We start from the raw sequence: 72,089 nt of genomic DNA, 5'->3' as shown, positions 1-72,089 counted from the left end.
GAGATCTGAGGTCTAGTAATGATAGGCTGAGTCATGATGGCGAAGAGCACTTTGCTTTGGTGTTTCTTGACTTGGAGTAGTGACATCGGCAAGCGGGGGCGGCATCACAAGGGAGTATATAGTCTTATCTTTGAGGGTGAAAATTGAAGGGCTGACCTTAACTGGTTATGCCTGTCAATGTTCTTGTTGAAGGCATTGTTTTAAGAGAGCGGACTCTGGGTGCTATCTTGGCGGTAGTTTGTGTTGCAACTACAAAGGTTTTGATCATCGTAGCGGAATTTTTTATTTTCTTCTTCTTCTTTTTTGTTGTTGTAGGGTTGTGTGCATCTATAATGTCTTCAGAACATTTCGTTGTTGCAGAGTCTGGATGTAATTGGTATCTTTACCATATTAATATATATTTTTACCGAAAAAATATCTTCACTACACATACACGTTTTTAAAGTTTTTCATTGTGATTCTTCCTTCTTATGTGTTTAAGTATATACCATTTATATTTTTAGGTCCACATTGCTACATCTAATATCTTCTAATTAGTAGAGGCATTGTCAAGACACCGTGCATATGCCCATTTTCAGAAACAAGAATCTACATGACATGACACATGCTAAGTATGTTTTCCGCTGAAATCGAACGAACTAGCATGTCATGTCACCATGCCTTCACAAACTAGAATCTGAAAGAAAGACAATGCAGAGCGGGCCAAAACAAACTGTTGCATATCATGCACCACAAGCCATTTGACTCGTTCACTCATTCAGTAACCTTTTTCCCTTGTCGTGACTAACAAACCAGGACATCTCATTCAGTCACCTTTACTCTTTTACCAGAAAAGTCTCTATCTTTCCAAGCAACATCACGTCTTTAGCAGAAAGCCGTCGTTTCTGCTTGTGGATGCTCCCTCCGGGCGATTTACAAAAAAATAACCCAAAAGTGAAAGAAAAGCACAGACTAACCCTCCGGCGAAACTATTTCACCAATCTAACCCTTTTGTGTGGCGCCCCTCCCACGGGCGCCACACATGCCCATGTGGCTCCCCTCCTGCCGGCGCCACTGTCCCAGCCGACGTGGCCCCCTCGCCGCTGAGCTGGTGTGCCCATCCGACGTGGCAGCAACGGCGCCACACATGCACTTGGAATTGCCCAAAACATACTGTGAGACAAATCCTCTGGGACTTAGCCGTTTTGCGAGGCTCGATGTGTGGCGCCGATGCCACGGGCGCCACACATAGAGGCTCGCGAAAACGGCTAAGGACTTATCGTCCGGAGCCCCTGGATGTTTTCGACCCAATAGTTCATATAAGTTGGCATGTGTGGCGCCGATGCCACGGGCGCCACACTAGCATTTGTGGCGCCAGTGGGAAGGGCGCCACACATTGATTTGTGTTAAAAACATGAAAAATCCTACCAAACTCCAACAGTTACGAGTACAACATTGGACACAACAAGTAGCAATTTCATGACATACACATATAACACTTCATAGGTCACATTGTAGCACGTAGATTCAAACAACAAGTAGCATTACAGACCATGGTTCGAAATGACATAGGGTTCACAAATCGATACTTATGAATATAGAGTTTACAACAACACGTAGCACATCCTAGTAACGTCCTCGACGTGCCGTCCTCGCGGGCTGCTTCCGGACGGCCATCCTCTTCGTCCGCTGCCGTGGCTGTTGTTGCTGCTGCTCCTGCTGCTCCTGCTCCTCCTCCTGCTCCTCCTCCTCCTCATCTGAAGAGAACGGCTCGTCGTTCATCATCCTCGATAAAGCTGATCTCCGCGGCGGCCCGTCATCCTCCTCAGTGACAACCTTCTTTCCTCGGTTGACATAATCTTCCGGAGTGTACCGGTTTGGAGCCTTGCCCCTTGGCTTGAACTGGTAAACTGACCGTGGGGCTTGCTTGGAGGTATGCTTTGGAAGTATGCCTTGACTCAGAATTAGGTCGTCCTCAGGAATCTTCACAAACATGAACACATGAGATTACAAAAGTTGAAATTAGTAAGAACATGTTTGACAGCAACAAAATAGTCCATACCTCCCGCTCTTCTGAAGAGGAAGATGTAGCGATTTCGCCTTCCCGGCAACCTAGCAAGATGGCTAACCGCCGCATCTTTCGTGCAGTGTTCTGCGTCATGCCGTTAATGGTTACAAAGCCACCACATCATAGTACCGTACATTCACAGTTGGTGATCATACCTTAATGAAATACCGCAACGGTCCGACAGGCTTTTCATCTCTCCCGCTCTGCTCCCACATAACCTCGCACTCCTCAGCTGTTTTTTGGATCTCCTCCCGCTGTGACAAACATAGCATACACAATTGAAGCGAGCACATGGCAATCTAGATGATGTACTAGTTAGTGAGAGAATCCGTTACCACGAAGTTCAGCTCGGAAGCAATAGAAGTCGATCTCCCTCTGCGAGCAAAGGTGTCGTGCTGGCTTTGCCCAACCTCATCGAACTGGATGGGGTCGTCCAAGATCTCCTCAGGATACGCGTGCTTAACTAACTCGATACGCGTGTTCTCATGGAACCACTCGAGGTAGTTGTTGAAAGCGGTGAAGTCGTGAGGCACAATCTGCTCAGGGCCAGCATTCCGTGCTGCTTCCAAACAGTGTTGGAACGCTGCGATGTGGCCGCTATGATGGACTGGCCAATTTGTGATCTTCCTCTGCCGCTGTCTATCAAGCCTGCAAGAATCAACAAGTTAGTTTGTACCTCTTCTATCAAGAATCTTCCATCGCATGATTCCACAAGTTTACCTATGAAGCGCCTTGTCCGTGTCTTGCCACAGTGGTGGGCACTCCTGATACAGCCCAAACTGTCTCATCACTCTTTGCGGCTGGTGGTGTTCAACAAGCCACATGCATATGAGTGGGCAGCGCATACGCCAGAACCGCGCCTCCTCCGTGCACTTGTGGTTGAGGTCAGCCATCCCCGCGCCAATACGGTAGTAGCTACCATATGGCTCCCATTCCACCTGCAGCATACAAATATTTAGAACATGCCAGTAGAATCAATCAAAACTAGGATTGCAACTCCGCAGTGATCGGTTACCTGCTCAGCGGTAAGAGTGTCCAACTCCGCAGTGTACTGCCTGTACATGACCATTGGATCGCTCGTCATCTCCGAGACATTGTCCCAAAGGTATGCCCAAGTGGGCTCCCGATCAGGAAAGTGAGGGTGATGAGGCCATGGCCTCTCGGTGAGTGTCCTAGGCCACCCAACTGATAGGCGGTCCCAGCTCCATACGGAAAGTAGGAGCATGCATCCACCAATACCGCCGCTCCCAGACCTGCGACAAGCTTCGTCCAACTGCGCACATAAGACATTTGGTTAGTACTTTGTCAAAATAGTACAAGTGCCGCTGTTAGACATAGGAAAATAGTACATAGAGCAAATCATCACCTGCCGGTAGAGGTAGGCAAGTGCCGCTGTTCCCCAACTCCACCGGTTATCCAACACCGTAAGCGCCTTCAGCCAACACCAATGGGCCAGCTTCCCCCCACTGTCAGGAAAGAGAGTCCTCGAAATCATGTACCATAAGTACACGCGGGCGTACGTCCTCCGAGTGTCCTCGTCGGCCTCTTCCGGGCATTCTCCAAAGTTAGTCCTGATCCATTCGAAAGACGCGCCGGCGGGAGCTCTCTTCTTTGGTTCTGTTGGCAGCGGAGGAGCCCTGCCAATAAGGTTCTCCATCTGCTGGCGCCACCCATCAGAAGCTGTGTTCATACACAGTGGCTCCCCCTGAATAGGTAGTCCAAGGATCATGGAAACATCCTGGAGAGTAGGGGCCATCTCGCCGGCCCTCAAGTGGAAGGTGTGAGTCTCCGGCCTCCACCGGTCGACAAGGGCGGTGAGTGCCGAGGGGTTCATGTGTGGCCCCCCACGGCTTACAAGGGATATGAACGGCATAAGACCGGTAGGCCGGATGAACTCCGTGTACCTCTCGTCATACGGTATATCCGCTGTGCCATGGTAACGAATCTTCAAAGGGTGAAGATCCGTTCCCCTCTCCGTCATATGAACAGCCCGGTGCATCCTGTCGTACTCTTCATCCAGAAGCCACACCATCCTACATGTTTACACAACCATATTATGAGTCATTCCACTAACAAAAATGAGCAACACATACATGAGAGTTCATATCCAAATACATGAGAGTTCCATACATACACACATACATTCATATCTAGGGTTCCAACAAATATTTGGTTCAAATATGAGTTATTCCATCACAAATAGTAGACATTTCAAGACATACATACATAGAATTTGAACACATACATAGCCATTTTATATCTACATAGCCAAATCTAGGGTTCATATCCAAATCCACCAACATATCCAAATCTAGGGTTCATATCCAAATCCACTAACATATCTAGGGTTCCTACACATACACATTCAACACTTACATAGCCATTTCAACACATACATAGCCATTTCAACACATACATGTAAAATTTCATATCTAGGGTTCCAACAAATCTAGGGTTCATATCCAAATCCACCAAATCCACCAACAATAGTGGACGAATCAGAGGGAATCGAAGGGGAATACCTTGAGGAATGGAGGAGGAAGGACTTGGCCGGATAGATCTGATGATTCCTTGGTCGATTTGGTGGGGGTGCCGAAGGGGAGGCGGGCGGCGGCGGCGGTTGGGGAGGAGAAGCAGAGAGGAAGAGAAAGAAGAAAGAGAGGGTCGGGCTGGGCGCGGGCGCGGGTGCCACACTTAAGTGGATGTGTGGCGCCCGTGGCATCGGCGCCACACAGGCTAGTGTGGCGCCCGTGGCATCGGCGCCACACATCGAGCCTCGCAAAACGGCTAAGTCCTAGAGGATTTGTTTCACAGTATGTTTTGGGCAATTCCAAGTGCATGTGTGGCGCCGTTGGGAGGGGCGCCACACATGCTGCCACGTCGGATGGGCGCACCAGCTCAGCGGCGAGGGGGCCACGTCGGCTGGGACAGTGGCGCCGGCAGGAGGGGAGCCACATGGGCATGTGTGGCGCCCGTGGGAGGGGCGCCACACAAAAGGGTTAGATTGGTGAAATAGTTTCGCCGGAGGGTTAGTCTGTGCTTTTCTTTCACTTTTGGGTTATTTTTGTGCAAATCGCCGCTCCCTCCATCCAAATCCAAAACAATATGGTGAACTATTCCTGTGTATGGACTGTGGAGGAGTATTTTGCTTCTTTTTTTTGCCGGTGGGCTTCCCTTCACTTTTCAGTCACCCAAGCCATCCAAGGACAATCATTTTTTTTTCTTTCCTTTTTCACCTTGGCAGGCATGTGATCGGTTGGTCCAGCATCCAGCGTCTTGCAGTTTCTGTTAGGAATGTCAGATTCAGGCCCAGCTGGGCCATTCTATCCTACCTACAACCTATACAACCCTTGCCTATCAGCTTTGTGTTTATGATCAGTTAAAAATAATTGTTGTGTTTATCATAAATGCATTGATTTTAGGAATCATTTATGTAATAGAAGATTTTTTTATATTGCCATGTTGATCGACACTAGAAATCAATAAGACATGGAAGAAACATTTAAATGTCGGTCTGATTAGCCCATGTGTGCAGAAGACATATTTTGATAATTTATCATTGCTAAGTCGAAGTAAAATAAAAAATATATAAACAGTGCAACTCATGACATCCAATAAAACCATGAGAGACATGGTAAGAACATAACTTGGGCTAGTTCACACGCACAGATGTGTGTTTTGTTCATCTATTCGCAAATAAAATCAACTTTATTTTGTTGTTATATCATGCATTATACTACAAAATGGCCCTTTTTATTGTGTCTTGTAATGATTGAAGGTTGATTAGCATTGGTTCAAATCTAGCAGTTACCTTTGGGAAATATCTAGTTAGTTATTGATTATTAGTTTCTCGGTATCTCCAAGCCTTTGCCACTACAAGGAATTACAAACTCGAGTGGTAATAATGACTGTAGACTACACAACCATGCGAGTGCTTATTTTGTTCATTCTTCATTGTTCTACGCTGGATCGATTTGCCAACTTTAACCTGATAATGCCACCATCTTTCGATACCAGCGACCTCTGTGTAAAATAGCCCGTCTATAGCCTGGCTATAACCTTCCGCGATGCCCGCGGCTATGACTGGAAATAGCCGCTAATAGCCTGACTATAACTATTTAGCGCCAATTTAGCTTAATAGCGGCATTCTTTCCGCTCAACGGGTCCAAAAAAAATTGACCCAAAATTTTCAGAGCGGCCAAATTTATGAACACCACTATATCATGAACTGCTACTACATAATGATGTTGTAATATTTGGGCATAACTATGTCCTTAAATATCTATGAACTATGTTTTTGACATAACTATATGTGAACTATGTTTTGGTTATGCGCATCTCTTGTGTGACAATGTTATTATGGTACGTGTCTGTGAATTATTGATCATATATAAGATTTATATTTTTTTGACACAAAAATAGTGGGGAAGATCCCCACTGTGTCATTATATATATTTTTTTAAAAATAGGGGGTAATATGTACATGGAGTGAGCTAGGATGGCTCATAATATGTCTAGCCAGTCTTGCATACCTTCTCTCAAACTAGGTCTCACTCTATGCCTAATAAGAGATATTGAATCCCTGAAAAAAGCAAAACAACTGTCCGGATCTACATGTTTATCATAAAAAATAATTGAGTTTCTATGATTCCAGATGCTTCAGCATCTATTATGGCTTCATTAAAGAATCTGTTGAGTGATTTCTTCTTTGCATCTAGTATCATCTCAACTACCTCTAGTTCTGTATTCCATTCCTCCCCAATTTTCCACCAGAAATTCTGACTGAAGTCACACTGGAAAAGGAGGTGCAACATATTTTCAGGTGAGTCTTCATTACATAAAACACAATGCTGATTGCCCAGAAAGAAGTTTTTCTTGACCATATGCATTTTTGTATTTAATCCATCTTGTATGGGAAGCCAGAAAAAAAATTTCTGTTTTGGGAGACATGTTGATTTCCATATACACTTAAAAGGAGCTGGTGCAGCAGGGGCATTGACCAATGCCAGATAAACCTTTTGGGTTGAATACTTATTACCACCCCATGAGAAATTCCATTTGTCATTCACAGACATATCATCAAGATGCAAACTGTTTAGTTCCTGTTGTTAGAGCAATATGCTTGTTGTATTACCAGGGGGCCAAAGGCCACAATATATAGTACATGTACAGGTGCACATATGCAGAAAGCCCCCTAACATATGGGGAAACTACAATAGACAAATATATACATCTAACACCCCCCTCAAACTCATGGTGGATCCACAACACTGAGTTTGGAGAGTAAGAAATCATGCTGCGCTCGAGTCTGTGCCTTCGTAAAGAAATCCGCCAACTGCAAATCTGAAGGCACATAATGAACTGCAACAACATCATCCTGTACCTGTGCACGTGTGTAAAAAGCATCAACACCGATATGCTTGGTCAGCTCATGCTTGACCGGATCACGTGCAATACTGATAGCACCTGTACTGTCAGACAAAAGTGGAGTGGGTGTCATAACAGAGATCCCAAAATCTGCAAGCAACCACCGTAACCAAGTCACCTCAGCGATCAACAAAGCCATAGCCCGCAACTCAGCCTCAACACTCGACCTGTTTCTTCGTCTTCCAAGCAACAAGCGAACCACCAAGAAACACACAGTAAGCATAAAGCGAACGACGATCCGTAGGATCACTCGCCCACGTAGCATCCGAATAGCACTGGAGCTGGAGGGAGCTGGAACGGGGAAAGAAAAGACGACGAGTGATCGTGCCACGAAGATAACGAAGAACACGGAGCAGATGACTATAGTGAACAGTGGTAGGAGCTGAGACAAACTGACTCAGAATATGAACAGGATAAGAAATATCAGGACGAGTGACAGCAAGATAAACAAGACTCCCAACAAGATGGCGATAACGGGTGGGATCGGGAAGAGGATCACCATCAGTAGGACGAAGCTTAACATTAAGCTCCATAGGAGTATCGACCGTGCGCTCATCCCCAAGAGCAGCACGAGCAAGAAGATCCTGAATGTACTTTTCCTGAGAGATAGAAAAGCCATCAGAAGTGGAGGAAATCTCAATGCCAAGAAAATAGCGAAGAGGACCAAGATCAGTCATAAGAAACTGATCACGAAGACGAGCCTTGACGAAGGCAATATACTCAGGATCATCACCAGTAATGATCATATCATCAACATAGAGAAGAAGAAGAGTACGTCCACGAGGAGAAGTGTGAACGAAAAGTGCGGGATCATGAAGACTAGGAGAGAAACCAACAGCAGTCACCACAGAGGCGAAGCGCTCAAACCAGGCACGAGGGGCCTGTTTGAGACCATAGAGAGAACGTCGAAGACGACAAACCATCCCATCGGGAACCGAATACCCAGGAGGAGGCTGCATGTAAACCTCCTCACTCAACTCGCCATTAAGAAAAGCATTCTGAACATCAAGCTGGGAGACAGACCAGCGGCGAACAGAAGCAACAGCAAGAAGGGTACGCACAGTAGTCATATGAGCCACAGGGGTAAAAGTCTCATCATAGTCACGGCCGTGCTCCTGCTGAAAGCCACGAGCCACAAGACGTGCTTTATAGCGCTCAAGAGATCCATCAGAGCGAGTCTTAATTTTATAGACCCACTTACACGTGATAGGACGAACACCAGAAGGGGGAGAAACAAGATCCCAAGTGCCAGTGCGCTGATGTCTACGGGTGCTTCTATTCTTGTAGACAGTGTTGGGCCTCCAAGAGCAGAGGTTTGTAGAACAGCAGCAAGTTTCCCTTAAGTGGATCACCCAAGGTTTATCGAACTCAGGGAGGAAGAGGTCAAAGATATCCCTCTCAAGCAACCCTGCAATCACGATACAAGAAGTCTCTTGTGTCCCCAACACACCTAATACACTTGTCAGATGTATAGGTGCACTAGTTCGGCGAAGAGATAGTGAAATACAAGTAGTATGGATGTATATGAGTGGTAATAGCAATCTGAATAAAATATGGCAGCGAGTAAACATGCAACAGAACAGTAAATAAACGGAGTTTCGATGCTTAGAAACAAGGCCTAGGGATCATACTTTCACTAGTGGACACTCTCAACATTGGTCACATAATAAAACCACTCTACACTCTCTTGTTGGATGATGAACACCAGTAATTGTGTAGGGCTACAAGAGCACCTCAATGTCGGAGTTAACAAGCTCCACAACATTCGATGTTCATATTTAAATAACCTTAGAGTGCATGATAGATCATTGCAATTACACCAAGTACTAACGTAGCATGCACACTGTCACCATCACACTATGAAGGAGGAATAGATCACATCAATACTATCATAGCAATAATTAACTTCATAATCTACAAGAGATTACAATCATAGCCTACGCCAAGTACTTACATGATGCACACACTGTCACCGTTACACCATGAAGGAGGAATAGAGTACTTTAATAACATCACTAGAGTAACATGATAACCCACAAGTATAGGGGATCGCAGCAGTCTTCGCGGGTAGTAAAACCCAATTTATTGATTCGACACAAGGGGAGACAAAGAACACTTGAAAGCCTTAACAGTGGAGTTGTCAATTCAGCTGCACCTGGAAACAGACTTACTCGCAAGAGTTTATCAGTAGTAACAGTTTTATAGCAGTAGCAGTAGTAAAATAACAGCAGCAGAGTAAGAGAGACAGCAGTAGTGATTATAGTAAACAGCAGGATTAAAATACTGTAGGCACGGGGACGGATAACGGGCGTTGCATGGATGAGAGAAACTCATGTAACAATCAAGCAGGGCATTTGCAGATAATAATAAAACGGTGTCTAAGTACAAAGCAATCAATAGGCATGTGTTCCAATTATAGTCGTACGTGCTCGCAATGAGAAACTTGCACAACATCTTTTGTCCTACCAGCCGGTGGCAGCCGGGCCTCAAGGGAATCTACTGGATATTAAGGCACTACTTTTAATAGAGCACCGGAGCAAAGCATTAACACTCCGTGAACACATGTGATCCTCACATCACTACCATCCCCTCCGGTTGTCCCGATTTCTGTCACTTCGGGGCCATTGGTTCCGGACAGCGACATGTGTATACAACTTGCAGGTAAGACCATAAACAATGAATATCATGATGAAATAATAACATGTTCAGATCTGAGATCATGGCACTCGGGCCCTAGTGACAAGCATTAAGCATAACAAGTTGCAACAATATCATCAAAGTACCAATTACGGACACTAGGCACTATGCCCTAACAATCTTACACTATTACATGACCAATCTCATCCAATCCCTACCATCCCCTTCAGCCTACAGCGGGGGAATTACTCACACATGGATGGGGGAAACATGGCTGGTCGATGGAGAGGCGTCGGTGGTGATGATGGCGATGATCTCCTCCAATTCCCCATCCCGGCGGAGTGCCAGAACGGAGACTTCTGGCTCCCGAGACGGAGTTTCGCGATGTGGCGGCGTTCTGGAGGGTTTCTGGCGACTTCGACTTCTCTCTGTGCGTTTTTAGTTCGAGGGCGATAAGTAGTCCGAAGGAGGGCGTCAGAGGCCGGCCGAGGGGGCCACACGCTAGGGCCGCGCGCCCCCCTCCTGGGCCGCGCCGCCCTAGGGTGTGGGGCCCTCGGGCCTCCCCCTGACTTGCCCTTCTGGCTCCGTAAGTATTCTGGGAAAATAGGGCCTTCTGTATAAATTCCGAGGTTTTTCCTGAAAGTTGGATTTCTGCACAAAAACGAGACACCAGAACAGTTTTGCTGAAAATAGCGTTAGTCCGTGTTAGTTGCATCCAAAATACACAAATTAGAGGCAAAACAATAGCAAAAGTGTTCGGGAAAGTAGATACGTTTTGGACGTATCAACTCCCCCCAAGCTTAGCTTATTGCTTGTCCTCAAGCAATTCAGTTAACAACTGAGCGATAAAAGAACTTTCACAAACACATTTGTTCATATGATGTAAATATTCTCATGCTATGGCTAACACTTAGGCAGTTCATAATAAGATACATGCAAATAAGATCATCTAATAGCTATGTCAATCATGGAAAGGTACCAACAATTAATAATAAGCATCATGAATCATGTATATAAGCAGGATTGCAATGTTCATAAAAGAGTATGACAGAGTGGTATCTCGCTTGCCCATATTTGATCAGCAAAACATAAATGCTCAGGCACCTCTGAAGTTCATAGAAAGACTAGAAATAGTGATTGTCAAAGATAAAAGCATCAAAGTTATACCACAATCAATCATATTTTGAGACAAGCATATTATACTAAGAATGACAGTTGTGCTCTCAAGAAAGTGCTCAAAGAAAGGATGGAGACACAACATAAAAGTAAAAGATTGACCCTTCGCAGAGGGAAGCAGGGATTAACATGCGCTAGAGCTTTTCATTTTTGAAACAGGAGTAAAATTATTTTGAGAGGTGTTTGTTGTTGTCAACGAATGGTAATGGGTACACCAACTACCTCGCCAACCGGACTTTCAAGAGCGGCTCCCATGAAGGACGTTATCTCTACCAGCAAGGTAGATCATCCCTCTTCTCTTTTGTTTACATATGTATTTTGGTTTCATTATGGGTGACACTCCCCCCAACCTTTGCTTACACAAGCCATGGCTAACCGAATCCTCGGGTGCCGTCCAACAATCACATACCATGGAGGAGTGTCTATTTGCAAAATTAAGTTGCTTACTGATGAATCAGAGCAAAACATGTGAAGAGAATTATTAGTGAAAGTTGATTAATCGGGGCTGGGAACCCCATTGCCAGCTCTTTTTGCAAAATTATTGGATAAGCGGATGTGCCACTAGTCCATATGAAAATCCGTCAAGAGTAAATGACAAGGTTGAAATTTAAACACCACATACTTACTCATGAGCTATGAAACATTAACACAAATTGAGAAGCATTTTGAAGGTTTTAAAGGTAGCACATGAGAATTTACTTGGAATGGTTTGAAATGCCATGCATAGGTATTTATGGTGGACACTCTGGAATAACTTGGTTTTCATGTGTTTGGAAGCACGAGCAGCGTTCCCGCTCAGTACAAGTGAAGGCTAGCAAAAGACTAGGGAGCGACAAATCAAGAGAGCAGTAACTGTCATAATCATGCTTGCGGCAAAATAAATTAACTGAGGCATAAAAGTGATACAAGAACTCTGAAGCAATGTAAATCATCGAGGCTTAATTGACTTTTGTTCAGTCATATGCATGCGTGAGCATGTGCCAAGTTAATTCAAACGAATTATTCAGAGGAGGATACCACAATATCATACCTATCTATGAATAAAACAATGCAAGCAAACATCCATGACATGCTACTCATATTAATAAATTGGAGCTAAACATGAGAGATCATGAACTACTAGACTTTCTTAAATGACATATACCTCACATGAACCAACTAAGCATGCTCACATGGATGAGTATATGTACAAAAATGGAAACAAATAGAGTTCATACCAGCCTCTCACCACAATCAGATTGTCGAATATCGTCATTATTGCTTTTTCACTTGTGTAGCTTGGATAATATGAAATGAAAACCACGCTCCAGCCACCGAAGACCATTGAACTCATAATGAACTTTATAAACCAAATAAGAACAACAAATATTTTTGGTGTTTTCGAATTTGAGAACAAGAACAAAAGGAAACAAGCAAACAAAGCAAAATCTTTTTGGGTTTTCTTATAGCAAACTAGCAATAGCAAATAAAGCGAAGCAAATGCAAGAAACCAAGATAAACAAATGGTGAAGAGAAACAACAGAAATATTTTTGGTCTTTTTGTGTTTTAGGAAGGAAACAAAGCAAGAACAAGAAAATGAAAACTAAAAGAAACACAGAAGAGCAAGATGGCAGAAATCTGCCAAAACTTGACAGCAGTACAGAAATCGATTTTTACAAAAATCTTCCGTGGCTCAGCTCGAAAAGTGTTCAACTAATGAAAGTTATATAACAACCTGGGGAACATGCACAAAAATTGGCAGCTCAAAATAACGTTCTGGCTGTGCGCACGAATTTTTTTTGTAACAGTCCAGAATCTGTTTTCAGGCAGCACTTCCCCAAATATCATCTCCCTCTCATTAGAAAACCACTCAAAGAAACTAAACAAGTATGTACAAGTATCCAGCAACCATAATATGCAAAGAATGAGTGATGCCGGTATACCTCCCCTCAAGCTTAGGCTTTTGACTCTTCTTGATCATATATCATCCTCCTCTCTTGACCCTTGAAAACTTCCTTCACACCAAACTTCTCATAAACTTCATTAGAGGGGTTAGTACTCAAAAAAATTGAATTCACATTGGTCCTGTAGTGACACATTGCAAGAACTCAATAAAACATTAGCTACAGCTCTCCACGTCTAGAAAGCCTTGCTTAAAGTCCGCAAGAGACAATGCAAAAAACAGAGACAGAATCTGCCAAAACAGAACAGCCAGTAAAAACGAATTTTAAAGGGGTACTTCCGTTGCTCAAATCAGAAAATTCAAAACTAATGAAAGTTGCGTACATATCTGAGGATCACTCACGTAAATTGGCAGATTTTTCTGAGTTACCTACAGAGAACCCTACCCAAATTCGTGACAGCAAGAAATCTGTTTCTGTGCAGAAATCCAAATCTAGCATCAACCTTCTATTAGAGACTTTACTTGGCACAATAATGCAATAAAGTAAAGATACAAATGTATTGCTACAGTAAGTAAAATAAGTGGAGGAAGAAAGATATGTTGTTTAGTTCCTCTATGCATATAAAATGAATTTGTTAACAAGGTTGATCAAGTCTTGCCACCAAATAAATTTTACATAGCATATGAAGAAGTAAACCTCAAATCAATCATGTTACCTTGAATTGTATTGATATGGATCCAATCACAAGAGTTTGATATTCTTCTTTGGGCTCATATATAGGACAATCAATGGTTCCCACTTTGATAGTTCTCACATTAGAAATTGTATTAACTCCACATGCTTTCTCAATCCTCTTGGGGAAATAGACGGTGTGCTCCCTATCATCAACATTGAAAGTAACTTTTCCTTTATTGCAATAAATAACAGCCCCTGCGGTGTTAAGAAAAGGTCTCCCAAAAATAATAGACATATTATCATCTTCAGGCATTTCCAACACAACAAAATCAGTCAATATCAAGCAGTTATTAGTAACTTGAACAGGAACATCCTCACATATACCAACAGGAATAGCAGTAGATTTATCAGCCATTTGCAAAGATATATCAGTAGGTATCAACTTATCTAAGTAAAGTCTCTTATAAAGAGAAAAAGGCATAACACTAACACCGGCTCCCAAGTCACATAGAGCAGTTTTAACATAATTATTCTTAATAGAACAAGGAATAGTAGGTATACCTGGGTCGCCCAACTTCTTTGGAACTTTGCCATTGAAAGAGTAATTAGCAAGCATAGTGGAAATTTTCTCATTGGGGATTTTCCTTTTGTTAGTAACAATATCTTTCATATACTTTGAATAAGGAGGCAATTTAATAGCATCAGTCAAAGGGATTTGCAAGAATAAAGGTTTCATCCAATCACAAAATTTATTATAGTGTTCTTCTTCCTTTGATTTTAGTTTCTTAGCAGGAAAAGGCATTTGCTTTTGCACCCATGGTTCCCTTTCATTACCATGTTTCTTAGCAATAAAATCTTCTTTAGTATACTTTTTATTTTTATCTTGCTTTTCAGGTTCATCTTCAACTTCTTCTTTATCAGAAACATCATTCTTATCATTACCATTATTATTATCATGTTCATTACCACTTTCAGTTTCAGCATCAGAAATAGAAATACTATTAGGATCATTAACAGGTTCAGAGGATTCTACAACATTTTTATGTTTCTTCTTCTTTTTCTTAGAAGGAGCACTAGGTTCAATGCGTTGAGAATCTTGTTCAATTCTTTTGGGATGCCCTTCAGGATATAGAGGATCCTGGGTAGAGACACCACCTCTAGTTGTTACTTCATAAGCATGTTTCTTTTTAGAATTATTTTGTAATAAGTCATTTTGCACTTTAGTGAGTTGATCAATTTGAGTTTGAACCATTTGAAAATGTTTAACAAGCATCTTAACATCATTGGAGGTTCTCTCCACAATATCATGCAAATTGCTAATAGCTTGAGAATTTTCCATTAGATGATTCTCTACTCTCATATTAAAATTTTCTTGCTTAACAATATAATTATCAAACTCTTCTAAGCATTGCGCAGGAGGTTTTGAATACGGAATATCTTCTCTAGTAAAGCGCTGAAGGGAGTTTACCTCAATCATGGATGAAGGGGGAATTATCTCACATATATCTTCTATGGGAGGTAGATTCTACACATCTTCAGATTTAATACCTTTCTCCTTGAGAGACTTCCTGGCTTCCCTCATATCTTCATCATTCAATTTAATTAAACCCCTCTTCTTCAATATTGGCGTTGGAGTTGGTTCAGGTGTAGTCCAATCATCATGATTCCGGCCTATTTTAGCCAATAATTCTTCAGCTTCGTCTGGAGTTCTTTTCCTGAAAACACAACCAGCACAACTATCCAAATATGCCCTAGACTCAATGGTTAGTCCACTATAAAATATATCAAGTAAATCATTCTTTTCTAAATCATGTCCAGGTCGAGCTCTGATAAGAGAACAAAATTTTGCCCAAGCCTCAGGCAATTTCTCTTCATCTCCCTGGTCAAATCTATAAATTTTCTGTAAAGCAACATGTTGAGCACTAGCAGGAAAGTATTTTCAAAAGAAAACATCACGCAAATCAGTTGGACTTTTAATAGAACCAGGAGGCAAATTATTATACCAAGTTTTAGCATCATCCTTTAATGAGAAAGGAAAAATTTTAGCGACAAAATAAGTACGCATCTTGATATCATCAGAAAACAAGCTACTCATAGAAGAAAGTTCAATCATGTGTTCTACAGTACTTTCTTTTTCAGTACCACAAAAGGGTGCTTTCTCTACAATAGCTATATGAGATAGATCAAGAGAAAAATCATAATCTTTATCCTTAATGCATATAGGAGATGTGGCAAATTTAGGATCAGGAGATAACTTATGTCTAACAGTATATTGTTTGAGAAACTTTTTAATTTTACTTGCATCAGCAGTAGCATTGCATCTATTAATAAAATCATCATTAAGCTCCACATAATCTTCATCAGGATCATCACTAGAATAATCAAGTTCAGGTGAATTAATAGGTGTAGTAGCATCAGGAGTTTCAGTATTTTCAATTTGTCTAGACCTAGCAATTGTAGCATCTAGAAAGGATCCCAATGAACCACTATCATCAAGCCCAGCAGAAACATTATCAATATCATAAGAGTTTTCAGATTCAGCAGAAGTACCAGCAAGTGAAGCTTGTGGCGGTGAAATAAGTTTATCAATCACAGATGGTGAATCAAGAGCAGCAGAGGTACTCAGAGTTGTACCTTTTCTTGTAGTGGATGGTAATATGGCGACTTTAGGATCGCGAGTTTTACCCATGATGGAGAATTTGCAGCGAACAATATCAATCCAAGTGAACTTCCAAATAAAGCTATGCTCCCCGGCAACGGCGCCAGAAAACGGTCTTGATAACCCACAAGTATAGGGGATCGCAGCAGTCTTCGCGGGTAGTAAAACCCAATTTATTGATTCGACACAAGGGGAGACAAAGAACACTTGAAAGCCTTAACAGCGGAGTTGTCAATTCAGCTGCACCTGGAAACAGACTTGCTCGCAAGAGTTTATCAGTACACTACAAGAAAAGTTCTGATAGACAACGTCTCAAAATCGTCCGCTAAGGGGTATTTTTCGTCGCCTATGGGCCTAACCCGACGATATGGGTTCTGTTGTGGAAACTGCGTCAGGCAAAGTCCAACGACGTTTTTTTCGGTCCGTCGCGCTTGGGCGCCCTTCCGCCACGGAAAATCGGACCGTTGCGCAAGTGTTTCCGGGAGCCCGTTGACTGCTGACGTCATGCAAACTGACACGTGGCAGACGCCGTTAATCGCGATTAACGGCGTTAACCGGCTGAAACCCCGTGGTAGATGGTAGGCCCACACGAGGCTCTGCCACGTCTTAAGCGGGCCGGGCCGGTGACATAGTTTGAGCGGTCAACTATATAGCTGGGCTGGTCCATTAGTTACGTGGGCCGGGCCTAACCTCTAAGGTTGACTGGTCTAAACTTAAATGGGCCGGCCCATTTAACATGTGGGGTCCACCTTACAAGAATCGGGCCGGCCCAAGAAGCAAGTGGGGCCGGGCCAAAACACAGGTGGGTCCCACTTTCCTGTTAAAGGGCCGGCCCATTTAGTGTGTGGGGTCCACCATATAGCAAGTGGGCCGGGCCAAAAACACAGGTGGGTCCCACTTTCCAGTTAAAGGGTCGGCCCATTTAGTATGTGGGGTCCACCATATAGCAAGTGGGCCGGCCCAACAAGATAGTGGGCCGGGCCAAAAACACATGTGGGTCCCACTTTCCTGTTAAAGGGCCGGCCCATTTGGTGTGTGGGGTCCACCATATAGCAAGTGGGCCGGCCCAAAAGGATGGTGGGCCGCGCCAAAAGCACAGGTGGGTCCCACCTTCTGTTAACAGGCCGGCCCATTTAGTATGTGGGGTCCACCATATAGCAAGGGGGCCGGCCCAACAAGGTCGTGGGCCGGCCAAAAACACAGGTGGGTCCCACTTTCCAGTTAAAAGGCCGGCCCATTTAGTATGTGGGGTCCACCATATAGCAAGTGGGCCGGCCCAACAAGATAGTGGGCCGAGCCAAAAACACAGGTGGGTCCCACCTTCCTGTTAAAGGGCCGGCCCATTTACCATGTGGGACCACCATATAGCAAATAGGCTGGACCAACAAGATAGTGGGCCGGCCCAATAAGCATGTGGATCCCACTATCGTGTAACCGGGCCGGCCTACTAAAGAAGTGGGCTGGCCCAAAATGAAAGTGGGTCCCACACTACTGTAAGTGGGCCGGCCCAATCTGTTGTAGTGCCCTACTTGTTTGACTAGTCAACTTGCATTAAATTTCATGAGCCTAAAATCTGATATTAATGATACACACAATTACATACACAAATAAAACAAGTAGGAAAATTACAAGGCAATTAATGTGCCCAAATAAAAAAATTACATAGAATCATTGAGGACTTCTATTAGCATCATCAATAACACGTTGACATTTGGCAATCGCCTTGATTGAATCTTGTGTACACTTTGTCAACATATCAGCTACAGATCTTAAAGCAGCAATACCATGTCTTTTATAAAGTACAGCCTTGAGATATTTACTGTTTGATGAAAGCAATGGTCTAGGTTGACGGCTATGAGAAGATGCATCAGAAGAAATATCAGAACTTTTTGTGGGCCTCACTTCTAATGAAGATTGCTTCATCACAACTGCATTACGATAATAATGCAAAAAGAGTTAAACGATGAACTATGCAAACATTTATTATGCAATGTAGATATAAGATAATAACAAGTTGCATAAATAAGACAATGTATGGAACTTGTACTAAGCACAAACTTACATCATAATGTTGCACAGGGTCGCTACAGATCCTTTTTTGGCGACTATCTTCTAATGATGACTGCTTCATTAAAACTGCATTCTGGTAACATTGCAAACATAGTTACAACAATTAACTATTCAAACATGTATTACGCAATGTAGAGATCGAGATAACGACATGTAGCGAGAAATAAGCACAAGATAAGATAAGATGCATGTACTAAGCACATCTTGGCTCATTGCAGTCCTTCTCTTGCGTGCACTAGTCGTGGTCAACATGCCTGTCATTTTAGGTTCAGCCATCAAGTGAAATGCTAATCCTCCTACTCCATTGTCCTTAATCTGTGTTTAGATATCACATTTAAGACCAAGTCAGCTGGTTTCAAATAACAAAAAACTTGAGCTGCCAAATGAATAAGCCAATATTTACCAGATATCAGATCAAAACCAACTAGATGTTGCTTTGCATGAGATACGAATTTCAGACATTCAGATTTAGAGTAGGGTAATGCCAAGGTTTTCCACATAAAGTAAACTGGCATTAAGAATGACCAAATGTCAGGTTCAAATCACCTTCGCAGCTTCTCCAAGACAAGCATATCAAATAGGCGTAAACATAGTAAAGCATGAATGGCATTGCTATGGCAGGGTTCCAAGTGTTAATCTCTTGCATAAGGAACAATGCATATAGGTTATAGATAATAACGGAAGTAAACTGCCAAAATTACCAACCAAGAACTCAGATTCCAACCTTCCCTAGCGTCCCCGTTGTTAATGTTGGATGTTCTAATAAGTGGTTCGCATGATCAATCCCTAGGAAAAATAACATTGACAAGTCAGTCTACGATAATACAAAGACCAGACATGCACGCAGCAATAACTATATAAGCTAAAGACGAGGTATAAGAGCAAGCAGATTAGAAATGCACATAGCATGATTATAAAAGCAGTGTGAGAATAGCAGACACGAGAAAACAGCTAGCAGCTAGCGGTGAGCTAATGACGTGGTATAAGAACAAGCAGATTGGAAATGCCCATAGCATGACTATAAAAGCAGTGCGACAATAGCATGCAGTACAAAAACAGTTGGCAGCAAATGAATGGGTATAACGCTATAAATATGTGGATGCACACAGGTGTCAGTAGAATGAACAGGATGGTAGCGACCGGATAATGCTTTTGTACTGTACAATATTTAAACAAACTTCATGCGAAGCAACACATCAAGAAAGTTAACGGCATATGAGATCTGCAAATAACTACACAAAACATGGCTAAAGAAACACCGCGATCTAACGGGCCAGCGTACTAACCAAGCTGCGGCGGGGTGGACGGGGCGGCAACTTGCATTCCAAGGCGGCGAACGCGGGAGACGATGAATCGACCACTGTTTCAAAGAGAAGCGGGCGTTAGTGAAGCAGATCTGGTTGGCTGGCAAGGGATTCGGTGAAGTTGATACAGCCGCTGCGCCGAGGTAGTCGGTGGCGAGGTCGGCGGTGAAGCAGATCCGTCGGTGGTGAGGTCGGCGGTGAAGCAGATCCGTCGGTGGCGAGGTCGGCGGTGAAGCAGATCCTTCGGTGACGAGGGCGGCGGGGGAGCGGATCAGGTGGGTGGACAGCCAACACGATCAAGGCTACGCTGTGGAGGAGTATGCCGGCGGCGGCAGATCTAGTACTGTTGAGTGTCAGAGCTTTGGCGTGTGAGAGTATTTTTGAGCTAATGGGGCGAATGGTTGGTGGGTGGGTGTGGGCCTGTGGGGAGGGTTCGGGATCTAGGCAAGATATTTCATTGTTACCGAATGAGCCCTCCATGGTCGGTGGGTTGTAGCTTCCGGACCAGGGTTAAAAGGGTAAAACTGGTCACGGGATTTTCGAATGGATGCGGCGGGATGATTTGGCGCGCGGCCGAAATTTTCAGTTTCAAGCTACGAGCAGAACGACAAAAATAATGTTCTTCCCCAGGGAGCTCTCATTTCTTCCTCTTCTCTTTCTCTCTCGAGTCTCTCCCACTCCCCCGGCTCCTCTCCTCCTTCTCTCCGGCGGCCTCGCCGGCCGGAGACGAGGCCGACTTCTCTCTGTATATTGTACACCCTCCGAACTAAATTAATTGATTCAACTTTCCTTAGACGTGTATGTATCTAGAGTAAAAACATGTGTGGATACATCCATATTTAGATAAGCAAAGTTGAGTCAGCTAATTTGGATCCGAGGGAGTTAGTGTTGTTGTAAGCTTAGATCCAGTGTTTCCCATGAGCAGAATGGCGCAATGAAGTCGGGGATCTCGTCATCGGCTTCAGATCTGGCCTATGGTGAATCTGGCGGATCTTGCCGGCCAAACCCCGATCTGGTGCCATCAATGTGATGGCGCTAACGGTGAGGCTTGCTTTGGTCAGTGCTTCAGATCTGGCCAATGGGGAAGTCAAGCTGCTAAAGTTCACAAGCTCGGGGCATACGACGGCATCATCCGTCTTGCCCGTGCACATCTTGGCCTTTCAGCGGCCCTTCTCAGAGCCAATATTCCGTTGCTGAGGCCTTTCTTCTCCTTCGTCCTGGCGACTACCGGCGACACCGTCCCAAGTGGTGCGTCCCCGGCGACGGAGTTGCTGGAAAGGATGCGGAGCAGAGATCTGATGTGCGGTCGAGAAGGACTCGATTGATTTTCTTCTATATGTTTTGGGGTCCTTTTTGTAAAGTTGCAGGTTCTATTAGTTATTGTCTAGTACTTTTGGTCCTCTATGTAATTTTTTGGACTAGTTTCCATTGGCACTGATAAACTTGAATTTTGACAAGTTCACAGGGAAAAAAATTCCTTTGCACATATGGCCTATCATGTATAAACATTCTTGAGATTTAAACTATATGTAATATGCCATTCATTAACCCTAAACCATATATATGTAACTAACCCTAGCTGATCAAACCCTACTTAATTAAAACAAATAACCCTAAACTATACGCATGCACTTTATGCGCAAAGGCGCGGGTGCCTCTAATAATGTGTGTGCGCACTCAATCGATGATCCCTAAACCTTATACAACCCTGAAACCCTAATCCCTAATCCCTAAACCCTAAACACCCTAAACACTAAACCATATACCCTAAACCCTAACCCTAACCCTAAACCCTAATTAAACCCTATATATAGGCCAACGACACTTAATTGTGCATCAAGCAGGCCAGGGGTGCCTCGCGGTCCTCTAATTAAATTAAATGTGCCATGCATTAACCCTAAACCATATATATGTAACTAACCATAGCTAATCAACCCTACTTAATGAAAACACATAACCCTAAAGTATACTAGCTATAACCCGATCTAATAAAAACATGCTCTATATATAGCAGCTAGCTAGCAAACCTTAGATTAACACCAATTAATATATACATGGCCTATATCGATCATGTTGTATAACATATCCCTGAGATTCATTAATTAATTATATAATTATCGTGATAAATTAATTAACTCTAATTTTGACAAGTTCTCTCGAATGAAAACACATTTGATTAAGTTGCCTCATAATATATATATAATTAGTGTGCATGCATGGCCTACCATGCATTCGTGCATATATTTTAATGTATATTTGAACATATTCTTGGGGATTTCAATCTCTCTCTCTCGATCACCTATATATCGTTGGTGGCCAAAAAACACACATATATATATGCATGCAATTTATGCGTAAAGGCGCGGGTGCCTCTAATAATGTGTGTGCGCACTCGATCGATGATCCCTAAACCTTAAACAACCCTAAAACCTTAAATCTCTAATCCCTAATCCCTAAACCTAAACACCCTAAACACTAAACCCTAAACCCTAGACCCTAAACCCTAACCCTAACCCTAACCCTAACCCTAAACCCTAGCTAACCCTAAACCCTAATTAAACCCTATGTATAGGCCAACGACACTTAATTGTGCATCGAGCAGGCCAGGGGTGCCTCGCGGTCCTCTAATTAAATTAAATGTGCCATGCATTAACCCTAAACCATATATATGTAACTAACCCTAGCTAATCAACCCTACTTAATTAAAACAGATAACCCTAAACTATACTAGCTAGCTATAACCCGATCTAATAAAAACATGCTCTATATATAGCAGCTAGCTAGCAAACCGTAGATTAACACCAATTAAAATATACATGGCCTATATCGATCATGTTGTATAACATATCCCTGAGATTCATTAATTAATTATATAATTATCGTGATAAATTAATTAACTTGAATTTTGACAAGTTCTCTCGAATGAAAACACATTTGATTAAGTTGCCTCATAATATATATATAATTAGTGTGCATGCATGGCCTACGATGCATTCGTGCATATATTTTAATGTATATTTGAACATATTCTTGGGGATTTCAACCTCTCTCTCGATCATCTATATATCGTTGGTGGCCCAAAAAACACACATATATACGCATGCACTTTATGCGTAAAGGCGCGGGTGCCTCGATCTAATAATGTGTGTGCGCACTCGATCGATGATCCCTAAACCTTAAACAACCCTAAAACCCTAAATCCCTAATCCCTAATCCCTAAACCCTAAACACCCTAAACACTAAACCCTAGACCCTAGACCCTAAACCCTAACCCTAACCCTAACCATCTGCCCTAGCTAACCCTAAACCCTAATTAAACCCTATGTATAGGCCAACGACACTTAATTGTGCATCGAGCAGCCCAGGGGTGCCTCGCGGTCCTCTAATTAAATTAATTAAATGCGCCATGCATTAACCCTAAACCATATATATGTAACTAACCCTAGCTAATCAACCCTACTTAATTAAAACACATAACCCTAAACTATACTAGATATAACCCGATCTAATAAAAACATGCTCTATATATAGCAGCTAGCTAGCAAACCGTAGATTAACACCAATTAAAATATACATGGCCTATATCGATCATGTTGTATAACATATCCCTGAGATTCATTAATTAATTATATAATTATCGTGATAAATTAATTAACTTGAATTTTGACAAGTTCTCTCGAATGAAAACACATTTGATTAAGTTGCCTCATAATATATATATATAATTAGTGTGCATGCATGGCCTACAATGCATTCGTGCATATATTTTAATGTATATTTGAACATATATATTCTTGGGGATTTCAATCTCGATCTCTCTCTCTCGATCATCTATATATCGTTGGTGGCCCAAAAAACACACATATATACGCATGCACTTTATGCGTAAAGGCGCGCTGCAGTGCCTCTAATAATGTGTGTGCGCACTCGATCGATGATCCCTAAACCTTAAACAACCCCTAAAACCTTAAATCCCTAATAATCCCTAATCCCTAAACCCTAAACACCCTAAACACTAAACCCTAAACCCTAAACCCTAACCCTAACCCTAACCCTAACCCTAACCCTAAACCCTAGCTAACCCTAAACCCTAAACCCTAGACCCTAAACCCTAGACCCTAAACCCTAACCCTAACCCTAACCCTAACCCTAAACCCTAGCTAACCCTAAAACCCTAATTAAACCCTATGTATAGGCCAACGACACTTAATTGTACGTGCATCGAGCGAGCCGGGGAGGTGCCTCGCGGTCCTCTAATTAAATTAAATGTGCCATGCATTAACCCTAAACCATATATATGTAACTAACCCTAGCTAGCTAATCAACCCTACTTAATTAAAACACATAACCCTAAACTATACTAGCTAGCTATAACCCGATCTAATAAAAACATGCTCTATATGTAGCAGCTAGCTAGCAAACCGTAGATTAACACCAATTAAAATATACATGGCCTATATCGATCATGTTGTATAACATATCCTTGAGATTCATTAATTAATTATATAATTATCGTGATAAATTAATTAACTTGAATTTTGACAAGTTCTCTCGAATGAAAACACATTTGATTAAGTTGCCTCATAATATATATATAATTAGTGTGCATGCATGGCCTACAATGCATTCGTGCATATATTTTAATGTATATTTGAACATATTCTTGGGGATTTCAATCTCTCTCTCGATCATCTATATATCATTGGTGGCCCAAAAAACACACATATATACGCATGCACTTTATGCGTAAAGGCGCGGGTGCCTCGATCTAATAATGTGTGTGCGCACTCGATCGATGATCCCTAAACCTTAAACAACCCTAAAACCCTAAATCCCTAATCCCTAATCCCTAAACCCTAAACACCCTAAACACTAAACCCTAGACCCTAGACCCTAAACCCTAACCCTAACCCTAACCATCTGCCCTAGCTAACCCTAAACCCTAATTAAACCCTATGTATAGGCCAACGACACTTAATTGTGCATCGAGCAGCCCAGGGGTGCCTCGCGGTCCTCTAATTAAATTAATTAAATTCCATGCATTAACCCTAAACCATATATATGTAACTAACCCTAGCTAATCAACCCTACTTAATTAAAACACATAACCCTAAACTATACTAGATATAACCCGATCTAATAAAAACATGCTCTATATATAGCAGCTAGCTAGCAAACCGTAGATTAACACCAATAAAAATATACATGGCCTATATCGATCATGTTGTATAACATATCCCTGAGATTCATTAATTAATTATATAATTATCGTGATAAATTAATTAACTTGAATTTTGACAAGTTCTCTCGAATGAAAACACATTTGATTAAGTTGCCTCATAATATATATATATAATTAGTGTGCATGCATGGCCTACAATGCATTCGTGCATATATTTTAATGTATATTTGAACATATATATTCTTGGGGATTTCAATCTCGATCTCTCTCTCTCGATCATCTATATATCGTTGGTGGCCCAAAAAACACACATATATACGCATGCACTTTATGCGTAAAGGCGCGCGCGGGTGCCACTAATAATGTGTGTGCGCACTCGATCGATGATCCCTAAACCTTAAACAACCCCTAAAACCTTAAATCCCTAATCCCTAATAATCCCTAATCCCTAAACCCTAAACACCCTAAACACTAAACCCTAAACCCTAAACCCTAACCCTAACCCTAATCCTAACCCTAAACCCTAGCTAACCCTAAACCCTAAACCCTAGACCCTAAACCCTAGACCCTAAACCCTAACCCTAACCCTAACCCTAAACCCTAGCTAACCCTAAAACCCTAATTAAACCCTATGTATAGGCCAACGACACTTAATTGTACGTGCATCGAGCAGGCCAGGGGGTGCCTCGCGGTCCTCTAATTAAATTAAATGTGCCATGCATTAACCCTAAACCATATATATGTAACTAACCCTAGCTAGCTAATCAACCCTACTTAATTAAAACACATAACCCTAAACTATACTAGCTAGCTATAACCCGATCTAATAAAAACATGCTCTATATGTAGCAGCTAGCTAGCAAACCGTAGATTAACACCAATTAAAATATACATGGCCTATATCGATCATGTTGTATAACATATCCCTGAGATTCATTAATTAATTATATAATTATCGTGATAAATTAATTAACTTGAATTTTGACAAGTTCTCTCGAATGAAAACACATTTGATTAAGTTGCCTCATAATATATATAATTAGTGTGCATGCATGGCCTACAATGCATTCATGCATATATTTTAATGTATATTTGAACATATATATTCTTGGGGATTTCAGTCTCGATCTCTCTCTCTCGATCATCTATATATCGTTGGTGGCCCAAAAAACACACATATATACGCATGCACTTTATGCGTAAAGGCGCGGGTGCCTCTAATAATGTGTGTGCGCACTCGATCGATGATCCCTAAACCTTAAACAACCCCTAAAACCTTAAATCCCTAATCCCTAATAATCCCTAATCCCTAAACCCTAAACACCCTAAACACTAAACCCTAAACCCTAGACCCTAAACCCTAACCCTAACCCTAACCCTAACCCTAACCCTAAACCCTAGCTAACCCTAAACCCTAAACTCTAGACCCTAAACCACCCTAGACCCTAAACCCTAACCCTAACCCTAACCCTAACCCTAACCCTAAAACCTAGCTAACCCTAAACCCTAATTAAACCCTATGTATAGGCCAACGACACTTAATTGTGCATCGAGCAGGCCAGGGGGTGCCTCGCGGTCCTCTAATTAAATTAAATGTGCCATGCATTAACCCTAAACCATATATATGTAACTAACCCTAGCTAATCAACCCTACTTAATTAAAACACATAACCCTAAACTGTACTAGCTAGCTATAACCCGATCTAATAAAAACATGCTCTATATATAGCAGCTAGCTAGCAAACCGTAGATTAACACCAATTAAAATATGCATGGCCTATATCAATTTTAATATATATTTGAACATATTCTAGGGGATTTCAATCTCTCTCTCTCGATCATCTATATATCGTTGTTGGTGGCAAAAAACACACACGTACATATATACGCATGCACTTTATGCGCAAAGGCGCGGGGTGCCTCTAATAATGTGTGTGCGCACTCGATCGATGATCCCTAAACCTTAAACAACCCTAAAACTCCCCTAAACCCTAAACACCCTAAACACTAAACCCTAGACCCTAAACACCCTAAACACTAAACCCTAAACCCTAGACCCTAAACACCGTAAACACTAAACCCTAAACCCTAAACCCTAAACACCCTAAACACTAATTAAACCCTAAACCCTAGACCCTAAACACCCTAAACTAAACCCTAGACCCTAGCTAAACACCCTAAACACTAAACCCTAAACCCTAAACCCTAGCTAACCCTAAACCCTAATTAAACCCTATATATAGGCCAACGACACTTAATTGTGCATCAAGCGAGGCCGGGGGTGCCTAGCTCGCGGTCCTCTAGTTAAATTAAATGTGCCATGCATTAACCCTAAACCATATATATAACTAACCCCTAGCTAATCAAACCCTAGTTCATTAAAACACATAACCCTAAACTATACTAGCTAGCTATAACCCGATCTAATAAAAACATGCCCGATCTATATATAGCAGTTAGCTAGCAAATTAAACGGTAGATTAACACCAATTAATATATACGACATGGCCTATATCGATCATATGTTGTATAACATCTCCCTGAGATTCATTAATTAATTATATAATTATCGATGATAAATTAATTAACTTGAATTTTGACAAGTTCTCTCGAATGAAAACACATTTGATTAAGTTTCCTCATAATATATATATAATTAGTGTGCATGCATGGCCTACCATGCATGCATTCGTGCATATATTTTAATATATATTTGAACATATTCTTGGGGATTTCAATCTCTCTCTCTCTCGATCATCTATATATCGTTGTTGGCCAAAAAAACACACACATATACACATGCACTTTATGCGCAAAGGCGCGTGTGCCTCTAATAATGTGTGTGTGCGCACTCGATCGATGATCCATAAACCTTAAACCCTAATTAAATAAACCCTAATCCCTAATCCCTAAACCCCTAAACACCATAAACATTAAACCCTAGACCCTAGACCCTAAACCCTAACCTCCTAACCCTAAACCCTAAACCCTAATTAAACCCTATATATAGGCCAATGACACTTAATTGTGCATCAAGCAGGCCAGGGGTGCCTTAGCTCGCGGTCCTCTAATTAAATTAAATGTGCCATGCATATATATATGTGTTTAATTTGGGGATTTCAATCGCTCTCTCATATGTAGATCTCTCTATACCTCTCTCTCTCTCTGTCTCTCTCTCTCTCTCTCGTTAATTGGTGGCCAACAACACACACATGCACTTTGTGCGCAAAGGCATGCGCCTCTAATAATGTGTGCGCAGTCGATCAATCTAGTTTTGATTAATCATAGCACACAAATAAAGAAGTTGTATTTGAATCCACACAACCTAATCTAAAACACATAACCCCTAACATGGCCTAATTAATTAACCCCTTCTCTCTACCTAATTAGTGGAAATTGCACAAAATCAAAAGGGGTCCCTCACTAATTGTGCATATCTGCTAGATTGTGATAAAAGTTTGCCCCATATATATTTGGTGGATGGGTGCATCTTGGCATGTAAAACAATTAGTGTTTGCAAATGGCGTTGTCAAAATTTATGTACAAATGATTTCTTTCCATCCAAAGTGCATAAAATGGGAGTTTTAATGAAGAAAGTACAAATAAAACAGCTCAACATGCTTCCACACCCCGATTTCCACACGAAGTAGAGCATATTTAAAGGATAATTCTAGAGTTTTACTATTTTTCAAGCAACTTTGCTAATTTTCCCCCACTCACATGACTTTATGTCGATTTAACGAAAATATGGCGAATTTAAACTACATGGGCGGGATAGTTTGAATTGTGCGCGCGGCAAAGGGAACCGCCTATTCCTCAACCTTGTGCACGGCAAATTACACACGCAACTCCATTAAACGCCACCTACCGACCTTAATTATCACCCGGCGGCCCGGCCGCATGACCCCCACCCACCCCTACACAACTTATCCCCGTCCGTGCGAAGAGCTTCCCCTCCCCGTCCCGTCCGTGCGAAGAAGAAGCTTCCCCTCCCCGTCGTTCTTCTCGAGACGCACCGGCGGTCAAGTTGATCCACGGTAGGGCTGCTATCTCTAGCTCAATCATGTATCGGGCAAGACGGCCTAACGATTTATATTTTCTTGATGCTGCTAAATAATTCGATCGGTATGCTCGAACTAATTGGCACTTTATAGTTTTCCGCTCGATTTGTCATCGATCAATTTGTTCATTTGCGTGGGCATATAGAGTCGATTCTGCACTCGATCCGTTAATTTGCTGAAATGCCATGGCGAGTTTTGTACACGATCTGTTTTCTAAAATGTCGATGGGCATTTTTTGTTTTGTACTCGACATGATTGCTGAAATGCATAATCATGTAGTATAGTTTTGTACTCGATGGATATACATTTCCTACTTCACCTTAAATTAATCACCAACCACTGTATCTCATCATTAAACAGATGTACAGAACTTGGATACTTCATGGACACTTATGTTCACCTTCATATATAAATGGTGTTCAACCCTTTATGGGGTTTATTAGAGCTCATGAAGGTCACAACCTGGACGTGTATTGCCCGCGCTGCACATGTATGAATGGTGAGAAGAGGCCTCACCCTGTAGTGGCGAGATCATTTACACATTTTTGGGATGGACCGCACATATGTTAGGCGGGTTTAGCATGGTGAACCATATAATGATCCTTTAGCAGGAGAAGCAGATCTTGCTCACAGCTTGTATGTGTGTCTTTGGCATATGTAGTTAATTATTTATATTGATGCTGCCGCTGTTTCAATCAATAGTTTGCATTCTTTGTGCAAGGTTACGTACTCAAATTTAACTTGTTGCGAGATGGATGGACGGGAAGGAGAGAAAAAGCGCTTGCTTCGGGAAACGGGTTTCAGCTACGGGACATGTGCTTTGTGCAGGATGAGAAGGTAAATATGTAAAACGGCATTTGTTCAGGTTGCATCCCTTAGATGTTTGTCTAATCGGTTGATGTACTAATTGCGAAGCATAGAGTTGAAGAGGTATCTCGGTTTGATGGGAGATTTGAAGATGAATCTCAGTTTGATGCACTGTGGATGGTGCGATGACGAGCCTTTCATAGACGAAGGTCCTGCACACAGAGATTATCCAGCCTACAAAAGGAGGCCGTGGACCGAGTACACGGCTTTGCGTTGAAGTGGATGCACGCCGGAGATCATCGGGGCGTCGGGTAGTCTCAAGACCACCCAGCCCTGATGCACACTGTGGATGGTACCGATGACGAGCCTCTCATAGATGAAGGTCCTGCACCTGAGATTATCCAGCCTACGAAGGAGGCCGTGGACCGAGTACACAGCTTTGCGTTGAAGAGGATGCACACCGGAGATCATCGGGGCGTCCCGGTAGTCTCGGGACCACCCAGCCCACGATGCAAAATGTTGAGCTACTTTATGATTCGTACTCTTATGTTCTGGTGCTGTAGTATGTTATGATTTGTACGCCTTTGGCGCTAGATTAAGCATTCAGTGGATGATCACGTTGCAAAATTCGACACCCACACAATCAGTTCATCGTATGAGTAGTAGCACAATTACTTCTACAGCGATTCCTGCCAGCGCATTAGTTGGTAGCATGAAACACTTTCAGGTACTCCCCTCTGATTCATATTAATTGACTCAATTCTGTCTAGATATGGATGTATCTAGATGCATTTGTTAACTAGACTAACAAACTTGAGTCAGTTAATATGAATCCGTGTAAACCGCCCTTGATCCTCGAGCAGCTAGTTTATTGACTCTGGACTCCAAGCCTCTCGCGGCAAGCCATCGACGAAGCTTTGACCAGATCTTGGCCCGCAATTTTTTGTGTGTGGCGAATAGCAAAGCTTTGACCAGTTCCTCTCGGGATGCAGCACGCCGGTGAGCTTGCACGGTTGCCATGAGCACTTTCCGGCGGAACTTCCTCTTCAGCGCCCTCAAGCCGCTGCTGCGAGACAGCACGCAGTGCCTCGAGGTGGACGGAATTCTGGATCTCAGGGCGGGGGGTCCGCATCGTCCGGGAACGATCTCCAGCGGGTTAACGAGGACATGCATGGCGGCCAGGGGATTTTTTTTTTTTTGGTTTGAGGTTGGGATTTGGGGTTTCGGATAGGGGAGGAGGAACCGAGGAAGAGGAAGGAACAGCCGCGTGCTTGGCGCGTGGCGGTGTGCTTGAATTTCAAATTTTTGTGAAATGTTTCATTTCCCTGCTACAATTCGGGGGTTTCTTGACGCGCCAATGCGTCCCGCCGGGCAGCTTCAAGTGAACTTGGGGTGCCACGCTATGGGCCCTAGTTTCAGTGAGACATGTAATGACTAGTCACATCAGTAAGTTCACTATGTAATAAAATATGTTACCCCTCCCCTTTATGTAGCACCCCATCTCTCCCGATCGAGTGCCGATTGCCGACGGATGCAAGCCGCTAGCTCGATCCCCTCCTTTCGCCTCCACCGTCCAGGCAGCCAGCTGGGAGGGGCAAGGCGCATCTAGACCAAGCGGATTAGGTAGGACTAGTAATGTTCTTTCCTTTCTCGAGATCGGTTCTTTTTTCCTCTCCTCGATATCATGCACAACTCTTTCCTATTCTGGTCGAAGGGGTGTCTTTCTGGTCACCCTCGAGCTGGGAGTGATTGATGGGGGTGGGGGGCGGGGGCTACCTTTGCTTGGATTGGGGTGTTCTTCCTTTATTTGTCGACATTTGCAACCTTTGTAGTTTCTGCTGATCCTCACTGTATCTTTTGTCAGCTTGTACAGGAAAGGTAAGACCTCGGCGGTGGGGGCAATGGAGCGTAAGGCCACCACGCATGTGGGCAGTTGGCTGAGCCTGAGCTGCGTCCCCGGCCCGCGGCAGTACTCCGTTTGCTTATCCACTCTTTACCTTTTAAGTGTCTCTCTGCATCCTCAATCTGTTCTGTTACGGAATATGCTTAAAGTAGCACATGTCTTCAGGTGTTTGTGCGTAAAGCCTCTGTGACACCATGCTCTATATTCTCTGTATCGGGTTGGTACCTCCGGGTTCCGTCTTTGAGGCTATGGGGAACGAGAATAGCGCCCACCTGCTGCAGGAGCATGGCCCGATCTGCTGACACAAGAAGCGAAATGCCAGCTTTGAAAGCTGGGCAGGGACCGCCCAGGGGTAATTTTTTTTAACCAACTTACCATGATGTAGTCTGAATCTGATACTCCCTCAGATCCAAATTAATTGACTCAACTATCTGTAGATACGGATGTATCTAGATGTGTTTTAGCTCTAGATACTACTGCCTCCATCCCAAAGCTTTGGGCTTATATTATTTTTAGAAAGTCAAACTATACCATGTTTGACTAAGCTTTTACCAAAAATCTGTAACATGCAAAATACAAAATTAATATCATTAAATAGATAATAAAATATATTTTCCTACGGTATCTACACAGTATTATATTTGTTGATAGAATGTTCTAAAATTTTGGTCAAACTTTGCTTGTTTTGATTTCTCAAAAATAAATAAGGCTTAAGCTTTTGGATGGTGGTAGTACATTCATATCTAGACAAAGCTGAGTTAACTAGTTTTTTGTCTGTCCATAGCTAGTGTTCACGCTGCAAAAGGCTAAGAGCATCCACTATATGCATCGAGTCTATCTCATACGGTAATTCAATATCAACTCTTGAGGTCTGCCTTTTGTTTTGCTATTCATATGCGACTGAAACTTTAGGGCCTTTACTCAAAAGGAAGATCAAAGCTGGCTGATCGGGCTGCCGGTATGTTGATGCCGCCCCATCTTCTAAATGCCTCTACAAGCACAAGGCCACGCGTGGCTAGGTGGTGATCTTTTAATGAATATGGTATATTTTCTTAATCCACAAAACATGCCTTGATTTTTCTCTGTTTATTGTCGGTTTTTTCTATGCTTGCCAAAAGTTTACAACAACAACAACAACAACAACCAAGCCTTTCAGTCCCAAACAAGTTGGGGTAGGCTAGAGTTGAAACCCATAAGATCTCGAAGCCAAAAGTTTAGAAACACCAAATTCGTTTGCTTACAATCATCATACAGTAATGTTCATCTACTCCAGTTCCCCTAACCCAACAAAAAATGATGTTAATTACGATTTTTAGATTAAAAGAGCACCATTAGGCGCTGTTAATTACGACTTTGAGATTAAAATGTCATTTGCAATTGTTAATTACAATTTTGAGACAAATGGTTAGTTTAACCTCGATCTCTTCTGCTCTCCATTTATCCCAACCGAACAAAAATTTAACCATTCCATTCCTCTGAAATGGAACCATTCCATTCCATTCCATATTTGTTTGAACCGAACACACCCTTGCATTGTTGTGAACTGTTGTCCATACACGGCCATACCCTTCCACTTACATCCAGCACTATATGCATCAGTCTGTCTTAGAGTCATTCAATATCACTGCTGAGATCTGTTCCCATTCTTATGCAGGCTGAAACTGCTGCGCCTTTACTCAAGTGGATGCAAAATGAGGCTAATGAGGCTGCTGTGAGGACGATGGTGCCGGCACCATCTTCCGAAAACCTCTACAAGCACGAGGCCATGGGCTAGCTGGGTGGTGACCTTTTAATGAATCTGGTATATTTTCTTAATCCACATACATGATTTCATTATTATCTGTTTAATTACTGTTGGCTTTGTCTAATGCTTACCAAAAGTTCAGAAATACTGCATTTGCTTACAATCATCATACACTAATTTTTCACTTTTCAGTCTGTCTCATCCAGTATATAAACTGTTGATTTCCATTGGCTTCTTTTGTAATCATTTGCATTGTTGTCAACTGTTCTCTATGCACAACCCTATTCTTCCACTTACACCCGCACTATTTGCATCAGTCTATCTCATAGATTTATTAAATATCAATGATGAGTTCTGTTTTGCTATTCATATGCAGGATGAAACTTCTGTGCCTCTACTCAAATGGATAAAAAATGATCCGGATGAGGCTGCTGTGAAGACGATGGTGCCGCCACCATCTTCTGAAAACCTCCTCAAGCACAAGGCCACGGGCCAGCTGGGTGGTACCCTTTTCAGTAAGCAGGTATATTTTCTTAATCCTCATACATGATTTGATTTTTGTCTGTTTATTGTCGGCTTTGTCTAATGCTTACCAATAGTTCAGAAACACACACACCTATTCTTTCACTTACATCCAGCACTATATGCATCAGTGTCTCATAGATTCATTTTATATATCACTGCTGATGTCTGTTGCTCTTCAATTTTCATATGCAGATTGAAACTGCTAACCCTTCATTGGTCAAAAGGATTGCAACTGCTGCTGATGAGGCATCTGCAGAGGCTGCCACCAAATTCTTGTCGGCCCCACCTTACGGATGCTTATATAAGCTCAAGTCCAAGGACCAGCCGGGCCGTAACCATCAAGGGTTCGGGTATATTTTCTTAAGCCACATATACATGCCATGATTTATGTACGATATTATCACAGCTCTGTCTAATGCTTTTTGGAATTCGGAAACACCAAATTAGCATGCTTATATTCATCATACACTAATTTTTCACTGTTCAGTTTGTAACATAGTGTTATGCACTCGCTTGTCAACATTTGCATTGCTCTGAACTATGCACTTTACACAACCTAATTCTTCCACTTACATTCAGCGCTACGCACCAGTAGTACCTCCCATGTTTCCTTCACCATCCCGATGTCGAGCTTGCGGGAATATGGCGGGCCCATGTACATACCCCGCATATAACACCTCCTATGGCTCTATCTACCTTTCTAGTAGCTCCTTCACAGAGTTACAGGTATGTATTCTCAGTGGTTTAGCATGAATTGGCATTTAGTAAAGTCTTGTTTTTAGTCTTCCTGCTTCTTACATTTGTATCAATTTTCACATGCAGACTGTACCTTGTGAACTTCGTCCAATGATTAACCAGATGTGTCCGCATGAAGGGTCTTTCACTATGCATGGCAATGGCAAATTGATGAACACCTACATGGTCTATGAGGTGTATGTCTACAAGGCAGAGCCATCACATATTTGTATGGACATGATTGGAGAAAGTTTGCTTTTGACTACGGTGCGAAGAAGAGCGACAGTGAGGATCGAAACTCAAACGGGCAGATATACGTAGCGCTTTACGAGTTGGAGACACTTCCAAATATATAATATGTAACTTTTTTCTACTCATATCTTTTGATAAGCTGTTACGAGCAGTTGTTCTAAACCATTCCCTCTGTTCTAGCTTGCTTTGGGTTTAACATGATCAAAGCTGCAGATCCCCGATGGAACATGAGCGGATGTCACAAAGGGCAACCACACCAGCACCGGCACCGGCTTCCCACTCTCTGCATCAGCACCGGTTCTGTACCAGCTCCGTTTCTGCATCTACCCAGCGAGTCCCCTACATCAGCATTGGTTCCTGTAGAGGCCCCATATACTACACTTGCCCGGCGGGCTCCTGCATCAGCCTTTGGTTCCTCTAGCTGCACCGTTCTGCACTTGCCCAACAGTCTCTGCCATCGGCACCGGTTCCTCTAGAGGCACCGTTCTCTGCACCTGCCCAGCAGTCTCCTGCATCGGCACCAGCTTGTGTACCAGCCCAGGCTCCTGCACCTGCCCAGCGGATCACCGAGGTCTCGGCTCATTGCTGTGGCCACCCGTGTGGTGACCAGGACGCATCCCGAAGGCTATGTTCGTGAGTATATGACAGCATAATGCTCTTATCTTGATGTCTTCTCTGCTCAAAGTCTCACATGGTTCGGTGCATTGGTGCCATTGACTAATTTTTGGTGGTATCTCTTGCTTTGAATCAGAAATTGCCTAAAAGTATCTCCAAGGATCTCAATCTTTGGCGAAGGGGCAAGATATCCCTCGTCATGGAGAGTGAAGGTCTCACCGTGGAGGGACGGTACTCCGTCAGTCCCACAAATGGCCGCTTGGCTGTTACTTCCAGGTGGAAAAAGTTCATTGACGGTACCAAACTTCGCATTGGATCAAAGTTGAAGGTCAAGATCTTTCGATGCCGCTGTGACATGCTGGTCATAAAGTTTGCGGTTGTCTAGTTCTGTTGCCCCATGAGCCCTTAGCAAATGCATTTGTAGTTATACTTATATAAGGTTATCTTATACGAACTGCTAATTAATTGTATGGGTGGTAAAACTCTGGCAAGCTTTTGCTCTTAGCAAGTATGTATGTATGATCAGCTATTATGATAACTAATGTTTGTGTTCATCTTAATTTGCATTTCCGTTTTAGAAAAAAACTTAATTTCTATTTTGGCTGACCTATTAGAGAACTATCAGATTGAACCCACAACATGATTCAAATAGATTCATTACACCGAGCCACATGTCTTGACCTTGCTATACACTACTTCCATTAATCGGTGCAAGAAGGCTTACAAAGTTTGCTGAACCATGGCGATTCGAATCCACCTTATCTATCTAGAAATACAACCTTTGCGAGAAGAGGATTTGCGGTATGGGGAGGCTGACATTGGGGACCCATGAGCCAACGAGCGTCGTCAACGTTTTAAAGGTGGCGAGGAGATCGAAAGAAAAAATAAGCCAAAAATCGGTTGGTAAACAAATTCAAGAAAAGAAACATTTACCTTTACGAGAGGATGACATGCGGGACCCATGAGGCAGCGGCATCCTCAACTATTTCAAGGCGGCGGGGGATCAAAAGAAAAAGGAAATAGCCAGAAATTAATTAGGGTCAAAAATAAATCCATCAAAGGAAACTTTTATTGTTCATAGAGGATGACATGTGGGACCGACTTGCCATTTGCGTCGTCATCGTTTCAAAGGGGGCGAGGATCAAAAGAAAAAGGCAAATAGCCATAAATTAGGGGAAAAAAATAAATCCAACAAAGGAAACTTTTATTGTTCATAGAGGATGACATGCGGGACCCATGAGCCAGCAGCTTCCTCAACGTTTCAAAGTCGGCATGAGATTGAAAGAAAAAGGCAAGTGACATAATATCAGGAGCCAAAAATAATCCAAGAAAAGAAACTTTATTGTACATAGAGGATGACATGCGGGTCCCATTTTGTAGCAGCGGTCTCAACGCTTCCAAGGCGGCACTGGACCGAAAGAAAAATGAAGCAACCAGAAATCAGGGTGTGAAAAAAAATCCAAGAAAAGAAAGATTTCAATTGGGCTGTATCTGGACATCTGGCCTTCGAACTATCCTGCTAGGCCTTTTGACTCGTACAATTTCAGCCCACTCCAAAACAGGAAAGGTCGGATTTTTCTCAAAAAAAAACCAGGAAAGTCCTATGCTTCGCAAAAACAAAAAACAAGGAGATTCAACATATAAGTTTGTTTATGTAGATATAAAGATTTAATTTATCCGTTTGCAATTGCTCAGAGCGAAATACAACGTTTATTGTCTGCAAAATAAAATATCACATGTTTCTTGTACGGGGAGGCTGACATCGGGGACCCATGAGCCAGCAGCGTCGTCAACGTTTCAAAGGCGGCAGGGGATCGAAAATAAAAAAAAAGCCAAAAATCAGTTGGTAAAAAAATACAAGAAAAGAAAACATTTATCGTTCTGAGAGGATGACATGCGGGACCCATGAGGCAGCAGCATCCTCAACGTTTCAAAGTCGGCATGAGATCGAAAGAAAAAGCCAAGTGACATAATATCAGGAGCCAAAAATAATCCAAGAAAAGAAACTTTATTGTACATAGAGGATGACATGCGGGTCCCATTTTGTAGCAGCGGTCTCAACATTTCCAAGGCGGCACAGGACCAAAAGAAAAATTAGGAAGAAGCTTTCTCAACAATTCCAAGGCGGCGAGGATCAAAAGAAAAAAAAAGGAAATAGCCAGAAATTAATTAGGGGTCAAAAATAAATCCACCAAAGGAAACTTTTATTGTTCATAGAGGATGACATGTGGGACCGACCTGCCAACAGCGTCCTCATCGTTTCAAAGGGGGCAGGGGATCAAAAGAAAAAGGCAAATAGCCAGAAATTAGGGGTCAAAAATAACTCCAAGAAAGGAAACTTTTATTGTTCATAGAGGAGGACATGCGGGACCCATGAGCCAGCAGCTTACTCAACGTTTCAAAGGTGGCATGAGATCGAAAGAAAAAGGCAAGTGACCAAATATCATGAGCCAAAAATAATCCAAGATTTATTGTACATAGAGGATGACATGTGGGTCCCATTTTGCAGCAGCGGTCTCAATGTTTGTAATGCGGCTTGAGATCAAAAGAAAAAGAAAGTAGCTAGTAATTAGGGGGTGAAAAAAAATCCAAGAAAAGAAAGTTGATGGACATAGAGGATGACATGCGGGTCCCTTGAGCCAACAGCTTACTCAACGTTTCAAAGGGGGCAGGGGATCAAAAGAAAAAGGCAAGCCAAAAATCGAGAGGGTGAAAAAATCCAACAAAGGAAACTTTTATAGCACATAGAGGATGACATGCGGGTCCCATGAGCCAGCAGGTTCCTCAACGTTTCAAACGTGGCATGAGATCGAAAGAAAAAGGCAAGTGACCAAATATGAGGTGCCAAAAAAAACTCCAAGAAAAGAAAGTTGATTGCTCATAGAGGATGACATGCGGGTCCCATTTAGCTGCAGCGGTCTCATTGTTTGAGAGGCGGCAGGGGATCGAAAGAAAAAGGCAAGTGAACGAATATGAGGTGCCAAAAATAATCCAAGAAAAGAAAGTTTTATAGTACATAGAGGATGACATGCGGGTCCCATTTAGCGACGGCGGTATCACCGTTTGAGAGGCGGCGGGGGATCAAAAGAAAAAACACATTGCCAAAAATCAGAGGGTGAAACAAAACCAAGAAAATGAACTTTTATAGGACATAGAGGATGACATGCGGGTCCCATGAGCCTGCAGGGTCCTCAACGTTTCAAACGTGGCATGAGATCGAAAGAAAAAGGCAAGTTAAAATATATCTGGGGCCAAAAATAAATCAATAAAAGAAAGTTTTATTTTACATATAGGATTAAATGCGGGTCCCATTTATCAGCAGCGGTATAACCGTTTGAGAGGCGGCGGGGATCGAAAGAAAAAGGCAAGTGAAAAAATATGAGGAGCCAAAAATAATTCAATAAAAGAAAGTTTTATAGTACATAGAGGATGACATGCGGGTCCCATTTAGCAGCAGCGGTATCACCGTTTGAGAGGCGGCAGGGGATCGAAAGAAAAAGGTAAGTGACCAAATATGAGGAGCCAAAAATAATTCAAGAAAAGAAAGTTTTATAGTACATAGAGGATGACATGCGGGTCCCATTTAGCAGCAGCGGTATCACCGTTTGAGAGGCGGCAGGGGATCGAAAGAAAAAGGTAAGTGACCAAATATGAGGTGCCAAAAATAATTCAAGAAAAGAAAGTTTTATAGTACATAGAGGATGACATGCGGGTCCCAGTTAGCAGCCGCGGTATCACCGTTTGAGAGGCGGCAGGGGATCGAAAGAAAAAGGCAAGTGACCAAATTTGAGGTGCCAAAAAAAACTCCAAGAAAAGAAAGTTGATTGCACATAGAGGATGACATGCGGGTCCCATTTAGCGGCCCGGCGGTCTCAACGTTTCAAGGCGGCAAGGGATCAAAAGAAAAAGGAAGTAGCCAGAAATCAGGGGGTCAAAAAAAATCCAAGAATAGAAAGAATTTTGGTTCATAGAGGATGACATGCGGGACCCATGATCCTGCATCGTAAACGGCTCGATCGGAGAACGTTGAACGAGATGGCGCGATCTAGAAAAAAAACAATGCCAGAGAGGCTGCCATCTGGGCCCTACATCCCTCGGTGGTGCGGATTTGCGTTGACTCGGCCGGCGAACCCGAGATTTCGAGATGCACCACGTCCCGGGCCACCATACGCGACATTTTGGCCGCTTTCGTCGGGCTAGGTGGCCTCAAAAACGAGAAAAAAAAAAGTTTTAACATGCACCACGGAGGGACCCAAAATCATCGGCCATGGTACACCAGCAACCACGGCGCGACTTCAACTTCGTCGGCCATGGCAACTTTTCTTGTAGTGGTAGTAACAGTTTTATAGCAGTAGCAGTAGTAAAATAACAGCAGCAGAGTAACAGAGACAGCAGTAGTGATTATAGTAAACAGCAGGATTAAAATACTGTAGGCACGGGGACGGATAACGGGCGTTGCATGGATGAGAGAAACTCATGTAACAATCAAGCAGGGCATTTGCAGATAATAATAAAACGGTGTCTAAGTACAAAGCAATCAATAGGCATGTGTTCCAATTATAGTCGTACGTGCTCGCAATGAGAAACTTGCACAACATCTTTTGTCCTACCAGCCGGTGGCAGCCGGGCCTCAAGGGAATCTACTGGATATTAAGGCACTCCTTTTAATAGAGCACCGGAGCAAAGCATTAACACTCCGTGAACACATGTGATCCTCACATCACTACCATCCCCTCCGGTTGTCCCGATTTCTGTCACTTCGGGGCCATTGGTTCCGGACAGTGACATGTGTATACAACTTGCAGGTAAGACCATAAACAATGAATATCATGATGAAATAATAACATGTTCAGATCTGAGATCATGGCACTCGGGCCCTAGTGACAAGCATTAAGCATAACAAGTTGCAACAATATCATCAAAGTACCAATTACGGACACTAGGCACTATGCCCTAACAATCTTACACTATTACATGACCAATCTCATCTAATCCCTACCATCCCCTTCAGCCTACAGCGGGGGAATTACTCACACATGGATGGGGGAAACATGGCTGGTCGATGGAGAGGCGTCGGTGGTGATGATGGCGATGATCTCCTCCAATTCCCCGTCCCGGCGGAGTGCCAGAACGGAGACTTCTGGCTCCCGAGACGGAGTTTCGCGATGTGGCGGCGTTCTGGAGGGTTTCTGGCGACTTCGACTTCTCTCTGTGCGTTTTTAGGTCGAGGGCGATAAGTAGTCCGAAGGAGGGCGTCAGAGGCCGGCCGAGGGGGCCACACGCTAGGGCCGCGCGCCCCCCTCCTGGGCCGCGCCGCCCTAGGGTGTGGGGCCCTCGGGCCTCCCCCTGGCCCCAGCCCTTACGCTCCGTAAGTATTCTGGGAAAATAGGGCCTTCTGTATAAATTCCGAGGTTTATCCTGAAAGTTGGATTTCTGCACAAAAACAAGACACCAGAACAGTTCTGCTGAAAACAGCGTTAGTCCGTGTTAGTTGCATCCAAAATACATTAATTAGAGGCAAAACAATAGCAAAAGTGTCCGGGAAAGTAGATACGTTTTGGACGTATCATAACACATAGATGAATAGTGATACAAAACTCACATGAATCTCAATCATGTAGGGCAGCTCATGAGATCATTGTATTGAAGTACATAGGAGAGAGATTAACCACATAACTACCGGTACAACCCTTAGCCTCGATGGAGAACTACTCCCTCCTCATGGGAGACAGCAGCGGTGATGAAGATGGCGGTGGTGTCGATGGAGATGCCTTCCGGGGGCACTTCCCCGTCCCGGCGGCGTGCCGGAACAGAGACTCATGTCCCCCAGATCTTGGCTTCGCGATGGCAGCGGCTCTGGAAGGTTTCTCGTACCGTGGCTTTTTTGTATCGAAGATTTAGGTCAGGGACCTTTAAATAGGCGAAGAGGCGGAGTCGGAGGGGGTACGGAGCCACCACACAATAGGGGGGCGCGGCCAGGGCCTGGGCCGCGCCAGCCTCATGTGTGGGCCCCCTGTGGCTCTCCTCTGGTCCCTCTCGGGTGTTCTGGAAGCTTCGTGGAATTCTAAGATGCTGGGCGTTGATTTCGTCCGATTCCGAGAATATTTCCTTACTAGGATTTCTGAAACCAAAAACAGCAGAAAACAGCAACTGGCCCTTCGGCATCTCGTCAATAGGTTAGTTCCGGAAAACGCATAATAATGACATATAATGTGAACAAAACATGTACGTATTGTCATAAAACAAGCATGGAACATAAGAAATTATAGATATGTTTGAGACGTATCATGCGCTCAAGCGCAGCGATCTCCTCAGCCATGGCAAGCTGCCATTCAGGATGACGCTCGGCATCCCGATAAGAAGTCGGCTCGGAAACGACAGAAAGACCATACTGACTAGGAGAGTAACGAGCTGGAGCACGACGCTGACGAACAGGCCGTGAAGGGGGAAGGTCATCAGCGGAGGACAACTCATCAGAAGAAGAGGAAGAAGGGACAACATCAGAAGGATCCGAAACCGGAGAACGAGGAGTACTAGGGGGACTAGACGGAGGAGAGGATGGCACCGAAGGAGGCGCATCAGGACTAGGAGGGGGAGGAGACGGGATAGCAGGGGGTGCATCCGGAAAAAGAAGAAAAGAGATATCATCCACCGGGTAAGTACCCGAGGTGGGGCAAGGATAGAAGGGACGCGTCTCATCAAATGTGACGTCACGAGAGATGCGCATCCGACGACCAACGGGGTCCCAACAGCGATAGCCCTTATGCTCATCACTGTATCCGAGAAAAACACACTCAACAGACTGAGCGGTCAGTTTGGTGCGTTTGCGAGGAGGCAGAAGGACATAGCAGACGCAACCAAATGAACGGAGAGTCGAGTAGTCTGGAGAAACACCAGAGAGACGCTCGAGAGGAATGCCACCCTGTAGAGCAGCGGAAGGCTGAATGTTAATGAGGTGGGCCGACGTAGCGATAGCCTCAGCCCAGAAATGTGGCAGAAGAGAAGAGGCAATCATCATAGCACGGGTGGTCTCAAGAAGATGACGATGCTTACGCTCGGTGACGCCATTTTGAGCATGCGCGCCGGGACAAGAAAACTGAGCGAGGGTGCCCTCCTCAGCAAGGACACCACGAAGGTGCTGAGAGATATACTCACCAGCAGAATCAGCACGGAACACGCGAATGGGTGAGGAATACTGAGTGCGGACCATGGCCGCAAAACGCTGATAAATAGAGAGCACCTCACTACGAGAGCGCATGAAAAACACCCAGGTGTACCGTGAAAAATCATCAACGAATAAGATATAGTATCGATGGCCCCCTTTCGAAGCGAAGGGAGCCGGACCCCAAACATCTGAATGGACTAAATCGAATGGTCGCTGAGAGACAGACACACTAGTAGGATAGGGAAGCTGAATCTGTTTGCCCAACCTACAACCCTGACAGTGTAACGACCCATCTCCAGAGACAGACCCCAGAAGGCCACGATGAACCAAAGACGACAGGCGAGAGTCACAAAGGTGACCAAGACGATGATGCCACTGCTGAAAAGAGCCGGTGACAGAGGCAACAACCGGAGGAGAACTGGCAGATGAAGTGGCAGCGGAAGGAACACGAAGCCAGTCTAACTCACAAAGCCCCGGAGACTGACGGCTACGAGGACCAGCTCCAACCAGGGCATGTGTGCGACGATCCTGAACCGCACAAGACTCAGCGTCAAGAATGACGCGACAACCAGAATCGGTGAGCTGGCTAGCAGAGAAAAGGTTCATCTGAAGGCGAGGAACATGAGAAACATCAGGGACCGAGAAAGAGGGAGTAGAAAGGGTGCACATGTACTAGAAACAGGAATAGAGGTACCATCGGCCGTGACAACACGGACAGGAGAAATAAGAGACCGAAGAGCGAGACGAATAGAAGACTCGAAGTCATATGAAAGGAAGCTCCGTAATCCAGATACCACGGGGACGTACCTGACTGTGTAGATCGTGGTGGCCGCGCGATTGCCGAAGAGCGATCACAGAACCGGCGGCGCCGGCGAGGAAGAGTGCGGAGTAGCGAGCGGACCACGAAGACCCACGAGAATGTCCCGATCGGAGAGTGCAAGCTGCGAGAAGATCCTGAAGAGCCAGCCTGGCGACGATCCCTGGAACCGGCCGACGTAAAGCGGGATCCCGCGTCCGGCGAGGTGGAGGAAGTGTGGCCAACCTGGCCACGGTAGGTGCAATGAGGACGAGGGCGGAGACTCGGACCCCGAGGCTGCGACGTAAGCGGAATCCCAAGCATCAAGCAGGCGGTGAAGCTGCGCTATCTCATGCGCAGAGAGGGGCGCGACTGGAGAGGTCGACGTACAATCAGGTGCCGACGAGGAGCTATCATCCACACGCACAGAGGCCACCAAAGGGGGCGACGGAGAGCAACACGCCGATGAAGACAGAGTCGGCAAAGCGCGGTCATAACCACGTGAAGAGGCCGCGAAAGTCGATGTAGAGCGGCAAGCTGACGCAGACGGAGTCGACGAAGCGCGGCCATAACCGGGGGAAGAGGCCGCAAAAGTCGATGTAGAGCGGCGGGCCGACGTAAACGAAGTCGGCGAAGTGCGGGCAGAGTCGCGTGAAGAGGCCGCAAAAGTCGATGTAGAGCGGCGAGCCGACGTAGACGGAGTCGGTGAAGCGCGGGCAGAGCCGCGTGAAGAGGCTGCAAACGACTACGAAGAATGGCTAGCAGTCATACACGGAGGCAGCGGACAAATATCAAGTACCGAAGGGTGACCCAAAGAGAAGGCGGGATCAGCGGAAGAAGACATAGCTGGCGACAGTTTTTTTTTTTTGCTTTTTTTTTTAGATCAAGTCAACTGGAGCACGGGACAGCTGGAAGTCACGGCCACGCGCAAGAAAACTCAGCACGGAGCGAGGGAGAAAGCCAGGGAGCAGGGAGCTGGGCCACGCACGGGCCGATCGGCAGGTCAGCAGAGATCGATCGGGATCGAGCGGAATCGGTAGCCAGGGAGCACGCGCGGGGCCGGGCGGGGCAGAGATCCAATCGGCCCGGGCGCTGAGATCTCCCAGGACCTGCGACGCCGTTTGATTTGCTTGGTCGGTAGAACTTGCCAACGGGCCGGTGGTGAGATCGAGAGAGCAGGCGGGCAGCCTCACGCGGGGCGGGGCGAACCGGGCGGAGCGGATCGGGAGAGATCGGACGGCCGGCAAGGAGAAGAAGACGCGGTCGCGGTCGGCAGCGATGACCGGGTAGAGGGCGGACGGGAAAAGGCAGCGGCGGCGGCCGGGTCGCGGCGACAAGATGCCGGGGCGGGCGACGGCGGCGGCTGCGATGGAGGAGGAGGAGCTAACCTAAAGCTCTGATACCATGTTAGAGCAATATGCTTGTTGTATTACCAGGGGGCCAAGGGTCACAATATATAGTACATGTACAGGTGCACATATGTAGAAAGCCCCCTAACATATGGGGAAACTACAATAGACAAATATATACATCTAACACCTGTGATAGTTCATCACACTGTTGTGCAGCAATCATGGACAATGGGAGATTAAACATATTAAAGATATTATCCTGAGAAGTACTATATGCCTCCAAGACATTAATATTCCCTTTCTTGGTGAAGGAAAAAAGATGAGGAAACTTATCCTTTAAAGTGATGTCTCTCCACTTATCATTCCATAGCATAATACTTTTGCCATTTCCTGGAGAGCATGTGGTGAGCTGTTTAAAATCTGGGATTAAAGCAGTACAATCACACCACCAGAATGATCCTCTAGATGTGCTTGCTAGTGGAACAACTCCATTTTGGTAATATGCTTGCCAAACCAGATTTACCCAGGGAATGTCCTGCTTGTTGTAAAATTTATATAAGTTCTTTATCTGCAATGCTTTATTTTGTTTCCTTAGATCAAAGCACTCCCAGTCCTCGTGCAATTTTGGGGAGACATACTTTATCCCAGCTGACCAAACATTTTCCTTGCTTATTGATCTCTTTTCCATGCCAAAGAAATTGTCTGCTAACTTTGTGTATATGCTCCAGGTTTGTGTTGTGTACTTTGATAGCACACGTAGCATGGTTTGGCATTGCAGATATCATAGCTTTGATAGTCACTAATCTGGCACTATACGACATCAAGTTTGATAGTCCAGATAGTCTTTTGTCCACCTTACAGATCATGGGGATCATCCATTCCTAAGGCACAAATTTTCAGATTTGAAGAATATTGGCTGGATTTTGATAGCACACATAGCATGGTTTGGCATAGCAGATATCACAGCTTTGATAGTCACTAATCTGGCACTATATGACATCAAGATTAATTCTCATTGAAATTGGATCATCCATTCCTAAGGCACAAATTTTCAGATTTGAAGAATATTGGCTGGATTTTGATGGATTGGATGAAGTTGTAAATAATCATTGGAAAAATATGGGGGCATACAAGAATGCTGCACATGATATTACTGCTAGATTTAAAACCCTTAGGCAGGGCATTAAAAGATGGAGCAAAAATTTATCACAACTATCTACTATTATATATAATTGCAGTTATGTGCTTGCACTTCTGGATGGATTGGAGGAGCAAAGGCTTCTATCTACTATAGAGAAAAATTTCAGGCTTGCTCTCAAGACACACCAAAAAAATCTATTGGAAGCCAAGAGAATATATTGGAGGAAAAGAGCAAATATCAGATGGGCTAAGCTTGGTGATGAGAATACAAAATTCTTCCATGCAATAGCTACAAGAAATTACAGACACAATTATATATTACACCTCATTACTGAAGATGGAAGAATTATTAATGAGCATGGACAGAAGGCAGCACACCTATGGAATTCATTTAAACAAAGGCTTGGAAAATCTGTAAATACTAATATGATGTTTGATCTTAATGATATTGTCAATAGGCATGATCTGTCAAGCTTAGATATACCTTTCACAACAGAGGAAATTGATGAAGTAATCAAGCACATGCCAAATGATAAAGTGCCTGGCCCAGATGGTTTCAATGGCAAATTCATGAAGAAATACTAGAATGTTATCAAACAACAATTTTATGATCTATTACAGAAGTTCTATGATGGAGATATTAACCTAGAGAGTCCGAATACTGCATTTATTGTATTGATCCCAAAAAGGCCAAATCCTGAAACATCATCAGACTATAGACCAATCTCTCTAGTAAGCATGGCACTCAAGGTTATCACCAAAATCATTGCAAACAGAGTGCAGAAGGTCATCATTCCTATTCTACACCAAAATCAATATGGTTTTATTAGGAATAAAACCATTCAAGACTGCCTATCCTGGGCCTTTGAATATCTGCAGATCTGTCATAAATCAAAGAAGGAAATTGTTATATTGAAGCTAGATTTTAAAAAAGCCTTTGATATAGTAGAGTATTCTGCTATTCTATCCATGTTAAGACATTTGGGATTCAGTGAAAAATTTATCAGCTGGATTCATTGTATTCTGACTACTGCATCCACATCTGTTATACTTAATGGAGTGCCAGGAAATAATATTATTTGCAAAAGAGGCGTAAGACAAGGACACAAGGTGATCCACTATCTCCTCTGCTTTTGTTTCCACTACTGAGCTATTGCAAATTATCATTAATTATGCCTGGCATGAAGGAGTTCTTAATTTACCCATCAATAATTCTTATGGACAAGATTACCCTATCATACAGTATACTGATGACACTCTCATCATTGTACCTGCTGAAATGGAACAGCTTGACAGTCTCAAGGATATCTTGACCAACTTCTCTATTTCTACTGGCTTAAAAATTAATTACCATAAATCCTCCATGGTACCAATTAATATAAGCACTGAAAGATGTCAAGAGCTAGCGAATCATTTTGGCTGCAAAAGGGAATCTCTTCCATTCACTTATCTGGGACTACCAATGGGTACTACAAGGCCAAGAGTTGATATGAGATTTATATGCTGCCGTAATATTGGATTTTTCCCATTATTTAGCAAATCGGATATATGGTCTTAGCCCGCTATAGCCTTTTATAGCTTCAGAAATCTCCGCAGCTATAGGCTATAGCCCGCTATTTTAAACAGAGCCAATGACCCATATACGCGAAACTATTTGTTGATACTACTTAATATGCTGAGTTATTTGTAGGTAGTTCACATTATTAAGGATAACAATTGGGGCATGTTTGGGCAAAAATTCCTGCCCATGTTCATACCCATCGGATAACCAATTATTCATGGATATCCATGGAGAAAATCCAAACATCAATAACGAACAATTTGTACACCAATAACAACAACAAATAAAATCTCAAACAACGGTATATAATACAAACATATAATCTCACATTGTGCACAAGACAACAATGACACTTTTAAATAATGAATAATATATGGTTGCGTGTATCGGCCTATGCAGATGCGTGGGTGTATTTCCTACTTTTTGGAACAAAAAACATCCTAATTATTAATTTTCTTACTCCGACTCAACAAAATATTTAATTGCCCATAGAAATTTCATTAACAAAAAGGCGAGCTCACATGCCACACAAAATAAGTCAGTACTTAATCTTATTACAATCCAGCAAATTCAGCATAAAAGAATGCTAGCAATATGGCAAGAGGCAATTTACCCAGCACATATCATCACAACATCATTATAGCATAGCATCCTTGATCCATCCATCTCGTGAAGGCTTAGTTATGGCCAACAATAGTACCCATGTACCACACCTTTTCCAGGCACAGTTGAATTAAGTACGAAGAGGAGGATGTTCCACCGTCCATGAAAGTGAAACTGAACCTCCATCACCACTGCTCGTACGTACTACCTTCTAGTACAAGACTATACTAGCTCCATATATATGGATCGAGTGGTACCTGCATACATACGCACTACACCTAAGAGATTTGCAACTTTGCAAGCTAGCTAGCGACTCACCATGGAAGAGTTCACTTTCCCCACAGTCCCAGGAGGCAAGTGCAAGCTCGCGCCATTCCCTCCGCCGTGGTTCCTCGCCGCCCTCTCGGAGGACGAAGACGAGAGCGGCGGCGCGCCCTGGGGCGGCGACGAGAAGATGGACATGCTGTGGGAGGACTTCAACGAGGAGCTGGCACGCGTGCCGCCGGTATGCCCGCTGAGCCCCCTCACCAAGGGAGGCGGTGGGCTGATGACGATGACCATGATGAAGGAGGCGGCGTACTGGCTGGACGACGGCTCGGACGGTGTTCTCGCTGAGACAGGGAAGCGCGGCCGGCACATGGTGGTCCGGCGCCGGAGATGGAGCCTGCTGCTGATGGTCAGGCTGCTCAAGAAGCTCTTCCTGGTTAAGAAATCCAGGAACCAGAGAACTACGCCGATCTGATCTACACCAGTTAGTGCAAGAATTACCGTCGTACTAGTCAGTAGCGCGTGTATATTTGATACTTCATATACTGTACACAATCATTTCCCGTTTATTTGCTGCTTCTTTCACAAGACAAATAACACATGAGTGTTCTTTTTGGGTTTTGCTGATAGAGTGTGATCTTCTACTTCTTTTCTGTTAAGTTCTTCTTCTTGACACCAGTATATTCCCAATACAAATAAGTTCATGTCCCTCTGATTCATCAAACTTTTGGTTTCGCGTCGACTGCACTGCATGCTTATCAACAACAGTATAACGACTGAGATCATAATATTGCTTCTGAATGACGTCCTCCTCCATTACTATGCGTTGTCATTTGTCAGTATTGGGATTGCTAAAACGACAAATGTTTCTCGGCCAGAGCTCGGCGGTGCACATCTTACAATTTAGAAGCTGGGGCAGTTTTTCCTTGTTCCATTATCTAATTTTTGCATTGCGACTGCAGCGAGCAAAATTAACACGTGTTCCCCTCTTGGCAATTGTTTTGTTAGCGTTGGGATCACCACGACAAGGTTGTCACCTCACCTGTCGTACATGCAGATGCATCGCCATCACAGACCTACCTAAATCAAGGAGCCATTCAATTGCGATACCCCCACCAACATCAACATAGTAGGCGAGGATGAAGCAGAAAACCAGATGCCTCTCGAAGTCTCCAGCTTCATAAATGTTGCACTCAACACACTGCAAGTCTGCAACCAACAACACTCTCATGTATCACATCAGGGGTACCGTCTGCCAATTAGGGATTTTAATTCCCCTCCCTGATGCATCACTTAACTTAATCTTGCTCTGCATGCTACTCCCTCCGTCCCAAAATATAAGGCGTCTAAGGATTGGTCAAAAGTCAAACATTACAAAATTTGACCAAATATTTAGGAAAATATATTTACATCTACAATATCGAATGGACATATTAAGAAAATATACTTGATGGAGAATCTATTGATGTTGGTTTAGTATTGTAAATGTTTATATTTTTGTGTATAAACTTGGTCAAATTTAAAAAACGTTGACTTTTGACTAATCCTTAGACGCCTTATATTTTGGGACGGAGGGAGTACTAGTCTAATCGCATCAGGTTACAGCTAGCGATGGCTCCACTTAACATCTTCAGATTACTACTACAAAGAAGTCAATCATGGTACAGATTACTGAAGAAAGCCTCCTGATGGGTGAGATCTCACCAATGCTGAATGGACAGCAACGAAAGGGAAGCCCAGGACAAGGCGAGGCGCCGACACGTGTCTGGTCACGATCTGGTGAATGCGGTGTTTGTTGTCGCAGACCGGTGCAATCTATCTGTAACTGTCAAAATGAAGCAACCAGCCGGTTGGTCTCCAGCAGTGAGCAGCATGAACCGGTTGTGGGTGTACACTCTGTATACGCTGTCAGGTTTGGTAACATACCGACCTGCACTTGTCTGTTGGGTATCTTCCACACATGAAGATGAACATTATCAGATCATAGTCTTCTCTTTCAGTTGAACGTAGACGCACATGCCACCACATGAAAATACACAAAATGAGTTCCTCAAATAAATGCTACAAGCAACACCAATAATAACGGGGATCGACAAAGGAGTTCAAGCTGAAGAAAGCCCCGGACTGACAAGTAATTTTAGCTTAGTAGGGCTTGTAATGTTGTTACTCATGAACTTTGTCAATTTGGTCCTAGAGAGTTGCACTGTGGTGTGTTACAAAGTTCGGTTCCGACCTGCATGTGCTTTAAATGATTAATTGTTACCAAAATAATGTCAGTTGATTAACAAATTACCAGTTTCAACAAAAAAAAAAAGGGTAAATGCAAGCTCTGGAACTGCTGAACTTTGTGTTTAAGATTCTACAATCTACCTCACAGGTCACAGCTAGAATTGGTCTCCGGCAGTGAGCAGCATGAATTGGTTGTGCACGTACTCTGTATACGCTGTCAGGTTTGGTCATACACCAATCTGAACTTCTTTTTAACGGACATCTGTGTTGGAATTTGTGGCTTGCAATATTTTACATGTTCACTACATTGTTATACTTCCGGAATCAAAACCTCGATGTGAAATTATACATGAAAACAACAGGGAATAATAGATGTGGAATTGTACTTAAGGAAGCCGGTACGGCTATACTGAAACACAATGTATATGAGTACGTTGGAATTATACCCGGGGAAAAGTATAGAGCGGAATGCCAGGTTACCCGTAGGATTGGCTCTATGGATTGTTAAAGTCTGCGAGTTTGATTTCGTCTTCAAACTCGGCGCACAACTCACCGTGCGTGTTGAGGACCTAATTGATTAACAGTTGGGCTCAGCAGATGGTTGTTAATGATAGCGGTTGGGTTAACAAGTCGGTGAGTCCTTTCTGGAAACCGATCGAAATATCTGAATTTAGAGTCTATATAAAGGATCTTACCCTTTAGCCTCAATATGCATTGTGAGCGGCACCACCGATAAAGCAGAGGAATAGAGGGTAGACCGAATAGCTCCTAACTCTAATTTTCTACATTGGTATGAGAGCAAAGATTCACCGCCGATTGTCGTCTACCGCCGAAGGAAAGATCAGAGCATCTCCAGCCGCGTCCCCCAAAACGTACCCCAAACGGCACCGGATTTAGAATTTGGGGAACGCGTTTTGTTCGTGCCGCGTTTAGGGGACGTCCCTCCCCAGCCACGTCCCCCAAACAGAATTTGAGATTTTTAAATTTTAATAAACTTGCTATATATTACATAGATTCGAACGAAATTCGATGAAATTAAAACCTAAACCCTGATAGTACTTGCGGCGGCCAGAGGGGTCGTAGTAATGGTGGAAGTTGTACATGTCGTCGACGAAGACATCCTAGTTGTCGAACTCGTCAGGCTCGTTCTTCACCGCACCGCTTGGCCCAGTCTCGCCGTTGTCGGTGAGGTCGACGAGCGGCTTCCCGGTGTCGCAGATGGACATTGACATCGTCGCGTCGAGGTCGCCCCTCAAGGCGCCCTTGTCGTTCAACGACGCCGCGTGCAACCCTGGGAAGTCGTCGGGGTCGTCGCTGCTGCCGCTCGTACTACGCCAGCTACGCGGCCTTCGTGGATTCCTCGTCCTGCTCCTCCTTCACCTTCGGTTTCGGGATGAGGAGGGCGCCGCCGGCGCTCCTGTGCTATTGTCGCTCGCGGATCCTGACGCTATTGCCGATGTGCCTCCGATTGACGGGCGGCGTCGCGTACTCCGGCTCGTCCTTCACCTCGCGCTTCGGCAGGGTGTAGGGCGTGGCGCGGTGCGACGAAGGCGCCGATCGTGCCGACCCCAAGGAAGAGGAGTTCGAGGAGGACGATTACGTCCTCCTTGGCTGCCAGCGTGCGAAGGAGATGGTGGCAGCGAGGGCGGCATCTCCAGCCTTGGAGCGCCATTCTGAATGTCGTCGACGACGTGCTCGATGGTGTGTCCGGGAACGCCTTAGAAGGAGAGGTGTCCCTCCCTGTTCCCGGTGTTCCTCCGGCCGATGAGGCCGTCGGTGCTGTTCATCTCCGCGTCGTGTTGCGTCTGGAAGTAGTCCGCCCACCAGTCGTCGTTACCGGTGGGGGCCCAGGTCGGATCGGCTCGCTCCTCGGTGCCGAGGCGAGCCTGCCGGGTCTTGATCGCGTCCCTCCAGCGCTCCGTGCCCTGCGGCGGCAGCGGCGAGACGCCGACCCCGTTGACGGTCATCCTCCAGCCGCCGCTTCTTGGCAGGAGCATGTCCGGCGGGACAAGATACCCCGCGCGCTACAGCGCCCACGCCTCTGCCACGGTGAGGCTGCCGCGGCCGAAACCGTTTGCCGCGGCGTTCTTGCGGGAGGACGACATTGCGAGTGGCGAGATTGGAGCGGCTGGGAGGTGCGGCGAGAGATTGGATGCGGCGAGATTGGAGCGACGAGATTGGAATGGGGAAGGAAGGAGAGGCGCTCTTATTGTCAGCGGCGGCAAGCGAAGCGGCAGCGGGGAGTTGGCTACAATAAACGCCGGCGCGGATGGCCAGGTGGCCATGCACGACGAGACGCGTCACTGCGTCGCCTGGGAAAGCCAGACGCCATTAACGTCGCTTGACGAGAGGTAGTCGACGGGGTTTTAGACTTACGTGTCGCTGACGGCGTCAATCCCGCCACTTCCCGCCTCGCATTTCGTTTTGTCCGGCGTGTCCAAAACGTCCCGTGTGGAGCGGGAACGAGCTCAAACACCGAACACCGTATTAGACTGCGCCGGATAGAAAGGGCCTCGCGCTGCTGGGAATGGAATTTTGTCTGACGTGTCCTAAATAGCCGCTTTGGGGACGCGGGCTGTAGATGCTCTCATGCGCACGCTGCTGCGAAACTCTGCCGCAGGCCTGCGTTCCATCCCCATGTCCCGTCGATTGCATCGTCGCCGACGGAATCAAGATCGATTCCGTATTTTTGTCGTCCCCGACCAAAATCCGCTGCGCACTCTCGCCCTACAACTACATCTCTGTTGTTGCCCATCCACGATGTTGTCTCCTGCAAGCCGGTGGAGGAAATTAACCGTTGTTGGCCGCGGAACCGTTGTTGGACTCGATGTTTCGTGGAACGTGAAGACAAGTCTTTGCGATCTCGTCGGCTTGCGACCCCGGCGAATCGGCTGCACTCTCCGCGACCAGCCGGCCCGCCACCCACGGCGCTCCGAACAACCACGGCCAGCTCACCCAAGCCTAGCCTCCCTGGGTGGAAGAGTTCGCGGAAGTCGAAATTCGTGCAGCACTCGACATCCACTCTGCTGTTTCAGAGACATCCAACAGGTCGCGATCTCGGCTTCGTCAGGGTTTTGACCGCGGACTTGTTCGGCTCCCTAAACTGCAGAAACTGCTGCTTCCTGGAGACCGCACGAGGAAGTTGATAACAAGGAAGATGCGTAGACGCCCATCTCCTCTTCGTATGTATGACCACCTGCTGTTCGGAATTTGCAATGCTCACTTCTGGAACTATATGTTTCTACATCAACTATGTTTATGTTCTCTGACGAGCAGGGGAACAGAGGAACCTGTAATATCTGCTTAACTAATAATATGAAGCTTCTCTTCTGAATTTCTGCACAACAAGCTCGACTTCTCGTCCGCCATCTGCTTCAGCCATGTGCTACTTGGATTGTTGATGCAGCTTCACAAACCGTAGTTTAATTGCAAGGAAGAACATATGGATTGCTTCAAGTCATGAGGTTACCTGAGCTGCATGTTGACCAAGGATAGAAGGAAAGAGATTACAGCTACAGCTACCGCTGGTTTGAATTGAGTAAGCAAATAATTTAAAGGCAAAGATTTCAAAGATTAGATTAGAACGGCAATCGTCGCCCGTTAGCTGCACTCGACGGAGGTACTCCGGAATTTGGTGTACTCAGGAACTCGCCACTCTACACATTTGCCGGAATAATCTTAATTTTTTTTTGTTGATTACTATGACTGGTGTACACTATCTAAGGAAAAAAGAGAAGGCACCAAACATGCTGCAGATGTTGCACCTGGAAAGCACTCCTAGGAGAAGCAAATTTGCTCTTCACTTGACGCTGGGAACACAAATTGATTTATTTGTTGAAGATAACTCCATACGGAGGAATACTAAGACAGATGCTTGGAATTTCATTATTGACGATATATAGGACTTACTATACCAAGGAAAATAATTAAGCGGCTCTTTAATTGCGGAATTCTATACTTAATTAAGTGGAAGGACTATCAGTTATGGATTCTATTCTTTCATTGCGGCATTTATAGTATATTGTTTCCACTGTCCACACTCCCACTAGAGGTTTAATCATTTTATCTTACGACTTGGTCACATATCAAGGAGCGGAATTAAGTGGCATATTAGTTCTGGAATTCTAAACTTTACTGGGAGGGTTATGGTACTTCATCAACATCCTTATGTTATTTTTGGATACTTCCAATAAAGGTCACATTATATATTTCATTTCATTACTTCATGATTGCACTTGATATGGTTATTTATATCTTTTATTTACAATACAAGTCGGAATGTCTTTGGTTTACTATGAACATCTTATACCGAAGTGGAAAATCAGTCCATCAAAGGATTTAAAAGTGTGTGCACTGATTGGTGGGGGAAGTATACTTCAGGAATATTTATATTAATCTTATTTAAAGAGCATGGAATTATGCAGCATTGTATTATGGCATATACTCCACGGTTGAATGGAGGAATGCAACACTTGGCTATTCCCTTGATTACTTGCAAAATGAATTAAATACTACTATTTGTTCAATAGTTCATTATCTTTGACAATCAAGTAACGTTTGGTGGACTGGAAGGTATTTTTGATATGTTTGATAGTATCTATATGATATGCTATATTACTAGAAATCACATTTCGGGAATCTAGTGGATGCAATGGTATCACTTTTAGTCTAGAAAAGAAATGCGGTGGAAAGTAGGAATACACTATCCTTATATGAAGGTTGGAATTACTAGCAATCATGCGGCACTGGAATCTCATGTGGAACACTATTATAATCCCAAAGGAAAACACAAGTTAAACTTCCAACACTAACATGCTTAGGAAAAAAGGGAGGAATTAACATGGTCCATCTTGTCTATATGCGCTTTGCGGCACTCACTCTATGTTTTAGAGGAACAATTATACTCATATAAAGGACTTAAATCCATTAGTAATGTCAACTATGGGTGGAAGCATTGCGGGAAGGAATAAACTCTATGAGGAATAATTTGGAGACTTTTATCTAACCAAACAACCGCATTCCTATAGGTTGTAAATGAATTTATTTACAAGAATGTTTAATGCAACATGCTTAGTGGAAACCACAATTCTAGGCTTGTTGTTAAATGCTTTACACAAAGGAAATATTTGTACTTTGCGGAAACTCATTCTCCTATGGAATATATGTTTTACTTCTCTGGAATTTGGAGAAAGTGGGAACAAAGGCAGGGTTTGCTAGCTGAATATATCATTACATGGTCTTGGAACAAGCTTCACATCAATGGTATATCAGGTCTTATGGTTTGTTTACTGATGGAAGATTATCATATACAAAGGTTAGTATGAATTATTTTTGTTATTACTATATGTCCTAACAATGTTCTTGCTGTTTATAAATATCACATTGATAGAAGTGAAAGCTTGGTTTGTTTCTAAGTTTCATATGAAAGGCCTGTTGAAGCTTCCATTGTTTTGGGAGTGAAATTACGTAGAAACTCTATGGAAACATGCAAACCTGTCAAGTACCTTTTGATAAAGGGAATGCTACTCTATGAGGAATTAAGTTTGCACTCCCGAGGAAAAAAGGAAGAATAATTTTCATCCCATAGTTATTTTGGACATTATTCATGCGACCTAATCTTAGCCATGCCGGTGGAATTAATACAATTTTGATTAGCATTGTAAATCACACTTGCTGGAATTGTCATCAAGTGTAAGACGAATCCTGGAAGAAGATCTCTGGTATGAAGAAATTGTGGATTGTTCATCATACTTTGATAGTCACAACCTTCAGCTGCATGAATACATTGGTGTCATTATTTGGCAAGACGATCTCCGTACAAGGTAATATATTTTATGTTATGTCTTAATATTTACTTTTGTAAGTTCTTGTGGTGCAGAAAGGAAACACGATTCAAATGTTCCTTCATTATAAAATATGAACACTTTGATGCGCTTCAAGCATTAAAGGAAGGCATGAGCTAAGGGAATTATTTATATATATATAATCGTGGTCGTGGAAGGTGCATCATAACCGAAAAGTGTACTTGGCACATGAGCACCAGTGCTCCTGATTTTTAAAAATCAATTTTTTTGAATTTGAAAAAATATGAAATTAAATACCCACATATATAAACATTCTGAAGGTACGGTAGAAATTTTGAAGAAAAATATGTTATATTTTGAGCTATACAAAAAAGACAAATTTCTGACAAACATATACCTCTATACGTAGCTACAATTTTGTTATTTTCCTGTAGCTCAAAATACAATGCAATTTCTACCGAAACTTTGCATGATTATTCAGAATATGTGTATGTATTCATGGAATAAATGTGATAATTTTTTAAAATGTAGAAATTCAGTTTTTAAATATTTTAAAAACTGAGAGCACTGGTGCTCATGTGCACCAAATTTGCTTCCCATCATAACCTGTTACTTTGTGATAATATGACTCCAAAACTCATAAAGTATATATGCAATATGAATGCGTTGAGGGAATCTTTTGACCATGTTAATAGCATGGGAATTCACTTTGTTGCATAAAATATTTTCAGCCAAGTCGAGATGTTGGAATTTATGGCTTGCAATATTTTACATGTTCACTACATTGTTATACTCCCGGAATCAAAACCTCGATGTGGAATTATACAGGAAATAACAGGGAATAATAGATGTGGAATTGTACTATCTAGAATTTGGAGTCTATATAAAGATCCTTACCCTCTAGCCTCAATATGCATTGTGAGTGGCACCACCGATAAGGCGGAGAAATAGAGGGTAGACCGAATAGCTCCTAACCCTAATTTTCTACAATCTGCACTTGTTTGTTGGCTATCTTTCGAATATAAGGATGAACCATTATCAGATCACGACCTTCTCTTGTAGTTGCAAACGCGCCACCAGAGATGCAAAGGCAAATGTATGAGCCTATCTGGTTTTTTCGCTCAGGAAGATATACACAAAAATGCATGAAAATATACTGACAAGTCTATAAGTGGAAACTAAGGGGCATCAATAAAAACTATAATAGAATATTTTTTTCCAAATAATATGGAATTACAATGGCAGCAATGGTAGTACTAGATTATTCTTGAACAATCCAATAAGACCACAGCTAATTTTATTGGCGACTCACTTATTTTTAAAATAAAATATCACCAATATCTCTATAATGTCTACTTATTGCCTACTACAGCCCCAAATCACTGAAATTGCAGACAGACCCTGACATCTTTTCTAAATGATGGAAGAGAACACTCCCTCAACATGTCCACATGACTGTTATTTCCGGCCAGGACCGGGGAGGAATGGAGTTATTTCTGGGACAACTCTGTAGATGTGTACTTTTATGTTGTCCTTCGAGATGAGCTCGAAGACACAGATGTCAAACGTCTCCAGATTATTGCCTACAGCAAACTTGCCCCAGCCACCGCTGAAAGCGCCTACAGAACGCTGGCTGTTATAGACATAGTTAACATCCCAAGACTTTCCTTGTGGATCCCACAGTTTTATCTTCCTGTTGGCACGTGGAAAACATTCCCTTGCAAATTCACTAGGGATAGTCTGCAATACAAGGAAGTGACTCAGGAACGGGATAAAAAAAAATCAGGCAAGTCGCAGATACCTCAAGAAAAGACTATAACAGTGATAAAAAAGATTGAATAACAGCTAGTGGCAAATCAAAATGTGCACTAAAGGAAGGTACTCATGTAGCCAACTGAGTGACGCTCGGTTCTATTCATGCACATACAGAAATAAATGGTCCTAAAATAAGGGGAATATAGGAATGGTTCTTAACACAATAGAAGTAGTAAATACGTGAAAATAGAAGTAACATTACCAAGAAAAACCCCACATATACATAAGACTCCTTCATTATCTGGAGACCGAACGGATTCTTGGATTCAAATTTCTTTGCCCTTTGCAAAGCCTGGTTCTTCTGTTCTTCAGTTACCACTGGCCTTTGCGATATTACTTTCAGTTGTCTTTGACCTGAAGCGCTATCTGACAAGTGCAATAGCAAAAATTTATATACAGAAACCACACATTTATAATAACTGCATGTCCTACTGATCGTAAATTATAGCAAAGCTTTCTGATATCACGATGGTTTTTGGGACGGACAACTCACATTTACCACATCTAGCTGCATCCTTATTCTTTCTGAGCCGCATGGGTGGTGACAATTCAGACTTGATCGAAGAAATACTTTGTTCTAACATGCTGCTTGAGGAATCAGAATCTGTGATAGAGAGAGTATGTTTGTAAAGGAAATATATAAATCCCTAGGACTTTCAAGTACTAGATACAGTACAAATTTCATAATTACTTTTAACAAAGTTGATGTTAGCCATCTCTAACCTAGAGCTCAAAATGGTTCTCTTCTAGCAAATACTTGCCTGTACTGTAGTACGACAATGCATGGCAAACAATAAAGAGTGTAAGCTGTACTGTACTAGACATGGTATGGATGTGGCAAGTCCTTCATGCAATTATTATGCAAATATGCATACTACTTTCTGTCGGCTTGTTGCTCCAACAATTTCAAAAATAATGGAACTGTTCACTAGCTTTTATTTTAGATAAGAAGAGACATAACCTCCCTGACCTACACATAGTGAGATGTTACTAGCTACTACATATATGCTGACTATGTCAAAACGAATATTAGTCCATATTAAAATTGAAGATAAGTTTTACCTTCGGTACTGTTAAGGCTTGATGCCGACTTGTAAGTACCAACTGAAGCTCCAGGACACTTTTTCTTACCCTTGTCTGAAGAGATAGACAACTTCTGCAATTCAAAGTCATTTGCATCCATTTCTCTAATCCTCTTCCTTGTGGTTCTGTTGCTCTCCTCAAGGGGGACAACCACTCTTTCTTGTGGGTAAGCTGAATCCATGTCCATGTTAACGCTAGTTAGTGTTTCCTTACAAGCTACGACCGAAGTTTCAGGCCTACAGTTTTCCAAGACACTACAACACTTCTTCGATGTAGAGCCATTTGCATCCAATTCTGTAACCCTCTTCCTTGTGGTTTTATCACTCGCCTCCAGGGGAGAGGCCACTACTTGTGATGGGCCAGCTGCATTCATGTCAATGTCCCCTTCACTAACTTCTAGTTTAATGACCATATGCTTGCAAGGCTTAGCGTGGAAAGCCGAGGGCTTCTCAATGCACATTGCATCAAATATAGTTACTGAGAACTGTGAGTGTCCATCATAACGGAATGTTAAAAAGTGACCCGTCCCAATCGAGTGATCTCTCACAAATTCCTTCCATCCCTTCACAAAGAACAACCCTTCATTGTCTGAAGCCAGTTCTGCAAGCCATGTGTTCCCACTTTGACCTTTTAGGTAAACCACTCCAGTAGGCTGATTCTGAAGGTACTGGTTGAACGATGCTGGAATTCTCTGCATAGCATCAACATACAAAGCCTTGTTATTTTTTCTGGAATACACACAAGTAATTGTAACGATGTGAACTAAATGTGCAATATGATCACAGATCAGGGACAAAGCTATCAAGCAAATACTATATGGCATGTCATGTCATGTGACATATTAAAAGGCGCCAATTTCCTAGGCCAGTGAAACAAGCCTGAACCACTGCCTAAACGATAAAAAAAATGCATTAACAAAACACTGCAAGAACATCTATATAACACTTTCTCCATGCACCAGATAGCACGGTAATGCATTTCACAAATGGACAAAACATGATGCCTTCAATTAAACCATGCAATAACTTACACAAGGATATCCATATGCACATCTTTCTGTTTTAAACATCATATCATAATCCTCAGGAAATGATTTAACAGATTGAAGATTAAAGTTTAAGTGAGTTCAGGGTAAAAGGTTACTTTTAATCTAGACCTTTTAATGCTAAATTCAGTCCCTCCACTTCGGAAGTTGTCCATATTTTATAGGGTGCTGTCATGAGAACTGTGAACATCACCACAACGCAGGGCAGGGACAAATATGTTGATGCTGGATAGGAGACACAACGAGAAGTTGCTCTTCTTGAAGGGAATTAAAGAGGGAATTACAAGAAACCAAGGTCTTGTTAATTCTAGGGACATGAAAACCTCTGATTCGTGCTTCTGAGTTCGGTCACTGTTTGAAAAAATATATAAGTTGCTTCCGCAACTAGTTGCCTCTTTGTTCTCTTATTAATGTACATGAGGACACACATGCGATTTTGCAAGCTTAAACTTATGAAGGCAACAATAAACATATAAGATATCATCTATTCACACAAAACATCAAAAGGACGTACCCAGTGCTGAGAGCTCCCGCACTGTGCGGGGTCTGGGGAAGGTGTTAGTGGCAAGCCTTACCCTCACGAAGTGCAATGTTATTCACACAAAACATCATTTGTGCATTTATCTCTATGGAACTCTCAAGAAGTAAACTACTAATGATTGTCTGCCGACAACTTCTGGCTGAAGGACCGATATGTGAATGGACAATATTGTTCTGACGGAAGGAAAAAATTAAATCAGATTATACCATATCTTTTTTTTTCTGAGAAGGGACATTATGCCATATAATGCGTCCCTTAAGCTGTTAATCAACATTCCATACTATATACTGGGCTACCAGAGCGCATTTCCGTATATAAGTAGTAAGCCCTAAGCAGAGAAAAGTTCCTAACTAGCTAAATGAAACACACAAAATACCACTCTCAACCCTGACAAAGTAGTGTATCTGTGTAAGCATGGGCAATGCTGTGCTAGCTTGATCAAGATTAATTCTTCCACTCTCATGAAGGACAACTAAACTAACAAAGATTACCAAAAATACTAAGGTCCTCTTTGTTCGACAGGATTCCAAAAGCACAGGAGCTGGATGTCATGACATGTTCAATCCTACAAAAATTAAAAATACGAGATTACGTATACAAGGTTATTTGGTTGGGGCAAAGAGAAGCCCACAAACTTTTTGAAGGATTAAGTGATTGCCATAGTTAACAGCTTATCAGAAAACAAACAAAAAATTCCATGAGGTCAGACTCAATGGATATTTTTCCATGCCATGACATGTTCAATCCTAAAAAAAAATCAAATCTTGCAAATCAAACCAGGTCTACAGGGAAAAAATCCTAAGAAATTGAATCCTCAAAAATTCCTATCGAATTCCATGGAGAGACTATTTGGTTTGCATGATTCCAAAAACGCGGGAATATGACAAGAACATATGATTGCAACGTTATGTCCACTTAAGTCCCAAGAGATTGAATTTTCTCCATAGTTTTGTTTGGTTACAATAGCAAAAATAAAAGGATTCTTTCCAAGAGCGTTGGGTCAATGGAAATTTTCTTATGAAAAATTGCATAATAAAATTTAGAAAAACTTCCTATGGATGCAATCCTAGGACCATCTAGCCGCTGGTATGCATCTTCACCGAGAATTCAATATCACCGGGTCCATGTCAGAGACAGTGGGGCAGTGGTAACACCATTCGTGCAGGTCACTACTTATGCGACAAGGACAGTTAGAGTTACTGCAGCCGTGGGCCTTCAAACGAACTTCTTAGGGAAATTTCTAAGAATTCCAATTATTCCAAATATCTATGAAAGAAACATTCGAACCAAAGAGGCCCTGATATTCAAGGCAAAAAAAAAACCATGCTATTAAATGTACATCAACCGAGATTCCCCTGCTGCCACCAGGTGGTGGATCAAAGGAAGCGCTTTATTCCCACATCCAAAAGCATAAGCAGCTTAGAATCTTCCAAATAACACCATACAAGATTCACAATAATAATGAGTAAACATCCTGCTCACCTTTGGCATCAGATACACAATCAAAAGCAAACAGTCATATATCAGACTATCAGAAAGACAACACTGTTTTTTTGTACTGGAATATGGCAAATGAACCTTCTCACAAAAAAAAAGAACCAACATCGGATCGGGATAGCAACTTGAGTCAATCCAAGAAAAATCAATCAGCAACATCCTGAAGATTATAATCAAAGATGCAAGGAGCTCTCACCAATCTCTCCCCGTATAGGTGCGGAAAGAACACCCTGGCGAATTGCTGCCCGAACTCCCCCTCCCCCTCCTTCTCCTTCCCCTTCTCTTTCTCTTTCTCCTTACCCTTCTCCATCGCCGTCGCGGCCATGGCGGCCGCCGTCTCCCTGGTCTCCCTCTCCAGCTCCACCTCCCGCCGCGCGCTCCCCTCCCTCTCCTGCTCCTCCTCCCGCCGCCGCCTCTCCTGCAGCTCCCGCCGCCTGCTACCCGGCCCCACCATGCCCGACCAAGCTCTCTTCTTCTCTCACCTACCCCCTACTCAACTATTGGGAGGATGCCGCCGAGGTTTATGAACTTCAGTTACCGCTGGAGTCTGGAGCAGGGAGTGAGGGTGTCATTGTCCTCTGACTCCCACGGTCAACACTCGCTGACTGTGGGCCCCATCTCCGCTAATTCTCAGCGTGGGTTTTAGCGTGAGATCCCCGAGGACGAAATGGTCAATGTCTTTTCACAGAAAAGGGAGCATGCCTCGGCTGAGGATGAAAGGCCCTGACCTGATGGTCCTTTTTGGGCAATTGTGCTGCAGAGATCATGCATGCATGTGCGTCAAAATAGATAAATCAGTGAATGATCGATGGACTTTTGTAAGATTTTTTTTCTGTTCTTCTTTCAGGGGCAAAATAGAGAATTCGTCATGCATTTATGTTAAATATTTTCGAAGCATTCAAATTTCACCTTTGATTGTACACATCTGGTAGCACAGGACGGTATCTACTTGATGCACACTAATTAAAAAAATTACTACAGCTGAGTTTTTTTTTTTGTGAAAAGGACAGGTCGATTTATTAGTAACCATTAATAAAATGCCAAAATTAATAAAAGATACAAACAGCTTTCTGGATCAGGGTGCTATCTTTCTTTTTTCAAAAAGGAGAAACCCAACGTCTGCATTAATCCAGAGTCACCGCTCAACACCTATAAACCCGGCAATGGGTGAAGAAACATGTTGTTAAAATAGGAGCACACATTCGGTCTAGCAGACCCTCGGCGAGCGCCTCATGCACTCGCTTCAGAAGACATCACCGCAATCAACCACTGGTTCATCTTCAGGGCAGAGATCCACACAAAAAAAATATGCTGTTCAAATAATGTTGCATTACGATTGCAGCAATGCTACAAAAAAAAAATCTTGGACAGATATAACTGGGGCCATTTTTATTAGCCAGTCACTTTTTTTAACAAAATGTCACCAATATCTGAATACTGTCATCTTCTTTCCTACTACAGTCCCTGATCAGTGGAACTTCAGACATACCCTGATATGTTCAAGGTAATGGAAGAGAGCACTCCCTCAACATGTGCACATGACTGTTATTTCCTGCCAGGACCCGGGAGGAACGGAGTTATTTCTGGGACAACTCTGTAGATATGTACTTTTATGTTATCCTCTCCGAATAGCTCAAAGATGCAGATGTCGAACTTCTCCAGATTATTGCCTACAGCAAACTTGCCCCATCCAGCGCTGAAAGCACCGACAGAACGGTCACTGTAGTAGACATACTTAACGTCCCAAGACTTTCCTTGTGGATCCCACAGTTTAAAATTCCTGCTGGCATGTGGAAAATACTCCCTTACGAATTCACATGATATTTTCTGCAATACAAGGAAGTATTTCAGGAAAGGGGTGACAGCGAAAACAGGCAAGTCACAGATATACATATATGGCACAACTATTAATTGGACTAGAAAGTATCTGAAACATAAATGTTTCCCTACCGTGAAGTAAACTAAGACAACCAAATTTTTTGGATGGTACTTTGGCGGGATTTTCTACTTGAAAATTTTGAGCGGGGAAATGGAGTCTAAAGCAACAATCTCGTGTCACGGACACCACTTGATAATTTTATAAACAAAGATCAGTAAATGTTTATCTCCTAACATAATAACACGGATGGATGTGAAATCAATGAATTGGCTAAGCAACGCCATCAAGGGAATTATCTAACAGAGACAGAATAAACTGAATAACAACTAGTGGCAATTCAATATGTGCACTAAAGGATCCTGTTCATGCACACCCAAACAAATGAAATGGCATCAGCCAGGACTAGCCCTCGGTGGTATTTTCGTTAATAAAGGAGAAGACCTGAGCACCCTGCGGAGTCTAGGGCTCAAGCAAAAATAGGCAGTGAGCCTACTTGCACAGCACAGGTACTCAGGTAGCCAACCGGAGTGATGTTTGGTTCTATTAATGCACACACAAAAAGAAATGGTACTAAAATCCAGAAAAAAAGGAACCATTTTGAACTCGATAGAAGTACTAAATATGCGAGAAAAGCAACATCACCATGAAAAAACCCACGTATACATAAGACTCCTTCATTATATGGAGACCGAAAGGACTTTTGGATTTAAATTGCTTTGCCCTTTGCAGAGCCTGATTCTTCTGTTCTTCAGTTACCGCTGGCCTTTGCGATATTACTTTTAGTTGTTTTCCACCTGTCACTCTATCTGACAAGTGCAACAGCATAAGTTTTTTTACAAAAATCACATACTTATAATACTGCATGTCTTACTAATCATACATTGAAGCAGAGCTTATTGACATCAGGGGAGTTTTTTGCGACGGACAACTTACTTTTACCACGTCTAGCCACATCCTTATTCATTTTGAGTCGCATGGCTGATGACGATTCAGACTTGATGCAAGAGATACTTTTTTCTAACATGCTCCTTGACGAATCAGAATCTGTGGTTTAGAGAGTATGTTTGTAACAGAAATATAAGAATATTTAGCACTTTCAAGTAAGCTACGGTAAAAATTCAGCTAGTTTTAACGAAATTGATATTAATAGTCTTCCTACAGCTCAGAATGGGACTCTTCTAGCAAAAACTTGCCAGTACTGTATTACGATGATGCATGGAATGATGGAAACCAATAAAGAGTGTAAACTGTACTGTATTAGACATGTTATGGATGGGGCAAGTCCTTTATGCAAATATGAACACTATTTCATGCTGTTGGCTTGTCGCTCCAACAGTTGAAAAAAATAAATTAATTGTCATCTGTTAGACTATTACTAGCTACTTTATTTTAGATAACAGAGATAGAACCTCCCTCGCCTATGATTGTGAGATGTTACTAGCTACTACATATATGCTGACTATGTCAACAAAAATCTTACACAGCCCTCAAAACTAGAGACATGTATTACCTTCATTGCTGTTAAGACCTGTTGATCCCGACTTGTGAGTACCAACTGAAGCTCCAGGACACTTTTTCTTACCCTTGTCTGAGGCAATACATAACTTCTGAAATACAGAACGGTTTGCGTCCATTTCTCTAATCCTCTTCCTTGTGGTCCTGTTACTCTCCTCTAAGGGGACAACAACTGTTTCTGGTCGGTCAGCCGAATTCATATCCATGTTAACACTAGGTAATGTCGCCTTACAAGTTATTTTTGAGAAGGAGGATAACTCTAGCCTCTGCATCGGTTGATGCACACAACCAAGTGTCGCCTTACAAGCAATGACAGAAGTTTCAGGCCTACAGTTTTCAAACACACAAGAGCACTTCTTCGATGTAGAGCCATTTGCATCCACTGTAACCCTTTTCCTTGTGGTTTCATCACTCACCCCCAGGGGGGAGGCCATTACTTCTGATGGATCAGCTACATTCATGTCAATGTCCCCTTCACTAATTTTTTGTTTAACAGCCTGATCCTTGCAAGGCTTAGCATAGAAAGCAGAAGGCTTCTCAACGCACATTTTATCAAATATAACAACTGAGAACCGTGAGCGCCCATCATAACGGAAGGTTAAAAAGTGACCCGTCTCAATCGAATGATCTCTTACAAATTCCTTCCATCCCTTCACAAAGAACAACCCTTCGTTGTCTGAAGCCAGTTCTGCAAGCCATGTGTTCCCACTTTGACCTTTTAGGTAAACCACTCCAGTAGGCTGATTCTGAAGGTACTGGTTGAACGATGCTGGAATTCTCTGCATAGCATCAACATACAAAGCCTTGTTATTTTTTCTGGAATACACACAAGTAATTGTAACGATGTGAACTAAATGTGCAATATGATCACAGTTTGGTGACAACGCTACCAAGCAAATACTATATGACATGTGATGTGACAGACTAGAAGGTTCCGGTTATCCTAGGTCAGAAAAACAAGCCTGATATCATTTCCTAAATGATGAAATGTGCATTAGTGAAACATTGCCAGAGTATCTATCTAGCATGTCTTTCCATTGACCACATACCATGGTAATGCATTTCATACAAGGGATATTGATACAAGATGGTTCCTTCAATTAAACCATGCAATAATTTACACAAGGATATCCATATACAAAACTTTCTATTATGAGTATCGTATCATTATCCTCAGGAAATTATTTAACAGATCACTAATACTATCTACTTAACATTAAGGTTTAAGTCAATTGATAAAATGCTAATATTCACTTTTGGTCTTGACCTTTTTATGCTATAATTTGGTCCCGCTACTTTCGGATTTTTCCATATTCTATAGGGTGATGCGATGAGGACCAAGGACACGACCATAACGTAGGGCGAGGGCAAAGATTCTGCTGCTGGACAAGAGATACAACAAAAAGTTGCTCTTCACGAAGGAATTACAGACGCAATCACAATAAACGAAGATCGTGTTAGTTCTAAGGACAACAAAGCCTCTGATTTGTTTTTCTGAGTTCAGGCATTGTTTGAACAAAAATATGTGTTGCCTTCACAACTAGTTGCCTCTTTGTTCTCTTCATCTCTTGTTAATGCACAGAATCACGTATATGTTGATGTTGCAAGCTTATTAAAGCAACAATGAACAGATAAGATATCATCTATTAACACAAAACAACAGTTGTGCATTTATCTCTACATGTTAGTTGAGCAACTAATACATCTGCCGACAACTTGGGGCTGAAGTACTAATATGTAAATGGACAACATTGTTTTTACGGAAGGAAAGAAAGAAATCACATCATACCATATTATATGCCCCTTAAGCTGTTAATCAACATTTATACCATATACTGGACTACCAGAGAGCACTTCTATATATAAGTACAAGCTCTATGCAGAGAAAGCTCCTAATCAGCTAAATGAAACACACAAAATAGCACTCTCAACCCTGACAGAAGAAGTGTAACTTTGTAAAGCATAGGCAATGCTGTGCTAGCTTGATAAAGATTAATTCCTCCACCCTCAAGGAGGGCACTGAACTAACAAAGATTGACAAAAATACTAGGGGCCTCTTTGATTGACAGAATTCCAAAAACATAGGACCTGGATGACATGGCATGCTCAGTACTACCAAAAAAAAAATGAAAATACGAGTGTGTCCATGTGATCAGACTAAATGGATATTTTCCTTCGAAAATGTATGTAGAGTACATATTTTTTCCATGAGTTCCTATCTTTCAATCAAACAAGATCTATAGCAAAAACAAATCCTAAGAGACAGGATCCTGAAAAATTCCTATCAAATTTCAAAAATGTGGGAATATGAATAGGACATAGTACTGCAATGTTATGTCCACTTGAATCCCACAAGATTGAATTTGGGCCAGAGTTTTGTTTATTACACCATTGGAAAAATGATTATTTCAAGAGGTTTAAGTCGATGGAAATTTTCTTATAAAATATAGCGCAATAGAATCCTTAGAATAAATTACTATGGAATTCAACCCAAAGACCGTCTAACAATTGGTACTCTGCATCTTCACGGAGAGTACAACTTCACCGGGTCAATGCCAGAGACGGCAGCGACCATTCCTGCAGGTTGCATAACATGGAATTTCTCTACCTTGGGAAAGTGAAAAAAAAAATGAAAGTTAGACTGTTAGAATTACTGCACCCACGGGCCTTCACACAACTTGATAGAAAAAATTCCTAAGGATTCCAGTCCTTCCAAATTTTATATGAAGAAAAAAACATTTAAACCAAAGAGGAATCAAAGAGGCCCTGATACCGAAAGGAAAAAAAAAACATTTATGCCATTAAATGTACATCAACCGAGGAGATTCCCCTGCCACGAGGCAGTGGATCAAAGAGATCACATTATTCCACTCCCACAACCAAAGGCATAACCAGCTAAGAATCTTTGAAACAACATCATACAAGATCCACCTGTGGCATCAGAAACACTATCAAAAGCAAAACTCTCATAGATCAGACAATCAGAGAGACAAGACTCTGCTTTTTGTACTGAGATGTAGCAAATGAGGAGTTAAGCACAGAAGCAACATCGGATCGGCTAATCATAGAAATGGCAACTTGAGTCAATCCAAGAGAAATCAATCAACAACACCCTGCGGATTATAATCAAAGATTCAAGGAACCTCACCAATCTCCCCCCGTATAGGTGCGGAAAGAACACCCTGGCGAATTGCTGCCCGAACTGGCCGCTCTCCCCCTCCTCCTTCGCCGCCATGGCGGCCGCCGCCTCCCTGCTCTCCCTCTCCTGCTCCTCCCGCCGCGCGCTCTCCTGCTCCTCCTCCCGCTGCCGCCTCTCCCTCTCCTGCAGCTCCGACCGCCTGCTCCCCTGACCCTCGCGCCCCACCATGCCCGACTAAGCTCCTCTTCTTCTCTCACCTAGCCCCTCTGCTCTACTCTTGGCAGGATGTCGCCGAGGTTTAGAAGCTTCAGTTACTACTGGAGGCTGGAGCGGGGCGAGTCTGACTCCTAGTGTCAACACTCGCTGACACTAGCCTAATTCTCGGCGTGGGTTTTAGCCTGAGATCCCTGAGGACGAAATGGTCAATGTCTTTTCGGAGAAAAGGGGAACATGCCTGGGCTAAGGAGGAAAGGCACTGACCTGATGGTCCATTTTGGGCAGTGTGCGTGAAAATAGAAAAATGAGTGAATGAATGATTGATCGAGTTTTTTTTTGGATATCTTTTTATTTTCTTTGAGGGACAAAATAGGGTAATCGTCATGCTTATGTTCAATGTTTTCGAACCATTCAATTTCCTTGGTCACCTTTGATCGTAGCAATCCACTGAGTTAAATTTTGGGAGTTTATCCAAAAAAAAAAGTTGTCTTTTGGAAGGGTGTTATCTGGGACATAATACTGCTTCGTCCTTCCCTATACACAAAGTGTCCTCGTATTTTGTGATTTTACTTTGGACATGAACTTGATTGATAATATGTGTATTATAAAAAAATATTATTGGGATGTTTCTTGAATATGAATTCGATGATATTTTTTGGCACATACATAACCCACATCTTGTTGGTCAAATGATAGTCAAAGTTGAGCACCAAATTACATGTGTACCATGTTATTATTTTGTGTCATTTAACTTTGACTGTCATATTGATCATCATTGCGAGGAGAGTCCTAAGAGCGGCAAACATGAGACAACCTACCGCCTTCCCGAAGTGGCCTCTCATGCAAACCTTTAAAGCACGTGCCTACAATTCGGTTATCCGCGTAAACTTCTAACATCCAAGATTCAACTTTGAGCTCCCATTCAACAAACCATAGATGGGTAAACACATAACAACTAAGCATGGATAAGTATAGAAGATACATAAAGGTTAACACCAGAGCTCAAGAAACTCTTAATCGTGATATGATCGGTAGTAAAGCATACCAGAATTGCAAGATCAAGTCATGCAAAGGACTAGGGTTACTCTAATCAACTATCGGTAAACTATAGTTGAATCAAATGCAACTGATTAAGCGAGCCCAAAGTAAGTTTGACAAACCAGGTATCAAATTGAGCAAGCAGATTTTGCTTGATTGGAATCATAGTGCTTCAACACCGCTCTTCGGTGTACTGGGACTCTACGTCGAAGTATTTCTCTCCATCGAGAAGAAGCAAAGGACCAGAAAAGTTGAAGGGCATTCGTTCAATAAAAGAATCATAATACAATGCAAAAAAGAGCTAGACAGATGATATGACATGGAAATATGTTTAGTATGAAGAGTGTAATGCAACAAGGTTCAATTTCATTGGCTCAAAATGCAACTATTATAACATTTTAGAAACAATATTAACTTAAAGTTGTTTTAGAGTTATTAGCACCAACATGTTGAACGGTTGGGTTATCATCCATGAAACATGTTGTAAACATCTCCACATTTTGATTAAAATTTCGGTATGTTATACACAATTTCCCGACTTCATATGAATTTTCAATTTTTTACAAGATTAAATGGCTAACTTGGATTTTTTTAGAAACACAATAAAACATGGAAAACACTTCTCAGGGACTGGTTGGCTAACCATATTGGATAACAGGTGGGGTCAAGACATTGGGTTTTAAATGAATAAAACTACGTGGGTCCCAGTGATCGAGAGGCTCGATAGTGGGACCCATGTTCGTGAGCGCCACATGATAACATGTCGGATATCCTTGGCAATGCACCAGATCTTGCAAAAGGATGAGGTGTACATCAACATAGCAATGGGAAGGGGCATGGGGAGATATGATCGCAGGAGCAACGACGACACATGAAGCTTCATCAATAAAAGGCACATGGAGAAGGGGAACTGGTCCAGATGGACCAGAATCTCTCATGGAGGATGAATTCATGGTCGAAGATGGTCGAGGAGGGTGGGGAGACGACAAGAAAAACAACAACATTTAGACGAATGCGTGAAAGATGACGCTTCTCTGGGTCAATTTTGGGTGGGGAAATAGATAGGAGAGACGCAGAGGCTTCTATTCGGACGAGAGGCTAGAAGAACGCAATATGACATCGAGTCAACATGATGAGATACGACCAGAATGAATGCGGACACACGTGGGCCAGCATCACACCAATCATGGTTTGATGCCCACTGGTGGAATCCATGGACTCTGACAAATCTCCTCAGAGGCTTATAGTCTTTCGATAGTCAACAATGATGGTGAGATGATGCGAGGTATTTGATCTTGCGGTGGCGCACACCTGCTCACTTGAAGACGGAGCCCCTGGTTGTGCAGGACCCATCCATAAGCGATAAAGAGAAGCTGTATAGGAGAGAGTGGTTGGGTTTGGCATGCTTTTGTCCTACTTAGGCTTATGGTTTTTCCACAAGATTTTGTTTATTTTTTCTGTGATAAAATGAGATAACTATTTTTCAATTTTGGAGTTAAAAATGTCCACAGGATAATCTGGAAATATTCATAGCGTTTCTAGTACAATACCACATCATTGTGAATTATTTCCAACATCACTTCAGTGCAACCTTTCTTCTCTATAAAAACAAACCTAGCTTTAAGTTAACAAGAAGTTTGTGACTTGGCATTCCAAAATGGGAATATATCGGTAGTCCTCAAAGTATGTTGTGTGTGTGGG

At 43.0% G+C, this 72,089-nt stretch overlaps 4 protein-coding genes across 5 annotated transcripts; 1 reads left to right on the top strand and 3 right to left on the bottom strand.

Annotated features, from left to right (window-relative positions):
• Positions 1-2,400: 2,400 nt before the first annotated feature.
• On the bottom strand, positions 2,401-3,194 carry LOC139830931 (serine/threonine-protein phosphatase 7 long form homolog). The gene is made up of 2 exons (XM_071819677.1): positions 3,063-3,194; positions 2,401-2,985 (listed from the first exon to the last, which is right to left on the bottom strand). Exons 1-2 carry the CDS (start codon positions 3,129-3,131, stop codon positions 2,764-2,766), a joined length of 291 nt encoding a protein of 96 aa, XP_071675778.1. The 5' UTR covers positions 3,132-3,194; the 3' UTR covers positions 2,401-2,763.
• Positions 3,195-48,549: 45,355 nt separating this feature from the next.
• LOC127348812 (uncharacterized) lies at positions 48,550-49,311 on the top strand. The gene has a single exon (XM_051374709.2). The coding sequence runs from the start codon at positions 48,640-48,642 to the stop codon at positions 49,060-49,062; it is 423 nt and encodes a 140-aa protein (XP_051230669.1). The 5' UTR covers positions 48,550-48,639; the 3' UTR covers positions 49,063-49,311.
• An 8,501-nt stretch (positions 49,312-57,812) lies between these two features.
• LOC139829698 (B3 domain-containing protein Os11g0197600-like) lies at positions 57,813-63,213 on the bottom strand. The gene is made up of 5 exons (XM_051324749.2): positions 62,798-63,213; positions 59,498-60,209; positions 58,929-59,039; positions 58,638-58,801; positions 57,813-58,360 (listed from the first exon to the last, which is right to left on the bottom strand). The coding sequence occupies exons 1-5, from the start codon at positions 63,053-63,055 to the stop codon at positions 58,079-58,081; spliced, it is 1,527 nt and encodes a 508-aa protein (XP_051180709.1). The 5' UTR covers positions 63,056-63,213; the 3' UTR covers positions 57,813-58,078.
• A 758-nt stretch (positions 63,214-63,971) lies between these two features.
• LOC127294849 (B3 domain-containing protein Os11g0197600) lies at positions 63,972-69,566 on the bottom strand. Of its 2 annotated transcripts, none has more exons than XM_051324748.2 (5): positions 69,144-69,566; positions 65,991-66,774; positions 65,414-65,524; positions 65,138-65,286; positions 63,972-64,428 (listed from the first exon to the last, which is right to left on the bottom strand). In XM_051324748.2, the coding sequence occupies exons 1-5, from the start codon at positions 69,360-69,362 to the stop codon at positions 64,147-64,149; spliced, it is 1,545 nt and encodes a 514-aa protein (XP_051180708.1). In that variant the 5' UTR covers positions 69,363-69,566; the 3' UTR covers positions 63,972-64,146. The 2 variants fall into 2 exon arrangements, with proteins under 2 accessions (XP_051180708.1, XP_051180707.1); XM_051324747.2 differs by having other exon boundaries at positions 65,123-65,286; positions 69,144-69,563.
• Between the last annotated feature and the right edge of the window lie 2,523 nt (positions 69,567-72,089).

Source organism: Lolium perenne, chromosome 4 (assembly GCF_019359855.2).
Source record: "Lolium perenne isolate Kyuss_39 chromosome 4, Kyuss_2.0, whole genome shotgun sequence".
NCBI lineage: Eukaryota > Viridiplantae > Streptophyta > Magnoliopsida > Poales > Poaceae > Lolium > Lolium perenne.
This window is presented reverse-complemented; position numbering and strand designations above follow the sequence as displayed.

Bases quoted from the DNA above. Each gene is read 5' to 3' on its own strand.
- LOC139830931 (XM_071819677.1), bottom strand. From the start codon at position 3,131: ATGACGAGCGATCCAATGGTCATGTACAGGCAGTACACTGCGGAGTTG. The intron at 2,986-3,062 runs GTAACCGATCAC...TGTATGCTGCAG, and splicing joins ACACTCTTACCGCTGAGCAG to GTGGAATGGGAGCCATATGG.
- LOC127348812 (XM_051374709.2), top strand. From the start codon at position 48,640: ATGGAAGAGTTCACTTTCCCCACAGTCCCAGGAGGCAAGTGCAAGCTC.
- LOC139829698 (XM_051324749.2), bottom strand. From the start codon at position 63,055: ATGGTGGGGCCGGGTAGCAGGCGGCGGGAGCTGCAGGAGAGGCGGCGG. The intron at 60,210-62,797 runs GTGAGAGCTCCT...GATGCTATGCAG, and splicing joins ACCTATACGGGGAGAGATTG to AGAATTCCAGCATCGTTCAA. The intron at 58,802-58,928 runs GTGAGTTGTCCG...TGCACTTGTCAG, and splicing joins TGCAGCTAGATGTGGTAAAT to ATAGCGCTTCAGGTCAAAGA.
- LOC127294849 (XM_051324747.2), bottom strand. From the start codon at position 69,362: ATGGTGGGGCGCGAGGGTCAGGGGAGCAGGCGGTCGGAGCTGCAGGAG. The intron at 65,287-65,413 runs GTAAGTTGTCCG...TGCACTTGTCAG, and splicing joins TGTGGCTAGACGTGGTAAAA to ATAGAGTGACAGGTGGAAAA. The intron at 64,429-65,122 runs GTGATGTTGCTT...CTTGTATTGCAG, and splicing joins TATACGTGGGTTTTTTCATG to AAAATATCATGTGAATTCGT.